The sequence below is a fragment of the Balaenoptera acutorostrata genome, chromosome 10 (genome assembly GCF_949987535.1).
Source record: "Balaenoptera acutorostrata chromosome 10, mBalAcu1.1, whole genome shotgun sequence".
Classification (NCBI taxonomy): domain Eukaryota; kingdom Metazoa; phylum Chordata; class Mammalia; order Artiodactyla; family Balaenopteridae; genus Balaenoptera; species Balaenoptera acutorostrata.
Genome location: NC_080073.1, coordinates 83703020 through 83774399, shown reverse-complemented (window position 1 = coordinate 83774399; position 71380 = coordinate 83703020). Strand labels below are relative to the sequence as shown.

The following is a 71380-nucleotide window of genomic DNA, read 5'->3' as shown; positions in this document are numbered from 1 at the left end:
GCTTCAGGCTTCTCTACCAAGATGGGGAGCTCTTCCTCTCCTGTCACCTGGAGACCCATCGATGTACAGTACCCTAGTCGTTGGGTCCGACCTTGGCCATGGAAATGGAGAAGTCCGGGGACACAGATGGCTTTCAAAGCAAGTATTACCGGGCCCACGTGCAGGGAGAGCTTTGTGGAAGACTGCGGGGCTATCTGGAATCCTGGACAGGCTTCAGGGAGAGAACAGGTACTGCTCCTGGACCAGGGCCCTTCCTCTCCCCCAGACCCCTAGAGCCTCCACGCCGTGACTCTGCCCACAGAGACCCTCCCTGTCCTCTGGGTGCATATATGCTCTGTTGGCGTGGTGTCCTGCAATTTCCTGCTCTGTTAAATCCCTATAGAAAGATGGCAGGTGGGGAGGGGAATGAACTGCCCCAGTGACAATCATCCAGGGAAGCAGTGGGCCCTCTGACAGAAACTGTACCAGGGAAAGTGGGTGTCAGTCAGGAGAGGAAGGCCCTAGACTGGAGTGGGCCCCCCTGGCTCCCAGCCTGCCTGTCCCAGAAAGTTCCCTGCTGGTCCCCAGGAGCCCACCCCGCACGGCCCGCTCCTCAGCATCAACACGTGGATCCAAGAGAGTGAGGCCCCGTCACAGCCCCTCCTCCTGCCCGGCTAAAGGAACTGGGCCCCAGGGTGCAGAACAGACTTGGAGCAGGTCTGGGGTGGGCGAGGGCTCAGCCAGAGGTGGAGAGTGGGGAGCAGCAGCCCTGTTCTCTCCGTCTTCCTTAGAGGGAGCAGGGCTTGGCCCCGGGCCTCACTGGCTCTGTGCTTTCTCCCCCAGGGCCCCCAGCCGTGAACGTGACCCGCAGCCAGGACTAGGAGGGCACAGTCAACCTCACATGCTGGGCTTTTGGCTTCTTTTCCCAGAATATCTCAGTGGCCTGGTTTCCAGATGAGGAACCCATGAGCTGGGAAGCCCAGCAGTCTGGGGGTGTCCTGCCTGATGGGAATGGGACCTACCGGACCTGGGTGACCATAAGGGTTCCCCAAGGAGAGGAACAGCGTGTCAAGTGCCACGTGGAACGCAGCGGGAATCACAGTGCACACCCTGCGCCCTCTGGTGAGCCTGGGGTGAGCCTGGAGGGGGTTGTGACCCTGGGAGGGTCAGAGGCCAGGGTCAGGGAGAGGAGAGCAGGCCTGTGGCTCTGGGGTGCCTGGGTTATATAGAATAAGGCCCTTTCTCAGGAGAGACCCTGGTGCATCAGAGTCGGTGGTGGACCATCCTGGGTATTGCTGCTGTTGTTGTTGTTATTATCATCTGGCTTTGTGTCCTTTGCTGCATGAAGAAGAAGAAGAAGACAGCATCAGCTGTGGGGAGCCCAGGTGAGAAATCTGGGCAGGGGGTGGGGATGGGAAGGGCTCTGCCTGGGATGTAGGATCCCCCACGTGTCCCTCTGCACAGATATGAGAGGATGACAAGCCTCTGTTCCAGGAGCTGGACACTGGGGTATTTGTGAAGGGAATGGGAGCCACGTCTGTTCTAACCCCTTGGTCCTGCCCAAGGCCAGGGCCAGGCTGGGGCCCTTAGTGTCCAGCAGGGGTCTCTCTTTGCTCTGGGTGAGACTGGGCGCAGTGAGGGTTTCAGCTCTCTGCTCTGTTCTCATCTTCTTCTGTCTACTCTCAGCTCGTCAGGCCTCATCTAGGGGTGATATGTTGGGTCATGTGCTGGTTGGGAGGGTCTAGGTGATCATGGATTGATTCAGAGGGAACCTGCAGTAAAGTGTCTGTGAGCTTGTGGGGAGGGGTTAAAAACTGAGGAGGAATTCAGAGGCCAGGCATGGGCTTATCACTTCCTATCTGCATTTCTCTCCCCAGTTTTTCAGCCATCATTATGAATCCAAGGAGCTACTGTATAGCTCAAGGAATTCTACTTAAGGCTCTGTGGTGACCTAAATGGGATGGAAATCCAAAAAAGGGGGGATATATGTATATGTATAGCTGATTCACTTTGCTGTACAGTAGAAACTAACACAACATTATAGAGCAGCCATACTCCAGTAAAAACTTTTTAGAAAGAAAAGATAAATATAAAACTTCAGTTTAAATAAATTTAGTTTTATACAGAAAAAAAAAAAAAAAAGAATCCAAGTAAAAGAATCATAAGGCTCAGACTAGGGTTCGGTGGATGGTGCCAGAGGCCTGCCTGTGATGCGCGCTTGTGAGGCCCCACCTAGAGATGTTTTGCAACCTCTCCACGTCCTCCTCCATGAACTGTCTGCTGAGTTTCGTTTCCTCTGGGTCACCCTCAGCCTGCATCCTTCTCAAGGTCCCATCACGTGCCCCCATGCTTGCTGGAATTTCCTTGCCCATAATATAGGGGAGTAGTGAGCAGATACCCCTTGACCATTTGGGGAGAGGAGAACAGCCAATCCTTGGACAACTGGGGTCACTGATTTTATCTCACCTCCAGGTTCTTTCCTGTCCAGCCCCTCGGGACACAGTCCAAGGGCTCTTTAGAGGAGGGCACTGGGTCTGTGTTCTGTGGCCTCACCCTGCCCTCCCTGAGCCAGTTCCCTTGCTCATGGTGGTCACTGCCCTGTAGATTTGGAGAAGGGGATGGTCACATTGATTTCCCCATCATCAGGTTGCTTGAGGGGAGAGGAAAAGAGCAGCAGAGCTTTGTGTTTGGCAAAGAGCAAAGGCAGAGCGTGGAACAGTGAAAGGGTGGCGTGTGCAGAGACTCAGCTCCTTCTGTTGATGCCACCTCTTTGTGTCACTGGCGTGCTTGGGGACGTGGTTTCTCATCCACGGGCCCAATTCCCTTATCATTTGACCTTCAGCCTGGGCATACAGGGATGGTTAGTCACCCTGCCCCACAGCAAGAGGCTCTGTCCATGCAGCACCCAGAGCAGGGGACCAGGCAGCTCTGTAGTTGCTCCTGCTCTCACCTGGGGCACCCCCGACCCCTCCCCACCCACCCCACCCCCAGGGAACATGAGTTCTGGTTCCCTTGAGACAGAAACGGTTGTCTTGTATGTCACTGGGGCATTTGCTAGGAAAACAGTGTGAAGATCATGTGCTAATTTCTCAAAATTACTTTTAAAATTTTTGATGTCCAATACAAATGTTTATGATTTCAGATGGCAAAGCTCAATAGAATTTCCTCCAATACTGACCTTGCGGTGCATATTAAATGAAAGAGGAATTCAAATGGGGCGCTGCCTGTGGGAGGTGGAGGGTGGCAGTGGCAGTCCCAGGGTGCAGAGGGGGCCAGGTACAGCCTCGGGCTGGGGGTGTCCCCCCCATCCACATTGAGCAGCAGATCCCTACAGCAAGGGAGGGCGGCCTGGTTGAATCCCTGCCTGGAACAGGGCAGGAGGGACTGTGCAGCCTCAGCCTAGCAGCAGCACTTGGGGTAGAGCTGGGATTCCAGGAGCCGGTGGACCTGGAAGGAGCAGGGAAGGCCAAGTGCACCCTGAGAGCCTGGGCGGGGAGTGAGGGTCGCGGCAAGGCCAGGAGTCTGCAAGCCAGGGGTGCTCCAGGGTCAGGTCAGGGGTAGGGCCTGTGGCAACCCAGTTTTTCTAGACGGGGCTGCTGTCACCTGGGCTTCCCGATGGGCTTTCCAGTTAGGAGCTGCTGGCTCAGGGCTGGGGGCGGGCAGGAGGTTGTGCTGCAGGTGGAGGTCAGGGCCTGAGGTGGAGCCGGGCAGTGGAACAGGTGCTTGTGCAGGTGAGGAGGCCCGAGAACGGAGGAGAGGAAGGAGTTGTGTGTGTGTCCACTCCCAGGCCTGGAGGAACGCGGAGTCGGGACCTGTCTGTGACAGAGCCTCGCACTGTGTCGGGGATGGGTCCGGGCTTAAGGCGGGAGGGCTTTGGGTTTCCACTCCTGGATCTTGTCCTTTCGTCCTGCCAACCTTTGTCCCTGTCGTGGAAGGTGGTGGAAGCAGGGACAGGTGATGATGTCGGGGAGTCAGGGGAGGAGTCCAGCAAGGGCTGGGCAAAATGGGGGCAAAATAGGAGGGGTGTTTTCTTCCCTCAGAGAAGGACAGAACCTGACTTTGGAGCAACTGAAGGAGAATCTCTGAGGGAATAAAGAGCAATATTCTGCAGCCAATTGGTCATTTATTTATTGGTTTATCCTTTTCCCCAAAGCCGTTAGCCTACAAGACCTGGATCAATGCCAGATGGAGCCAAGTGACCATAATGGCCTCACACAACCGGGATTTCAGTCCTTGTTGTCAGGCCCGGCGTCCATCAGTTCCACTGTGGAAGCTTAGAATCTGCTGCCAGAGGCCTGAATTCAGCTCCCTGTTCTGGTCTTACTAGCACTTTCCCTTTTGTGTGTGTTCTATTATTTATCTTATTATTTTTATGTTTTATTTTATTTGTTATTTTTTTAAGGTGTAGTTGATTTACAATATAGCACTTTCCCTCCTTTTTTAATTTATTTTTTATTGAAGTATGGTTGAATTATTGAACACAATGTTTTGTTAATTACTGCTGTACAGCAGAGTAACTCAGTTATACATATATATACATCCTTTTTCATATTCGTTTCCATTATGATTTTTCACAGGATATTGAATATAGCTCCCTGTGCTATACAATGGGACCTTGTTCTTTATCCATCCTATATATACCCGTTTACATCTGTTAATCCCAAACTCCCACTCCTACCCTATCCCACCCTGCTCCCCCTTGGCAACCACTAGACTGTTCTCTATGTCCCTGAGCACTTTCCCTCTTGATGCCTCAGTTTCTTCATCTATGAAATGAGAAAAACAGTGTTTATTTCCAGTTGTGGTGGGGACGATTAAAAGCATTCATATATGTGAGGTGATTGCAGCTGCACTACACTAGTTACTAACTCTATTTTTGTTTTTTTATGTTATAATAGAATACATGGATAATAATTCAATTATTACAAATAAGCTTTATCAGTAAGTTTCCTCACTGTGGCTTCTCCCAAAATGACTAATAGCAGATTTCTGGAAACTTGAGGTTCCCTTCACACCCTGTCACAATTGTATATGCATTACTTCATGTCTGCAATATCTGTATAATTTCATATTAAAAGTTTTGATTGCTCTTTAAATGTACATGTCTGGTCTGTGTTTTATTTCACGTGTCTGGGAAGGGACAGTGAGTAAGATTCTGGGGAGAAGGAGGGGTCTATCTCACTGCCTTGACGCGGCACTAAAAATTCTCCACCTCTCTCTCCCCTCCAGTTCCCAGTGACTGACAGATTCACAGCAAAGCATAAAGGGCTGGGAGAAAATACACCTGGGGCCAGTGTTCACGGGCTGACGCTGGGCGGGGAATCTCCCCTGAACAGTTGTATCCCTCATGTGATGAAGCAGAGCTGAAGGGTGATATCACGGGAGGGGGACAGGGACAGGGCTTTGGGGTTTCCTGATTATGAGGAATGGGGGTCAGTCTGCTTCTAGGGTGATGTGACTGCTGGGAACCCTTGGGCTGAGGTGAGAGAGTAAAGGAACCCAGAAGGCAGAGGAATCAATCAAGCATCAGCATCTCCCTCCATCAGTTCAGACTGATTTCTGCAGGGCAGATGGGGAGGTGAGATTTCTCCATCTGATCCTCAGTCCTTCTTGACTTCTGGTCTTGGGGCACACAGGTGAGTGGTGCTCTTCTTGGTCAGGACAACCTTAGCCCCACCCGGGTAAAGCACTGCTGGCAGAGTGTACTAGGGGGCACCTCCCACAGACTCGAAGCAGCTGACAGGAGCGCTTTCTGCAGCAGGACCTGCCTGGAAGCAAGAGGGTAATGAGGGGCTCTAGTCAGGTACTGTTCCCTCCCTGCCGGGTTCACAGGGTGCCCAGTAAGGTAACAGGGATAGAGAATTCATTCATGCATCTATTTATCCAGATAGGTGTATACTGACGTATTCTTTCATGTTTTTTTCAGGGTTGATGTCATTCACACACTTGTGGCTGCATGTTTCCATTCGAGTATCCTTGCATTTTAGTCAACTCTCAAGTGCCATTTGTTGTACTCAGTTGTCATTAAGCATAAACTTTCATACTCATTCATTTTTGTGGTTTGTTTGTTTGTTTGGTTTTTTGCTGCACCACACAGCTTGTGGGCTCTTCGTTCCCCGACCAGGGATTGAACCCGGGCCCACAGCACTGAATGTGCTGAGTCCTAACTGCTGGACCGCCAGGGAATTCCCAGTGTGGTTAATTTAATCTGTAAATTAAGAGGTCAAATATCTGTGCTAGTTTTCTCATGAAATAGACTATTATTGTAGTCCTCTCTGATTCTTCTCAATTTCTGCCTTCCCAGAGGTGACCACTTTCCATATTTTTTAGCTGATTCTTTTGGCTTTTACTTCCAAGTCTCTAAACAAAATGCCTTGTTAGAACTGTTGCTTGATTTTTCTGTCACAGCCACTGTCTGTCACATCACACAGTGGCTGATGCAATAGTTAATAGTCATTGCTTTCTTTCACGCTTCCCATTCCTTCACTTTCCCAGTTTATTTATATAGTGATCATGTTTAGTTTATTCAGCTTTTTCTTTTGGGTGACTAATACACTCATATGTAAACTCTACTACTTCTCACTTTCTGCACAACCTCTTGTTCTCCCTGAGTTAATAATTGCCTTTGTTTTTGTCTGATTATTTTCTACGTAGCTCTCATTAATTGAACTTTGATGTTTCTTCTATTTGTATGATTCTTTAAAGAAGTGAGGATACTTTGGGCATTCTATCAGTTTTTCCTTTTTGGAGATAACCTCCTGGGCCCTTCTGATGTGCTCCCACCTGGACTGGAATCTTCTACATCTGGAGCAGAGCCACCCTCCCAGGATGTCCCTCCACCACCATCTGGGCAGCGCTTTAAAGTGCTGTGGACACTGTACAGCACAGGGAACTCTGCTCAATACTCTGTCATGGTCTATATGGGAAAAGAACCTAAAAAAGAAAAAAAGAGTGGATATACGTATATGTATAAATGAATCACATTGCTGTACTCCTGAAACTAACACAACATTTTAAATCAACTATACTCTAATAAACATTTTTAAAAAATAAGTAAAGTGCTGTGGAGTCACCTGGGCATCCTGTTAATAGGCAGACTGAGTAAGGATGTCAAGGATGGGACCTGTGAGCTTGGTTTTCTATCCAGTAAGTATGATGCTGATTCTGCTGGTCCATGGATAATAGATGAGGCAGAAAGAATCTCTCTTTGTCTTTCTCCTGCATTGTATGTCCAGTTTTCTGTAGCCTACACCTTTCTCTCTTTTTTAAATATAGGTCTTATACATTTTTTTTAAATAAATTTATTTATTTATTTATTTTTGGCTGTGTTGGGTCTTCGTTTCTGTGCGAGGGCTTTCTCCAGTTTCGGCGAGTGGGGCCCACTCTTCATCGCAGTGCGCGGGCCTCTCACTGTCACGGCCTCTCCCGTTGCGGAGCACAGGCTCCAGACGCGCAGGCTCAGTAGTTGTGGCTCAAGGGCTTAGTTGCTCCGCGGCATGTGGGATCTTCCCAGACCAGGGCTCGAACCCGTGTCCCCTGCATTGGCAGGCAGATTCTTAACCACTGCGCCACCAGGGAAGCCCTGATACATTTTAATTAAGGAGGTAATGTGTTTTGTTTCTCAATGAGTTAGGCTTAATTAATTTTATTGTAGTAAAAAAACATATAACAGAAAATTTACCAGCTTAACCATTTTCTAGTGTCCAGTACAGTGGTGTTAAATATATGCATGTTGTTGTGCAATAGAGCATTAGAACTTCTTCATCTTGCAAAACTGAAACTTTATACCCATAGAGAGGTGGGCAGCTCATAAGTGTGCAGTGGATTTTCACCAAGTGAACATTGGGGTAAACAACACTCACATCAAGTAACATGTCCAGCATCCCAGGAAACCCTCTTGAATCCTATTCAGTCATAAAGGAACCTCCCCACCCCACCCCTCAGAGTAATCATTATCTTGATTTTTAACACCATAGGTAAGATCTGCCAGTTTCTGATTGCGAAGAATTATACAGTGGATGCCCCTCTGTGTCTGGCTCTCTCACCCAACATTATGTCACTGGGTCTCACCCCTATTGCTGTGTGTGGTTGTAGTTTATTTACTCTCATGGTGTTCCATTATATGAATAGACCACATTTCTCGTCCTCTACTGTTCATGGGCATTTGTGTTATATCCAGATTTTACATATTGGGCCGCTATGAATAATATTTTCATATGTTTGGCACACATATGCATGCATATTTATTGAGTATATAACTAAGAGTGGAAATGCTGGCGAGTGAATGTTTGGCTACCACCAAAGACGTTTTCAAAGTATTTGAATCAATTTACTCTCCCACTAGCAATATATGAGAGATAATTAGCCCAAATTCTTGTCAGCAACTGATATTACATGATTTTTTCATTTTAACCACTCTGGGCAGTGTGCAGTGATGTCATATTATGGTTAATTTGAATTCCCCTTCTGACTAAAAATGTTGAGCAATTTTTCATGAATTTACTTGCCATGTAAATATCCTCAATAGGAAGATGGACTGGACTACTTGTTAATGACTGAATGGGACTCTAGTCATGTGTCAGCGTGTTTTAACTGTTATGATCCTTCTGCTCTAAGGGATCTGTGGTCAAAGACGGGATATCTGAGTGATAAAAGCATCTTTGGGGTGCTAGGGCGATGACTCTTGGCTGAAAGGTCCTAGAAGCTTCAGGATGGGGGCTGGTCACCAGAAAAACAAGCCATGATCAGAGGGTTGGAACTTGCAGCCTCACTCCCTGACCTCTGGGGAGAGGGGGGCTGGAGGAAGAGGTCAGTCAATAATGGTCAGTGATTTAATCAATCATGCTTACATCATGAAACTTTCATTACAAACCCTAAAAGGACAGAAATCGGAGACCTTCCAAATTGGTGAACACATCCACATGCTGGGAAAGTAGCACACTTCAACTCCACGGTGACTGAGGCTCCTACACTCGGGACCTTTCCAGACCTCGACTTAGGTACCTCTTCATCTGGCTGCTCACTTGTATCAATTATTATAGACTGTAATGGTAAGCATAGCATTTTCCTGAGTTCTATGACTTGTTCTACCAAATTATCAGACTTGGGGGGAACCCCTAGCTTTGTAGTCAAGTCAGACAGAAGTGCAGGTAACACAGGGACTTGAGGCTTGCAACTTGCTTCTGAAGTAAAGGCAGTCTGCGGCACCGAGCCCTTAAACCTGTGGGGTCTGATGCTAATTCCAGGTAGCTCGTGTCAGAATTGAGTTGAATTGTAGGACACCCAGTTGGCGTCTGAGAATCAGAGAATTGGTTGCATGAAGGAAAAACTCCCTCACCAGCTCACAAAGAAATTCAGAGTAAGAGTAATAAGCAAGTAAATCTCTACCTTGGATGTCATTTATTAGTCACTTGTTCTTTCAACCAAACCCGAGTGCCTACAATGTACCAGATCCAGTTCCAGTCTCAGAATTGAAATTTGACATTCTTTTACCATCCCTCGCCACCCCCGTACCTGATTAGGAGAATTCCTAGATTAGGAGAATTCCACACTAGAAGAGTCTTGGTAGGAGGCAGAGACCACCTTCCTCCATAAAAGAGGAAAACCCACTTTCTCAAACATTCTTGCAGGTGGACACAGCATGGAGCTCAGACCCCACCACTCAGGAGACCACATTTCAGGCTCTACTCAGGACGTGGTGACACAGAGAGGCTGGGACTGAGCAGAATGCATTTGGCAAGGCTGGTGTGAGTGGGAGTTACACAACCTCCAGTTGTCAGGAGCCGCAGTGACAGCCATCCTCGCCGCAGGGTCCACGTCCAGCATGCGGGGCTCACTGTGTGAGCAGTGACATCTGTGCCCAGCAACAGGGGCCAATGTTCCTATGTGGGACCTGGCCTAGGGTGGACACTGTGGATTCTGTTCCCGTGGAGCCTCAAACCTGCTTCTGTTGCCTTCCCAAAATGATATGGGCCCCCATATCATATATATATGGTACTTTAGGCCTAAATTAGAAAAATTTTGGATCTCATTGTTTGCTCCAAGAGTGAGTGAGAACTCAGTCTGGAGAATAACTTCAGAGAGCAAGGATTTCATTATGCTGAACTGTGAACCACTTCCTAAGTCTTCCACCTGACTCTACCCCATGGTAGAGAGAACTACATGTATTTCTCAACATCACATCTCATAATTGACAATATAGGTACTCCCTTTTCATTCTGAAAAAAACAAACACTTTTAAATGTGGATTTAAGACCCTTCTCTGGCCACTCTCTTGTCACTGACCTTGGTGGTTTCCAAATTGGCTGAGCACCAGGATTGCTTGTGGGGCTTCTTACAAAATGCTCAGGCCTCTCCCCAGGACCACCTTCTCAGAGTATTAGGCACAAGACCAAGGAAGAGCTTATTCAGCAAGTCCTATGTGTAAGGCTGATGCACAACCATGTGGGAATCCTGGTCTACGAACGTTCTTGCTACTAAAAGTGTGATCTGGGGACTTCCCTGGTGGTCCAGTGGTAAAGAATCTGCCTTCCAATGCAGGGGACTCAGGTTCAATCCCTGGTTGGGGAACTAAGATCCCACGTGCTGCGGGGCAACTAAGCCCGCATGCCACAACTAGAGAGACACCTGCACGCCACAACAAAGAATCCACAAACACCAACGAAAGATCCTGCATGCTCAGCGAAGATCCCACATGCCACAACTAAGACCCAATGCAGCCAAAAATAATAAATAAATAAATAAATAAATAAATAAATAAATAAATAAAAATTTTTGAAGTGTGATCTGAAGACCAGCAGCATCAACACCAACCTTGCTATAAACCCAGAATTTCATGCTTTCTGACTTCCTGAATCTTAAAAAGATGTCCAGGGGTTTCCTGTACAAAGCAAAGATCAGACTCCCGGGTCTCTGGGCCTTCTAGACGCGGTGCCAGAACCACGCAGTCTGCTCAGCTGTGTGATCTGATCCGATCACATAGCGCTGGGGGGTCCGGGGTTCAGTCCTTGTTCTTCCTCTTCTACAGCCATCACTCCCTCCCTTGGAGACTTCATCAGTTCTCAAGGCTTTAAATATCATTATGTGGCATCGCCTCCCAAATCTATTTCTCCAGCCCAGACATTGCTCTTAAACTCCAGACTCATTTGTCCAACTGCTAATCCAACTACCTGGCTTGTATTTCTAATAAAATCTCAGCTCCAACATCTCTTAAACCAAATGCCCATAATGCCCCCTCTCCCCCCAAAAATATGCTCCTTCGTCTTCCCCATCTCTGGTGAGAGTAATTCCCTCTTTCTATTTACATAGTCCAAAATTTAGGGTGTCCTCCCTAATTCCTCTTTCTCATACCCCAGATTTAATCCTTTAGCAAATGCTGTAAAATCCACCTTCAGAACGTGTCCAGAATCTAATTATTTCCCATTACACCCACCGCTCACACCCCAGTCAAAGCCATGGCCATCTCCAGCCTGGACACTGCACTAGTTTCCCACTGCTTCCCTAGGACCTCACTCCATCCTTGCCTCCCAGTTCAGCAGCCAAAGTGATACTTTTAAAGGTGAAGTCCAATGGAATATACTCAGCCATAAAAAAGAATGAAGTAATGTCATTTTTAGCAGCATGGATGGCCCTAGAAATTATCATACTAAGTGAAGTAAGTGAGACAGAGAAAGACAAATATCATATGACATCACTTATATGTGGAATCTAATTTTTAAAAAAAGATACAAATAAACTTATTTACAAAACAGAAACTTAACAGATATTGAAAAAAACTTATGGTTACCAAAGGAGAAACGTGGTGGGGAGGGATAAATCAGGAGGTTGGGATGAACATACACACACTACTATGTATAAGACAGATAACCAACAAGGACCTACTGTATAGCACAGGGAACTCTACTCAATATTCTGTGATAACCTATATGAGAAAAAAAACTAAAAAAGAACAAATATATGTATATGTATAACTGAATCACTTTGCTATACACCTGAAACTAACACAACATTGTAAATCAACTATACAATAAAATTAAAATATTTTTTTAAAAAATAAGGACTTCCCTGTTGGCACAGTGGTTGAGAATCCGCCTGCTAGTGCAGGGGACACAGTTCGATCCCTGGTCCGGGAAGATCCCACATGCCGCGGAGCAACTGAGCCTGTGCGCCACAACTACGGAGCCTGCACTCTAGAGCTCAGGAGCCACAACTACTGGGCCCACACTCCGCAACTACTGAAGCCCACGCGCCTAGAGCCCACACACTGCAATGAAGGGTAGTCCCCGCTCGCCACAACTAGAGAAAGCCAGCACGCCGCAACAAAGACCCAACTCAGCTTAAATAAATAAATAAATAAGAGAGATAAAACCTATTAAAAAAAAATAAAGAAGTCATACCATGTCCCTCTTCTGCTCAAAACAATCTTATAACGCCCATCCCACTCAGAGCAAAAGTCAAAACCCTTCCAGCATCCTCCAGGCCTTACATGGTCTGGCTGTACCTCTGATCACATCTCAATTAATCTCTGCTCCTGCCATACTGGCCTCCTCACTTTAACCGGAACACACAGACATGCTCCTGCCCTGGTGCATTTGCCTGGAAGTTCCCCCTGCCTGGAAAGAACCTCCCCCAGTGTGGGGGATTATTCCTCATGTCCTTCAAATCTTTCCTCAAAGGTCACCTTCCCAGTGAGGCCCACACTGACCACCCTAGTAAAATAGCCATTTTCCCTGTCCCCATACTCACACTCTGGATCACCTTCTCCACTGCATCTTTTCCATTGTACGTATCCCCTTGTAACAGAACACTTTCCTTATTTACTATGCTGATAGTATATAGTCTGTTTCTTCCCACTAGAATACATGCTCCACAAAGCCAGCAATTTTTTTGTTTTAACTTCAGTGAAGTTTCCTAGATGCAAAACATTGTGTCATATATCTGGCACACAACCGGTATCAGCTGAGTGACTAGTCAACGTAAAGCACCTCCCTATTCTAGAGACGGCATCTTTACTAATGTGACCTCAGGCCAAATGCTGTTTTGTGGCAGCTACAGCACAACATCTACTCACATTGACATTAATGCTGCCGGTATTTTTCTCACAAGTGCTCTTCTCCCCTTCCCACCAACCAACCCTCCTCCGCACTGCGTCACACAAGTATATTTTTCTTTTCAGAAAACAATGATCCTTGACTTATGGGTCCTATTTTCCAACCAAATATAAACCTAAATTAGACTCTGCTTTATAAATCCATGAGTTTGTACTGGAGCCAGCACTGGGATTGCTAGAGCTAAGGGCAGGGAGAGTGGCGAGCAGAGCAGATTTCTGACAGGAACTTATCTAAGATGAGAAATTATGGTTTCCTGCCTTTCTGCTAATTCCAGAATATGCATCCTTTGAGAAGGTTGGGGGAAATATGGAAAGAACAATCAAACCCTAGAAGGAAGGCAGGAGCTAGTTGAATCTGAAAATCCATCTCTGGACACCACAGACTCTCCAGTGTGCAGGGGCAGCCTTGGACCTTGTGGGTACCACTGGCAAAATGACTCCTCCAGCTGTCAGAGGTGGGGGACACCCAGAGGAGAATAAGACACAAACTCAGGCAAAAACCTCTAAAGAAACAAAGAAACAACAAATAACACCCAAAAGATGGGGGATGAGGACTGGACACAGGCCTGAGCAGAGGCTGACCTGGTGACTTCCTCTGAGATCATAGCTCCTGGTGGGACAAAGTTCTACTGAAGGGACACGGACAAAGGAGCTGAGAAGATGTGACCAGGAGTGACCACATCAAAGCCCACGATGCAGTGAGCACGGAGTGGGCACAGGCCGCGTCCACGCTCGGCTCCTCACAGCCTCCTCCTGTCCCTCCTGCAACAGACAGAGCACAGCAAGCACACGGATTCTGGAAGGTTCTCAGTGCTTCCATTTATTTCCTCTCTCAAACCTTAGGAATCCTCACCTTTATTATCCCATCAACCCCTCATGGCATAAATAACAAAAAAACAAATTCATATCCTGATTTTTTTTTTTAAGGCACAACATGATTATGTTTTAATACACAACCAAAATACAAAACACCATAGTAAATTGATGGCAGTAAAACATGGTATTTCATTTACATTGCATGACAAATTGTTAACATCCTTAGTCATAAATGAGCTCTTAGAAGCCAGTAACAAAGACATTGATATGCCAAGGGAAATTAATTAAAAAAAAGAAAACAGAAGGAAACGAAATAACAGAAGTAACTAGTAATGATTAAGCATATATGAAGATGACTAAGCTGAACAATAACAGAAGAAAGCAATTTCTTTGTAATATCATATTACCAAAGATTAAATATCTAACATTTGTACAGTTTTAGGAAAAAGACCAAAATAAACAAACACTGGGGGACAAGACCGATGAGGACCCATCTATATAGGAGGGGGAGATCTGTAGTTTGGATCCTGGTTTTCAATAGGATATGAAAGACATTACTTTTCAGCGCAAAATGAAGTTAAGACAAAGATGGAGATGGCCCAGCCCCACCTCTGTTCGGTCAGGAAAGGCCATCAGGGAAGAGAACACAGGCCAGTGTGGGGAGGGGTCGTGGTGGGCAGCGGTGGGCCAGGCTCCCCACCTTTTCATTTTATGCTAACGGGAACATAGACACATTCAGATGACTTTTGCAGAAAGTCAGAAGATCCTGAAGTCACAATGCCGGGGTGGGATGCGGAATCCTGCATCACTCAGTCCCTACAAGGCAGCTGTCTCAAACTATAGAAGAAAATAATCATGAACAAACTCAGGGCAGTCACATAAGTGCTGACCTTCCCACATGCTCAAATGTCCCACTCAAAGAATCCCCATCTCCCAGGGCATCCCCTCTGCCCCAACCCTCCTCCCAATCTAGACCCTCCAGAGCCTCACCCTTAGGATGCCTGAGAGACACATCAGAGCCCTGGGCACTGTCACTGCCTGGGGAGAACAAATCCAGGACGTGGTCAGAACCCACAGGAGAGAAACTAGAGAAGGAACTTTAGGAGGGTGAGCCCCCCATGGCCTCCTCTCTGCACCCTCACAAGGGTCTCAGGAATCACACCCCCTCCACACTTACTTGCAGCCTGAGCGTAGCTCCTTCCTTTTTCACGTGTAAGAAGAAAACATCACGTGAGAGGCCAGGGAGAAGACAGAGTCATGAGACCCTAGAGGAACCCCCTAGTCCTGGACCCCAGAGGACTTTCCAGAACTGTAACCAAAAATCCAGGACAGGATCAGGAACACGAAGAAAGGAGATGTGGGGGGACTGGACCAGCTGCCCTCCTGGGAGTCCGTCCTCAGCAGGCACCTTCTCCTCTGACCTGCAAGCGCTGAGAAACAGGCCCCCAACTGGAATTATGAAGGTGAAAAATCTCTCTTTCATTTTCACATGTACTTTACAAAAGGGTAAGTGTCAGTACTCAGCTCCAGACTCCACATGTGTGTGTAGGGTACTTTCTAGTAACGAGGGAGGCAAACTTCTACCTGGGCTTGAAACCCCCCAGTGAGACAAAACTCAGACCCTTCCCTCCCGTCCTTACCTGACTGCTTCTTCCTCCAGATCACAGCTCCAGACACCATAGCTCCAGTGACCACCAAGAGAACCAATGAGCCATGGGCTAACAATGAGGCCCATGCAGGGGACGGTGGGCTGAGGAGGTTCTGTGGAGGAAAGGGAAGGGGCCCTGACCTCAGGCTTGAATCCCGACCTTGCTGAACGTGTCCAGAAGGGCTCCTGTTTTATCTGAGAGGAAGCTCCACCCCCCATGTCCCTCCTTACCCCATCTCAGGGTGAGGGGCTCCTGAAGCCCCTCATGCTGCACATGGCACGTGTATTTCTGCTCCTCTCCAAAAGGCACCACCAGGGCCGCCCGCTTCTGGAAGGTCCTGTCCCCTGAGAGCCTGGTCTCCACAAGCTCCATGTCCTGGGTCTGATCCTCCCCATCACGCTGCCAGGTCAGTGAAATCTCCTCAGGGTAGAAGCCCAGGGCCCAGCACCTCAGGATGACCTCATGGTCAGAGATGGGGTGATGGGTCACGTGTGTCTTTGGAGGGTCTGAGGAGGAAGAATCAGAAAATTCACACTTTGGGTTACCTTCATGGGCCACTGAAGCAGCATCATGTGACCATCCTGAGAATGGACAGCACAACAGGTTTGAAAAGAAGCAGCAAAAACACCAGACACCAGCCTGGACTCCGGAGTCTGGGAAAATCTCCCAGTCCTTGGAAAGTTCTGGAGTCAGGGTGAAAGCCAAGATGGAAGCCTCCACGTAAGGCGGAATGACTCCACGTAAGGCAATGGTCCTCACTTTGGTGGAGGCTGAATGACTCAGAAAAGCTGGAGTCAGGCCTCCTAAGATGTTCTCAGGCTGAGAACGGGCCTTGAGAGAGAAAGTCATGGTTCACAAGATGGGGGTCAGGGTCAAAGGGCGCCGCTGGTCAGTTATCTCAGGAATGGTTTCCGGCTTCTTCCCCAAAGAGACTGGACTCCTTAACTGTCTTTCAGAGAAGTGAGGCCACCGGCGAGTCACTGTCTTGTACAGAATATGAAAACCTGGGCGGATTCCTCCCTCTCCCGACAAGAAGTTGGGGCGGTGTTCCCACAGGGACCCCATTTCCTCCCCTTGTGGGAAGCCAGCTCCAGCCCGAGGGGAGACCAGGGAGGCCCCGCGGCCCCTCGTACCTGCGCGCTGCAGCGTGTCCTTCCCGGTCTCCAGGTAGCTGAGGAGCCACTCCACGCAGGTGCCCTCCAGGTAGTTCCTGCGTTGCTCCGCAGCACCGGCCGCCTCCCACTTGCGCTTGGTGAGCTGAGCCGCCGCGTCGGCCGCGGTCCAGGAGCGCAGGTCCTCGTTCAGGGCGATGTAATCGGCGCCGTCGTAGGCGAGCTGACTGTACCCGCGGAGGAGGCGACCGTCCGACCCCACGTCGCAGCCGCACATCCACTGGACGGTGTAAGACCCTGACCCCGCCCCGACCAACCGCAGCGATTAAACCCAAACTGAAAATGAAACCGGGTAAAGTCCCGAGTCGGGGAGCCGGGCGGGTCCCGCAATGTTGGGGTGACCCTCGGACCCGGAGACTCGGGGCGACGCCGGCCCGTCCCTGGGGATGGAGGTCGTGACCCGGATCCGGGCCCGCGTCGCTCACCGGCCTCGCTCTGGTTGTAGTAGCCGCGCAGGGTGTTCAGGTTCGCTCGGTACACCTGTGCGTGGTCCTTGGAGATCCGCGTCTCCCGATCCCAATACTCCGGCCCCTCCTGCTCCACCCACGGCGCCCGCGGCTCCTTCCTCGGATTCGGGGCGTCGCTGTCGAACCGCACGAACTGCGTGTCGTCCACTTAGCCGACGGCGATGAAGCGGGGCTCCCCGCGGCCGGGCCGTGACACCCCGGTGAAGAAATACCTCAGGGAGTGGGAGCCTGGGGGCGGGGAGGGGTGACACCCGGTCCGAGCCTCCTCCCGGCGCGGGTCCCGGGTCTGAGGTGACGGGGCCGGGGGGGGAGGGGGAGAGGGGCTCGTGAGAAGGAAAAGGTGTGGAGGTCGGAGAAGGGCCGGCACCTCGCGGGGAGAGAAGAGGGGGCGGGAAGCCAGGGAGGGACAGGCGGGACCGGGGTGAGGGGGCGGGTCTGGGCCGGGGGCGGCGGCGCGGCTCCTTCCCTGGGAGTCCTGCCCCCCCGACCCCCGGGGTCCCCTCGCTCCTCCCCGCAGAGGCCCTTCCCTCCCGACCCCGCACTCACCCGCCCAGGTCTCGATCAGGGCCAGGGCGCCCGAGAGCAGCAGGAGGAGGGTTCGCGGCGCCATGACCCGCATCCCCGGGGTCTGGGGAGAAACTGAGTCCCGGCGGGTCGGTGGAGATTTTATAACCGGGAGCCGCGGGGACGCTGATTGGCTTCTCCAGAAACCGGACACGCAATGGGAGTGAGAACCGGGGTCGCGTCATGAGTGTGTCCAGGCAGGAGGGCCCGACACAGGTTGTGAGAGAGAAAGTGAAACTCGGGGAGACGGGGAATCCCCACCACGGAGCGTCCCCGCCCCAGCGACCGCCTGACACCCTGAGAGCCTGAGAGCCTGGCCCTCCCGGGACCTGGGACTGTGCCTGGCCCTGCTCCTTCTGCTCAGAGAGCTCTTTGTCGCACTGTCTCCCTGAGTCCTGGCCAGGGGACTGTGTAGTCAGCGATTTTCACAACATTGTGGTCAGAATATTTATACAGTCTTACAAACTAGTGACGACCCCAAAGATAATTTTGTTTATGTGGATACTTCTATCGATATTTTTCATAGTAGAAATAATACAGTTTAAATTTTTTATTATTTTATTTAGAATAATATTAATAACCCATGCATTTAATGTGAAAAACTAATTATTTCCCAAAATAAACACGGTACTGCGAACAGTGGAGCTTTTTACATTTTTATATTTTTGCAAGTCTCTTTCTTTTCTGTCTCATAGAAGACCATTGGATTTTCATGTTTACTTCTGCAGTGAATCCATTATTTTGATTCAAATCTATGAAAATGAAAAGGCCCACACATATGTAGGAGTAGTATTTTTAATAACCTTTTCAGATAATTATGTAAGTTGTTTTTTTTTTTTAATTTATTTTTGGCTGTGTTGGGTCTTCGTTTCTGTGCGAGGGCTTTCTCTAGTTGTGGCGAGCGGGGGCCACTCTTCATCGCGGTGCGCGGGCCTCTCACTACCGTGGCCTCTCTTGTTGCAGAGCACAAGCTCCAGACGCGCAGGCTCAGTAGTTGTGGCTCACGGGCCCAGTTGCTCCGCGGCATGTGGGATCCTCCCAGACCAGGGCTCGAACCCGTGTGCCCTGCATTAGCAGGCAGATTCTCAACCACTGCGCCACCAGGGAAGCCCCTATATACCCTTTATATGTGGAGAATGTCACTTCATCTCTGTGGTCTTCTTCCCCAAAACCTAACTCGAATAGTGAGGCATTCTACAATATCCCTGAGGAGTACTCAAAACATCAAGGTCATCAAACACAAGGGAAGTCTGAGGGACTGTCACAGCCAGAGGAGCCTGAAGGAGACATGATTGGGACTTAATATAATATGTCTTTGATAGGATCCTGGATCAGGAAAAAGAAAAACTAATGAAATCCAAATAAATTCGGGTGTTTTTAGTAATATTGTATTAATATTGCTTCATTAGCTATGACAAATGTATGATGGTGATATAAGATGTTAACACGGAGAAACTGAGTGTGGGATATACAGTAACTCTCTACTAACTTTGCTACTTTTTTGTAAATCTCGAACTATACTAAAATTAAAAAGTATATATTTTTTCAAATATCCACCAGAAACAAACAGGGAGTGGAAGAAACAATTATTGACTTTGAGTTTTCCAGGGTGTTTTCATGAATGAGGTGGAGAGAGGAGTTGTGGAGAGAAAAGATGGAAACCTCAGACACAGCAGGGCTCCAGGGTTCTCCTCTCCTCCAATCTCTGCCTAACCCCCAGGAGCTGCTCAGACGGCATCTTCATCCCCCCATTGCTGTCCAGCCTCCAGGGCAGCCATCTCTTTCTGACAGACCACAGCCCATCCTCTCCGGCGCTGTGCTGAATAGGAGAGAGCATAGTGCTGGCGCCCCCGTGTGGCCACAGTGCTGATGACCGGACACCTGAGCTCCCCTTTTTTTAAAAAAAAAAAAATTTTATTTATTTATTTATTTATTTATTTATTTATTTATTTATTTATGGCTGTGTTGGGTCTTCGTTTCTGTGCGAGGGCTTTCTCCAGTTGCGGCAAGCGGGGGCCACTCTTCATTGCGGTGCGCGGGCCTCTCACTATCATGGCCTCTCTCGTTGCGGAGCACAGGCTCCAGATGCGCAGGCTCAGTAGTTGTGGCTCACGGGCCTAGTTGCTCCGCGGCATGTGGGATCCTCCCAGACCAGGGCTCGAACCCGTGTGCCCTGCATTGGCAGGCAGATTCTCAACCACTGCGCCACCAGGGAAGCCCTGAGCTCCCCTTTGACCTCCTTACCGGGGACTTGCCCAGGGTCTCGTTGGGCTCCCAGCAGCAGGCCAGGGCTGTGCACACAAGTTGGCATCCCATCCAGTGTCAAGTTTGAAGTTTGAATTGTTACCCAAAATACACGCTGACAGGGACGTTTTTCTCCCCATTAAATGACTAAAGAATTTGGCCTCAGGGAGGATCAGATCTCAAGGCCATAACAGCTGGTTCCCAGGTCCAGGGTGGACCTCACAAACATACTGGGTGTCCTCAGCCTCCTGGGGTGGGACCTTGAACCCCAAGTCCCTGTCACTTCTTCCGGCTGCTGACAGGGTTATAGGCTCTTCCTCCAAGGAATCAACTCTGGAACCTCCATCCCTAAGATGGGGTGGAAAAGGGGGCGGAGGAGGAGGGAATCCCCAAGGTAACAGCCTATGAAGAAGTGAGAAGTGAGGAGAGGGAGGAAACAGTGACATTAGGGGATGGAGGCCAACAGGAGTGGAGGGGGAGGAATGAGAGAGGCGAGGGGCAGGACGGGTCACTCAGTGGACACGTGTGTGGGGAGGGTGGGGTCTGTGTGGGGAGTGGCACAGGGGCTTCTGGCCTGGGCGCTGGTAGAGGCTCTGTTTTTCACCTGGATGATAATTACACAGGTGTCAGCTCTATATTTTGCTGGTAAATTATACTTAAGTTTTAGGTATTTTCCTGTCCTTACAGGTATGGTACAACTCAGATACACATGGAAGAGGGGAAAAGAGAAAAGGAGAGAGGGGAGGTGGTTAAAGGAATTCCTCTCTTCCAGAGAAATAACCTCACCCCCAGTCCTCACTCCACCCCACACACACATGATGCTGAGGGGCAGCAGGGAGACTCAAGGAAGGGAGAGTCCATCCCAGCTCACAGCCCGGGGCTACTTGGACATCGTCTCCCTGTGAGCTAAGACAGCGGAGACCACTGTGCCAAAAAGACTGGCTAAAGACCTTTGGAAAAAGACCTGCCCAGCTGGTGGCCATGGAGGTGGTTCCTGGAGAGCAGAGGACAGGACGTGGACTGGAGCCTGGAGACCACAGTGGCGACAAGGAGATCAGCCATGAGTCTGGGCCCGGGGGTCCCCCTAACATTTCCCTGAGACACGAAAACGACCTCCCCCCTCCCCAGACCTCCAGGACCCAGGCGTCCCAACACCATACCCAAGGACACCAAGCATGGCCCCTCCTGTCCAGGCATCAAATCCGCCACCATTTGAAGCCTCAAGCATCCTCTCCCCTCCTCCCCAGTCCCGAGAGCCCAGGACACCCCACTGTCCTGATTCTTCTTCCCCTTCATGGACCTAATAGACAGGGACCAGTTGTCTGGATCCCTCCAGCCACTTCCAAACCTGAAATTAAAGGCCCTGTGGTCCTGGACTCAGATCTAATTTCTGGCCCTGATGTTGACCCAGGACTTCGGGGTCAGGGGCCAGGGGAGGCTCCCCAGGGCCCCACAGGCTGCAGCTGAGCCAGGCCTCCAGCTGAACAGAATCAGCTGATTCTGGACATGAAACTGGGACCTGGAGGAGACACATCAGCCACACGGAGGAGTGAAAAGCTGCCTTTGTCTCCCCGCTTCCATCCACAACCAGTAAACTTCCACGACACACCACAGGTGACTCTGCCCAACAAACCAGGACTCCGGAGAATCCCACACAGTGTGCATGGAAAGGTGGGTGGACTGGGACACAGAGACGAGGCTGAACCGAGGGAAGAGCAGAGGCGGAGATAAGAGATATGAACCTAGACATGGCTAAGGTTACAGCTTATACAGGTAATTGACCTGAAAAAGGAGCCAATACAGAGACAAGAGGAAACAAAGGGTGGGGAGTCCTAGTTGCATTCAAGCCCCTGGTTCTAGCTGTACTTGAGGTTCACTTGCTCTCCTGCTTTTCTTTAGTTTGTTCAGTAAGACAATGACTTCCCCTTTGACAAGCCTGAGTCAGATTTCTTCCACTTTCAGCAGAAACATAACTGATGAATACATCAAGGTTTCACTCTTCTAGAAAGAACATAGTGTTTTTATTTGCCCAAATAGTAGAGCCCACCTCAAGGAAAAGCCCTATTCATTGAGAGCATTTTGTTTGTACAGCTTTGTGTCTAATCATGTTTCCTTTACACTCAGAAATCTGAAAGGGATTCTGGAGGGTGTGTGAAATCTCAGAGCAGCACTCAGGATTCTACATTCTGCAGGTAGAGAAGCTGTGATGCCTTCTGTTGTCTGAGACATTTAGAAGTGAAATAGCGTGCGTTCACAGAAATAGCATGCGTTCACTTCTAAATGTTCACTTCACATTTAGAAGTGAAATAGCGTGCGTTCACAGTGAAATAGCGTGCGTTCACAGTGAAATAGCATGCCTTCTGTTGTCTGAGACATTTAGAAAGTGAAATAGCGTGCATTCATACAATTGTATTTAGAGCACAGTAGGTTATGTCTCTGTACTAGTACATAAGCCAGTAATAGAGCAAGTCACCCCAGGTTTGTGCCTGGTGTAGACAAGACAGTAAACGGGTTTACCCTCCTCATGAGGCCAAGTGTCTTCCTTCTTCTGCAGCAGTGGCATTTGTGTCGATGTGATCTTTGCAAACCAACACAGGAATAGCCGTTCCTCCTGGAAAAAGAAAAAAGCCCTTTCCTTGCGCTGCTCACAGAACCAAACTTCCTGTGCTGGATTCTCACTGGGCTCCAGTGTTAGGAGGCTGGGGACCAAACTGGCCAGAATCCACTTGGGCCTGATGTCCCCTCTTGAAATGTCCTCTTGCTAAATGGACAGCACAGGGCTTCCTCAGTGGATCTGAAGGATCTGTGATGCCTTCTGTTGCCTGAGACATTTAGAAGTGAAATAGTGTGCGCGCACAGAAATTTTTACAAATAGAATCCAAGACTGAAAGAGTAACTATTGGTGCATTTAAAACTGTGTTTAGAATACAGCAGTGGTAACTTTCTAAATCTCGGTGTTGCCGGTCCTGCCCCCGGAAGGGCACCACTCCTTCCCCAAGCCCGCCCCAGCCCGCCCCGATTGCGTTGCTTGCATTTCGAGGAGGTAGGGACCGCCCTTACGGCTTGGAGAGTGTAGAGGGGGAAAGAGAGGGGAAGGAGCGGGGCTCCAGGCAGGGGTCATCACCAGAATTATCTTGGTGAGAATCAAAAGAGCCCCTGGATCTAAGGCTCTGCAGGAGGGAATGGTGCATGTTATTTGCCGCTGCTCGGCCTATTTTGCCGCTGCTCGGCCTAGAAACCTGAGTTGCCCCAGGGTGGGATTCAGCATCCTGTCTCTCACTTACTGGAGTGAAAGAAATCTGAGGGTGAGGGAGACCCAGTCCTTAAGTTTCAGAGAGTATGGAGAGAAGAAAGGATGAGAGGGGGCGGATTTAGGTGTCACTGTGAGCTGAGTCATCGGGAAAGAAGCAAAGACCACAAGAGACCTTGAGCAGGGCAGACTTCAGGACCAGAGGGATTGGGAGAAAGAGATGGAGCCCTGGCTAGTACTTTTAAAATTCTGGGGCCTCACACTTATTCAGTAAAAGCATCAGTGTTTGCTTTTATTCCCCACTGTTGCCGCTTGTTCCCGCTTACAAAGCTACCCAAAGGCCTGGCTCCTTCACGCATCCCCTGCCTCGGCCTGCCCTCTAGTGGAAGTCTGCGGAGTGACAGGAGCGCGGGTTTCCCCACTTCCCGTCTTCAAAATGTGAGTGATCTTACCCACCTCGCAGAATTGTAGTGAGGATAATTAATGGTTATAATTTTGGCAGCAACAGAAACGGCAATAGTTGTAGCAGCTGTGCTAAGTGATTTACGAGTCGTCTCGTTGAATCCATACAAGTTGGGGAGCGATATTATTATCTCCGTTTTATAAAAACTTCGAGAGCTGCTCTAACCTGCCCCAGGTCAGCAGCTACGACTGCCAGAATGAATGTGTTCTTGACTCCCTCTTGCGAGAACACCAGAATCACAACTAGCTGCTGGACAATCATCGACAGGAAGACACTGGAACTCACCAAAAAAGATACCCCACATCCAAAGACAAAGGAGAAGCCACAATGAGACGGTAGGAGGGGCGCAATCAGAGTAAAATCAAATCCCATAACTGGTGGGTGGGTGACTCACAGACTGGTGAACACTTATACCACAGAAGTCCACCCACTGGAGTGAAGGTTCTGAGCCCCACATCAGGCTTCCCAACCTGGGGGTCCGGCAACGGGAGGAGGAATTACTAGAGAATCAGACTTTGAAACCTACTGGGAATTGACTGCAGGACTTCGACAGGACTGGGGGAAACAGAGACCCCACCCTTGGAGGGTGCACACAAAAGAGTGTGCGCATCAGGACCCAGGGGAAGGAGCAGTGACTCTGGGGGAGACTGAACCAGACCTACCTGCTAGTGTTGGAGGGTCTCCTGCAGAGGCGGGGGTGGCTCTGTTTCACTGTGGGGACAAGGACACTGGCAGCGGAGGTTCTGGGAAGTACTCCTTGGCGTGAGCCCCACCAGAGTCTGTCATTAGCCCCACCAAAGAGCCCAGGTAGGCTCCAGTGTTGGGTTGCCTCAGGCAAAACAACCAACAGGGAGGGAACCCAGCCCCACCCATCAACAGTCAAGTGGATTAAAGTTTTACTGAGCTCTGACCCCACAGCAACAGTCAGCTCTACCCACCACCAGAGCCTCCCATCAAGCCTCTTAGATAGCCTCAACCACCAGAGGGCAGACAGCAGAAGCAAGAAAAACTACAATCCTGCAGCCTGTGGAACAAAAACCACATTCACAGAAAGATAGAAAAGATGAAAAGGCAGAGGGCTATATACCAGATGAAGGAACAAGAAAAAACCCCAGAAAAACAACTAAATGAAGTGGAGATAGGCAACCTTCCAGAAAAAGAATTCAGAATAATGATAGTGAAGATGATCCAGGACCTCGGAATAAGAATGGAGGCAAAGATCGAGAAGATGCAAGAAATGATTAACAAAGACCTAGAAGAATTAAAGAACAAACAAACAGAGATGACCAATACAATAACTGAAATGAAAACTACACTAGAAGGAATCAATAGCAGAATAACTGAGGCAGAAGAACGGATAAGTGACCTGGAAAACAGAATGGTGGAATTCACTGCTGCGGAACAGACTAAAGAAAAAAGAATGAAAAGAAATGAAGACAGCCTAAGAGACCTCTGGGACAACATTAAACGCAACAACATTTGCATTATAGGGGTCCCAGAAGGAGAAGAGAGAGAGAAAGGACCAGAGAAAATATTTGAAGAGATTATAGTCGAAAACTTCCCTAACATGGGAAAGGAAATAGCCACCCAAGTCCAGGAAGCACAGAGAGTCCCATACAGGATATACCCAAGGAGAAACATGCCGAGACACATAGTAATCAAACTGGCAAAAATTAAAGACAAAGAAAAATTATTGAAAGCAGCAAGGGAAAAACGACAAATAACATACAAGGGAACTCCCATAAGGTTAACAGCTGATTTCTCAGCAGAAACTCTGCAAGCCAGAAGGGAGTGGCATGATATACTTAAAGTGATGAAAGGGAAGAACCTACAACCAAGATTACTCTACCCGGCAAGAATCTCATTTAGATTTGATGGAGAAATCAAAAGCTTTACAGACAAGCAAAAGCTAAGAGAATTCAGCACCACCAAACCAGCTCTACAACAAATGCTAAAGGAACTTCTCTAAGTGGGAAACACAAGAGAAGAAAAGGACCTACGAAAACAAACCCAAAACAATTAAGAAAATGGTCATAGGAACATACATATCGATAATTACCTTAAACGTGAATGGATTAAATGCCCCAACCAAAAGACATAGACTGGCTGAATGGATACAAAAACAAGACCCATATATATGCTGTCTACAAGAGACCCACTTCAGACCTAGGGACACATACAGACTGAAAGTGAGGGGATGGAAAAAGATATTCCATGCAAATGGAAATCAAAAGAAAGCTGGAGTAGCTATACTCATATCAGATAAAATAGACTTTAAAATAAAGAATGTTACAAGAGACAAGGAAGGACACTACATAATGATGCAGGGATCAATCCAATTAGAAGATATAACAATTATAAATATATATGCACCCAACATAGGAGCACCTCAATACATAAGGCAACTGCTAACAGCTATAAAACAGGAAATCGACAGTAAAACAATAATAGTGGGGGACTTTAACACCTCGCTTACACCAATGGACAGATCATCCAAAATGAAAATAAATAAGGAAACAGAAGCTTTAAATGACACAATAGACCAGATAGATTTGATTGATATTTATAGGACATTCCATCCAAAAACAGCAGATTACATGTTCTTCTCAAGTGCGCACGGAACATTCTCCAGGATAGATCACATCTTGGGTCACAAATCAAGCCTCAGTAAATTTAAGAAAATTGAAATCATATCAAGCATCTTTGCTGACCACAACGCTATGAGATTAGAAATGAATTACAGGGAAAAAAACGTAAAAAACACAAACACATGGAGGCTAAACAATACATTATTAAATAACCAAGAGATCACTGAAGAAATCAAAGAGGAAATAAAAAAATACCTAGAGACAAATGACAATGAAAACACGACGACCCAAAACCTATGGGATGCAGCAAAAGCAGTTCTAAGAGGGAAGTTTATAGCTATACAAGCCTACCTAAAGAAACAAGAAAAATCTCAAGTAAACAGTCTAACCTTACACCTAAAGAAACTAGAGAAAGAAGAACAAACAAAACCCAAAGTTAGCAGAAGGAAAGAAATCATAAAGATCAGAGCAGAAATAAATGAAATAGAAACAAAGAAAACAATAGCAAAGATCAATAAAACTAAAAGCTGGTTCTTTGAGAAGATAAACAAAATTGATAAGCCATTAGCCAGACTCATCAAGAAAAAGAGGGAGAGGACTCAAATCAATAAAATCAGAAATGAAAAAGGAGAAGTTACAACAGACACCGCAGAAATACAAAGCATCCTAAGAGACTACTACAAGCAACTTTATGCCAATAAAATGGACAACCTGGAAAAAATGGACAAATTCTTAGAAAGGTATAACCTTCCAAGACTGAACCAGGAAGAAACAGAAAATATGAACAGACCAATCACAAGTAAGGAAATTGAAACTGTGATTAAAAATCTTCCAACAAACAAAAGTCCAGGACCAGATGGCTTCACAGGTGAATTCTATCAAACATTTAGAGAAGAGCTAACACCCATCCTTCTCAAACTCTTCCAAAAAATTGCAGAGGAAGGAACACTCCCAAACTCATTCTATGAGGCCACCATCACCCTGATACCAAAACCAGACAAAGACACTACAAAAAAAGAAAATTACAGACCAATATCACTGATGAATATAGATGCAAAAATCCTCAACAAAATACTAGCAAACAGAATCCAACAACACATTAAAAGGATCATACACCACGATCAAGTGGGATTTATCCCAGGGATGCAAGGATTCTTCAATATACGCAAATCAATCAATGTGATACACCATATTAACAAATTGAAGAATAAAAACCATATGATCATCTCAATAGATGCAGAAAAAGCTTTTGACAAAATTCAACACGCATTTATGATAAAAACTCTCCAGAAAGTGGGCATAGAAGGAACCTACCTCAACATAATAAAGGCTATATATGACAAGGCCACAGCAAACATCATTCTCAATGGTGAAAAACTGAAAGCATTTCCTCTAAGATCAGGAATGAGACAAGGATGTCCACTCTCACCACTATTGTTCAACATAGTTTTGGAAGTCCTAGCCACGGCAATTAGAGAAGAAAAAGAAATAAAAGGAATACAAATTGGAAAAGAAGAAGTAAAACTGTCACTGTTTGCAGATGACATGATACTATACATAGAGAATTCTAAAACTGCCACCAGAAAACTGCTAGAGCTAATTAATGAATTTGGTAAAGTTGCAGGATACAAAATTAATGCATAGAAATCTCTTGCATTCCTTTACACTAATGATGAAAAATCTGAAAGAGAAATTATGGAAACACTCCCATTTACCATTGCAACAAAAAGAATAAAATACCTAGGAATAAACCTACCTAGGGAGACAAAAGACCTGTATGCAGAAAACTATAAGACACTGATGAAAGAAATTAAAGATGATACCAACAAATGGAGAGATATACCATGTTCTTGGATTGGAAGAATCAATATTGTGAAAATGACTATACTACCAAAAGCAATCTACAGATTCAATGCAATCCCTATCAAATTACCAATGGCATTTTTTATGGAACTAGAACAAATCATCTTAAAATTTGTATGGAGACACAAAAGACCCCGAATAGCCAAAGCAGTCTTGAGGGAAAAAAACGGAGCTGGAGGAATCAGACTCCCTGACTTCAGACTATACTACAAAGCTACAATAGTCAAGACAATATGGTACTGGCACAAAAACAGAAACATAGATCAATGGAACAAGATAGAAAGCCCAGAGATAAACCCACACACCTATGGTCAACTAATCTATGACAAAGGAGGCAAAGATATACAATGGAGAAAAGACAGTCTCTTCAATAAGTGGTGCTGGGAAAACTGGACAGCTACGTGTAAAAGAATGAAATTAGAATACTCCCTAACACCATACACAAAAATAAACTCAAAATGGATTAGAGACCTAAATGTAAGACCGGACACTATAAAACTCTTAGAGGAAAACATAGGAAGAACACTCTTTGACATAAATCATAGCAAGATCTTTTTTGATCCACCTCCTAGAGTAATGGAAATAAAAACAAAAATAAACAAATGGGACCTAATGAAACTTCAAAGCTTTTGCACAGCAAAGGAAACTATAAACAAGACAAAAAGACAACCCTCAGAATGGGAGAAAATATTTGCAAACGAATCAATGGACAAAGGATTAATCTCCAAAATATATAAACAGCTCATTCAGCTCAATATTAAACAAACAAACACCCCAATCCAAAATTGGGCAGAAGACCTAAATAGACATTTCTCCAAAGAAGACATACAGACGGCCACGAAGCACATGAAAAGATGGTCAACATCACTAATTATTAGAGAAATGCAAATCAAAACTACAATGAGGTATCACCTCACACCAGTTAGAATGGGCATCATCAGAAAATCTACAAACAACAAATGCTAGAGAGGGTGTGGAGAAAAGGGAACCCTCTTGCACTGTTGGTGGGAATGTAAATTGATACAGCCACTATGGAGAACAATATGGAGGTTCCTTAAGAAACTAAAAATAGAATTACCATATGACCCAGCAATCCCACTACTGGGCATATACCCAGAGAAAAACGTAATTCAAAAAGACACATGCACCCCAATGTTCATTGCAGCACTATTTACAATAGCCAGGTCATAGAAGCAACCTAAATGCCCATCGACAGACGAATGGATAAAGAAGTCGTGGTACATATATACAATGGAATATTACTCAGCCATAAAAAGGAACAAAATTGAATAATTTGTTGAGACGTGGATGGATCTAGAGACTGTCATACAGAGTGAAGTAAGTCAGAAAGAGAAAAACAAATATCGTATATTAACGTATGTATGCGGAACCTAGAAAAATGGTACAGATGAACGGGGCTGCAGGGCAGAAGCTGAGACACAGATGTAGAGAACAAACATATGGACACCAAGGGGGGAAAACTGAGGTGGGGTGGGGATGGTGGTGTTCTGAATTGGGCGATTGGGATTGACATGTATACAGTGATGTGTATAAAATTGATGACAAAAAAAAAAAAGTCACATTTTCAAATTAAAAAAAAAAAAAGGACTCATAGTTTCATAAAGGAGGTTGTTATGCCAACCAGTTCATAAATCTTGAAAGGATCATAGTTGAGATAAGTACAAAGCAGAAAGGAAAATGGGGTCAATCTTGTCTGGTTAGGAACTTGTGAAAGACCCCACCCAAGTGAAAAGCTGATTCTTAAATTATGGATAATAATTTCTCAGAAGGAAAAGGAAGCAGTTGGAGAAATAAACCTGGTATTTTGGCTACAGCAGTAGTTCAGCATGACTTGAAGACAGATTTTCGGGAGATGAGGCTGGAGATCTCCTCGAAGGGTTGGAAGGAAACTTGTATGCCTTGCTGTGGTTTGGGAATTTCATTCTGGAGTCAGTGAGATACCACTGAAAATTGAGGATGGAGAATGACATGTTCCTATCACTCTAACAACAGTGTAGACTGAGGGTACATCAGAAGGGGGAAGATAGGCTTAACAGAGTTTTAACAGGCACACATTGAGTGGATGTCATAGGCCAGACATGGCACTAGATTCTGGGTATACCTTGGGAGCAAAGTAACTATAACACCCACCTCATTCTAGGTATAACAATAACAACAGTACCATTTATTTTCTTTTTTCTTGGTACTTATCTGGGTTGCTTCACTTGTTTTAAGTATTTCGACTCAGAAACTCTGATTTGTTATTACTATGTATATTTTATAGGCAAGGTAACTAAGGTTAAGAGATGGTATCTTCCCAAAGCTGTGTTGCCAATAAACTGTCAAATTAGGATTTGCACCCAGGCAATAATTTCACTGTGATCTATTGTGATGGCAGTAAAAGAGATATCTGTAAAATTGGCCATGACCACAGTAAGAACAGAGCTAGGCCACAGTTCCTTGCTATAAGAAGCAGGAAAAAAAATCTAGTCTATAAAGAATCTATAATGAAGGTAATATGGAAGCTATAGCATTAGGGCACCAAACATGCTACTCTTCACCCTTTCCTAGATTGTTCTCTCTGCTTTCTACATGTCAGTGGATGAAGCCAGCTGGTCAACGTGCAGTCTAGTGCCAGAGTGGACAACCAAAGTGCAGCTGTGGCTTTTTCTAGCCATTTTCACCTCTTGCTGCACTGAGTGGCTGGTGGACAGCTTCCACTCCAGGACTTCAGATCTGTCTGTTGGTTCCTGTGCATTCAGCAGCCAAATGCCTCATAGCTCTCTGCTGAGCGTCCTCCCAAATTTAGTTTGAAGAAAAATAATAGAATAAAAATTGTCTTTCAGCATCCCATAACCACAGGATGTCTGAAATGCTATTCAGAAGTTAGAGTAGAAATATACTGTGGTAGGCAGAATTCTAAGATGGCCACAAGATTCCACACCCTGGTGTACGTGCCCTGTAAACTCCCTTTCCCTTGAGTGCAAGTAAGATTTGTAACTATGGTATCTGTGGATCTGTGGTAACTATGATATCTAAGTAGGATTTGTAACTGTGGTAGTGATATGGTATTAGTGCCATAATTATGGGACTGTATATGGCAGAAGTGATTTTGCAGATGTAAATAAGTTTCCTGGGCTTCCCTGGTGGCGCAGTGGTTGAGAGTCTGCCTGTCAATGCAGGGCACACGGGTTCGAGCCCTGGTCTGGGAAGATCCCACATGCCGCGGAGCAACTCGGCCCGTGAGCCACAATTACTGAGCCTGCGCGTCTGGAGCCTGTGCTCGGCAATGAGAAGCCGCGATAGTGAGAGGCCCGCGCACCGCGATGAAGAGTGGCCCCCGCTTGCCACAACTAGAGAAAGCCCTCGCACAGAAACGAAGACCCAACACAGCCATACATACATACATACATACATACATAAAAATAATGTAAGCAGACAAGAATAGCATTAAAAAAATAAAAATTAAAAATTTAAAAAAAAAAAAAAAATAAGTTTCCTAATCAGTTGCCTTTGAGTTCATCAAAAAGGGACTATCCTGGGTGAGCCTGACCTAATCAAGTAATCCTTGAAAAGAGGTCAGAGAGATATGAAACATAAGAGATGTTTTCCTGCTGGCATCGAAGGAGAAAACTGCCATGTTGTAGAGAGGGCAAAGAACTAAAAAACAACTTCTAGGAACTGAGAGCGGTCCCTGTCCAACAGCTAACAAGAAAATAGGGACCTCAGTCACACAATCACAAGGAAATGAATTCTGTGAACAACCAGTGTTTGCAAAAGCAGACCCAATGCTTCAGATGTGATCATAGCCCCAGTCTGCACTTTGATTTAAGCCTGAGTGGAGGACTCAGAAAACCCATAACCAGACTCTTCATCCATGGACACTTTAAGATATTCAGTTTGTGTTTTTCTAAGTCCCTCAGTAAAATATTAAATTTGTGCTTTTCTAAGTCCCTCAGTTTGTGATAATTTGCTATGCAGCAGTGGAAAACTACTACACTAATGCCACAGTGCAGAGAGGTGCCGTCCTCAGTTATCAAACTAGCAGGTCACGCTGGACTAGCTTGTTCTCATGCCCCTTTAAAAAAGTTTTAAGCTTTTCATGGCTCTCTATATAAGTTTAACATAGTATGCCATCAATTTTATATAAAAGTTAATCTTTTTAACTCTTTGAGGCCACTTTGTGTTGTTTAATGAGTTACATTTCCATTGTGCTGATGATCATTTTTCTTTTCAGTGTGGTCCTACTAAACATAAGTCTTATGTGTGTGCTTCACATAAAACATAAGCTTAATTATTATGCAACATTTGATTCTCGCATGATGTAAATATCATGGCTAGTATAGTTGAAATATTCCTGTTGAAAAGCAAGTTCATTAAAAAGTGATTAAGTTAGAGTTGTTAGTAATTAAACTACAACATATAAGTAGCATGAATAATTGTCTAAAAATCTGTAGAAATTGCCCTGGGCTTAATGATCACATAAATAATCCTGTTTCAATTATTTGAGTTTTACATGATTTCATAATAAATGAATTATGCATCAGAAGGAAAAAAAAAGAATGAATGTATTCTTACAGTAAGCTGCCTAGTACTCTCTGTCTTTCCTCAGTGCTGGTTCTTTCCTCTTGTCTTCCCCTGGAAAGCATTACAGAGGGGTTTACCTCATATAAAATGAAGCAAGAGAATTGGCTGCACTGTTTGCCCAGGAACTCCCTTCTGAGCTCTAGAACAATCCCCAGTCCCAGAAAAGAAACTGGAACACACGCAAGATATTGCTGGATCTCTGGTTTAGGAACCATTTAGCTCCTGAGGTGGAATACTCTTGCCCAGTATCTGGGGTGTCAACCTCCTAGTAGTAAGATTCCTAGAAGGGGAAGGCTAACTGCCAGTCAGAATGTTGCTTGGTGACCAAGAAATCAAAGTCACGACAGGTGGGTACTTTGGGAACATTGCATCCAGGTCACAATAAATCCCAGTCCTGGAAAAAATATGGTATTTGTTTATTCCAGCCTTGTTTTAAACATGATCTAAAATAGCTTAAACAATAAAGAATTACAACCAGGGGAAATGAAGAGTTAGAAAAATCAGATAAAACCAAGAGTAAGGTTAATATAAACATCATGCCAGCAGGAATACCACAGATTTGGAACTGAGCTCTCTAGCAGCCAGTTCAAAGAGGGAAACACAGTCATTTCATGGCACCCAATGTCCGTAAAGTAAAAAGAGACCAGAATCTCAGGAGATGCACAGCTATTCGTTTTCCTGAGATGAGGAGGTCCCGGTGGAAGTGGTGGGATAAAGTGAACAGTACCTCAACCACATCCTTATCATGAATACAAGTTTCATAGGGTCTATTCGTTTCTTCCAGTGTCCCTGTGACAGCTGGTGGTACCATGTTCAGGCAGAATCACTCAGAGCAATGTAATCCATGTGCCTGTGCTGTTGGTCCAGCTTAATCCAGGGAGAGATTCTAGTGTAATCATGAAATGGGTGGCACACATATTCTTCATCAAATTGACATAAGAAGTCCTCTCCAGCCATCTTTTTTTTTTTTTTTTTTTTTTTTTTTTTTTTAGTTGTTTTGTTTGTTTTTTTATACTGCAGGTTCTTATTAGGCATCAGTTTTATACACATCAGTGTATACATGTCAATCCCAATCGCCCAATTCAGCACATCACCATCCCCACCTCATCGCAGTTTTCCCCCCTTGGTGTCCATATGTCCATTCTCTACATCTGTGTCTCAACTTCTGCCCTGCAAACTGGCTCATCTGTACCATTTTTCTACGTTCCACATACATGCATTAACATACGATATTTGTTTTTCTCTTTCTGACTTACTTCACTCTGTATGACAGTCTCTAGATCCATCCACTTCTCAACAAATGACTCAATTTCGTTCCTTTTTATGGCTGAATAATATTCCATCGTATATATGTACCACAACTTCTTTATCCATTCGTCTGTTGATGGGCATTTAGGTTGCTTCCATGACCTGGCTATTGTAAATAGTGCTGCAATGAACATTCGGGTGCACGTGTCTTTTTGAATTACGGTTTTCTCTGGGTATATGCCCAGTAGTGGGATTGACCAGCCATCTTTTGATATATAAAACACGAATGTGAGTTCAGTGTTATTATACACTTGACATCACAGCCATTTGGTGCTGCTGATTAACAGTAGGTTACAACAGGGACTTCCCTGGTGGCACAGTGGATAAGACTTTGTGCTCCCAGTGCAGGGGGCCTGGGGTTCGATCCCTGGTCAGGGAACTAGATCCCACATACATGCCGCAACTAAGAGTTTGCATGCCACAACTAAGGAGCTCACATGCTGCAACTAAGACCTGGCGCAACCAAAAAAAAAAAACAAAACAGTAAGTTAAAACAGAAAGAATATTCATGGCCAGAACAAGCCTGTCTCCCTACAGGGAGCAATTAAACAGCTCACAGTTCTTGCCCCCTGTGTCTCCCTTTCCTGGATCCCATGAAGGCCACCCCTTTCTGCAGCCACATTTTTTCTTCAGATGGAGCCCAGTACCATGAATTTGATTTTTTCTTTCTGAGTTATAATCTCCAACCAGGCATGCTTCCTTTGATTGCAATTGATTATTCCCAAGTTTCCTTAACACATCTGCAATTCTTTCCCCAGATGGTGCCTCTCATTTACTGTGAAAATTCACCACAACTTTCACTCATGTGTGATGAACTTCCATCTAACTTCCCAGGAGGCCCTTTACTAGCTGTGTGACTTTAGGCAAGTTACTAAACCTCTCTGAGCCTTATTTTCATCATTTATATTGTTGATAATGCCTACCTTGGATGGTTGTTTGGAATTAGAGAAAATTGTAATAATAGTAACAGCAGCAAAAGTTTATTAAGTTCTTATTGTGGCAGATACTATGGTCAGCATTTAACATGCAATTATTTGCTTGAGTCATCTCAGCAATTCTATCACATGGGATCTCTGACTATCCCTGTTTTACAGATTAGGAAACAGGTTTGGAGAGTTTAGTGCCTGGCCCATTAGTTACAGTAGTTACAACCATAATTATTCAATGTCATGAGAAAGGCACAGGGCAGAGGAGTTCTCACTGAAAAGACTTCTTGAACAAGGAGTCATTTGCAGATGGGTTGGTTGGTTTGTTGGTTCGGTTTCTTTGTTTTCATTGTAAACCTAGTATTGTATGTATATGCTCCTTGAAAAAGTTCAAACAGTGCCTATGGTTACAAAGTAAAAAGCTGAGAAGCTTCCACCACCAGGGAGTAACTGCTGAATAACATCCTGAAGGAAATTTCTCCATGAATATACCGTCTAAAAAAGAGATCAAGCTGTACGTCTCTATTATTTTTTTTTTCCTGGGTATCATTTTTTTTTCTTTCCTGCTTTTCACTGAGGAGGGGGGTGGGTGAGAGGAGCAAGGGTGCAGGGTGGCCAAGGGCTTGAGGGCTGGCTGCTGGGCCAGGTGCTGGGCAGGGGCCAGGTACTTGCTTGCTTACATGCATTCACTGGTTCTAAAGCCACTCTCTGAGTTCCTCCAGTAGTGTCTGCCCTGGCCTAGAGCAGGGCCCAGGGATGAGGGTGAGGAACAGAGGAAGCCAGAATCCAGCGGGGCAGTTGGCCACGTGGTAATGACCTTCAGTGCAAGTTCCAGGCTCTGCAACCAGCTGATACTTGAGCAGGGGAGTGGCCTGACTATAGCTGACTTTTTAAAAAATTGTATTAAAATACACATAACATAAAATTCACCATCTTGACCATTTATAAGTGTACAGTTCAGTAATAATTAAAAACATTCACGGGCTTCCCTTGTGGCGCAGTGGTTAAGAATCCGCCTGCCAATCCCGGGAACATGGGTTTGAGCCCTGGTCTGGGAGGATCCCACATGCCATGGAGCAACTAAGCCCGTGGGCCACAACTACTGAGCCTGAGCTCTAGAGCCCATGTGCCACAACTACTGAAGCCCACGTGTCTAGAGCCCGTGCTCTGCAGTGGGAGAGGCCACTGCAGTGAGAAGCCCGCGCACCGCAACGAGGAGTAGCCCCCGCTCACCGCAACTAGAGAAAGCCCGCGGGCAGCGACGAAGACCCAAAGCAGCCAAAAATAAATAAATAAAATAAATAAATTTTTTAAAAAACAAAAAACATTCACACTGTTGTGCAGCCATCACCACCATCCATCACCATAACCCTTTACATCTTGTAAATCTGAAAGTCTATACCTTTTAAACAATACCTCCCCATTCTCCCCTCTCCCCAGCTGGAGCTGACCTTAGGATGGGCTGCAGGAGACAAGGCCTGTGGGTAAGAGGCCAATTAGGAGATGGCTGTAACCACTAAGGCCAGAGGCCATGAGGATCCCCATGTGAGAAAGAAGGGCACAAACAGGAAACAAACTTAATAATTAAACAAAAGCACTTCCCTGTGCATGAAACACTCACTGTGCCAGGCCGCGTGAAGGCATCTGAGGAGTCATTTCCTCTCCAGGTGACTTGCCCAGCTGGAGTCAGCAGCCAGCAAATCTGAAGCCCTTTTTTGCACCCATTTCTCACATTATTGAAGCTCCTCCATCATCAAAATCTCCCCCTTAGCTCGTCTACACTCACTCCCCTTCAATCCCTTCTCCACTCTGAAAAATCACTTTAAAAGGTAAATATGTTTCTCCCCTGCTTCAACCTCTGAATTCTCATGGTTCTTCAGATATGGATAAAACCCCAAAACCCCAAATCTCTAAGAGGGCCTACAAGGCCCCTCAGGATCTGCTCCAGCACCTCCCCTCCTCACACAGCTGTTCCTTCTTTTTTTTTTTTTTTGGCCGCTCTGCATGTGGGATCTTAGTTCCCCAACCAGGAACCGAACCCACGCCCCCTGCACTGGAAGCGCAGAGTCCCAACTACTGGACCACCAGGGAAGTCCTACACAGCTGCTCCTTCTGCCTGGAAGGTGCCTGCCCTGCCACCATCCTCCAAGCCCCCTCACACACCACACACACACACACACAGGGCTGCCCTGCTCTATAGCACATCACTGTTTTAAATTCAGTATTCTTCGTGTAAACATGTGATGCGTTTTTCACCCCTGTTAACCTGTAAGGTCCAGGAGGAAGGGACCATGTGAGTCGTGTTCCCTACTGTAGCCCCAGTGCCTGGACATAGTAAGTGTGCAATGTTAACGGCTAAATGAGTGAACAGTGTAACCTGCTCTCAAGAAAGTTATCTTAGAGTCCATTGCACTGAGTTGCAGATGACTGGTAACAACTCGGGTGATCCTGGAGAGAAGACTGGAGAGGTGGCAGGTGAAGGAGGTGTATGTTAAAGGGTTTGCATAGTTGCTAGGGCTGCCGTACACAGCATCACAAACTGGGTGTCTTAAACAAGAGAAACCTGTTGTCTCGCTCCTCTGGAGCGAGAAATCTGAACTCAGGGTGTCAGCAGAGTTGATTCCTTCTGAAGGCCCTGAGAATCTATCTATTCCATGCCTCTCTCCTTACTTCCAGTAGCCTCAGGCATTCCTTGGCTTGTAGGTGACATCATCCTTACGTCTTTACATTGTCTTCCCTCTGTGTGTGTCTGTGTCCAAATTTCCTCCTCTTTATATGGACACCAGTCCTATTGGATTAAGCCCCACCCTAATGACCTCATGTTAACGTGATTACCTCTGTAAAGACCCTATTTCCAAATAAGATGACATTCATAGGTACCCAGAGTTAGGACTTCAACATAGAGGGACACAATCCAACCCATAACAGGATTGAATATGGTCCCACCCTGAATGACTATAGCTCAAACAGACCCTAGCCAGGTGCAGAAATCACTGAGCACTTCATCCTGTCCCAATCTAATGACTTCAGAATCTCTACAGTGAACTGACTCTGGGTCCTAACCTCACTTTACCTGTGGGTCCTAACCTCACCTCAACCCTCCAACCTTGCCCACACCTACATTGGTCTCCACCTGTGCCTCTGCTTTGTTCTCACACACAACCTGGTCCGGAGTGTGTTCCTCTCCTTCAGTCTCTTGGTGACGTGAAAAGTCTTCGTGATTGATGACCCACATAGTCTCATGACTGTAGGATACAATACACAGACCACGTTAAATTAGCAAACTCCATGTAAATTGTCTATCTTAAAAGTTGTCAACAGAAGAAGTAACACTGTTACCACCAACCCTCATGTGGACCCTCAATACCTCGCCTTTGGTTTCAAATACTATTCTTCACCTAAAGAAACTAGAACCCTGCATCTGTTCCTATCAGTTTAATATCTGATACATCCTCTATCCAAGGAAATATATTAAATGGATTTTTGGAGCTAGGAGATGGAATAGGAGCTTGCTCCATTCACTCCGCGCATTGACTTGGTATTGCAGTACTTCCAGAAACAGTGCACCAGAAAAGAAAAGAAAAGAAACTAGAACCCATATAATGCAAGACTTGGATGTTAGCTGATTCCATGTCTCAGGGAAGAAAAGACTTAGGACAGGACTTGAATGTTCTGTTGTTGCCAGAAAGCCAGGATACCTTCAAGAATGTCAAGGAAAGTGCTATAAAGGACAAAGGAGCCAACTTAAAGAATCTCCATTGTTCAACCTGAGACAACTGAGCATGAGAAGGAAGAAGACGAGGAGGAGGAATAATAATTATGGTTTACTGAAGTCAATTGTGGCTGTAGAGGCTATGAGATCATTATGATACTCAAAAGATAAAGGTTCATACAAAGTGCACAAAAGATGTCTGTAACAGAAGAGAAAGGATGCAGTTGTTAAAAATGGATTTTAATCAAAAGGGAATTGTTCATTTTGTCTCTTCTGTCAATTATGTGTGTGGTTATAAAGCAGAGAGAGATGCTTTCTTTCACCTACATAAGCGGAAAAGAAAAAAACACAGGCAACTGTGAGAAGGCCAAGTAACCCCACTCTAAGTATGAACTTTAGCAGAAATAAGAATATCTGACAAGGGAGGATGTCTGAGGCAATAGTGAAAGGAAGAAGGTGGTTTCTTTTCCTTTTTTTCTGGGCCACACACACACACACACACACACAGTTTGCAGGATCTTAGTTCCCTGACCAGGGATCAAACCTGTGCCCTCAGCAGTGAAAGTGCAGAGTCCTAGCCACTGGACCACCAGGGAATTCCCAAGAAGGCGATTTCAATAGTAGGTACCAAAATGATAAATTAACAACAACAACAACAAAATCACTAAAAAGGAGAGCTAATAAAGTCAACCCAATTCCTCATCTCCTAGAATAAATATCTAGAATGCCCTACTAATTATAATAAGATACAAATAAGAATTAAGATATAATAATGCTAATAGATCAAGTCAGCATATCATAATGAGAGAAAAATGTATCATAATGAGTGGAAAAATCCACTGATCAAGAGGGATTTTTTAAGTATGTTATATTAAGGAGAAGAAATAGGTTGTAAAATTCTAAAATCTATGCACATAAAAAGAGTTTTATTCTCTAGTGAGATACAGTTTCACAGCCACTAGGCTGGCTCTAATAAAAAGACAGATAATAACAAGTGTTGACAAGAATATGGAAAAATTGGAATCTTCATAAACAGCTGGTGGGAATGTGAAATGGTAAAGCAGCTTTGGAGAATCACTGTTTGGCAGTTCCTCAAAAGGCTTAACGTGGGGTTACCATGTGACCCAGAAAGTCACTCCTAGGTAAATACTCCAGAGAAATGAAAATATATGTCTACACAAATACTTGCGCACAAATGTTTATAGCACCATGATACATAATGACCAAAAAGTGAAAACAGCTCAGAATATCCACCAACTGATGAATGGATAAATACAATGTGTTGTACCTATACAATGAAATAATAGAGAGTTCAACAATAAAAAGGAATGAAGTACTGATATCTGCTACAACATGGATGAACCTTGAAAACATTGTGCTAAGTGAAAGAAGCCAGTCACAGAAGACTACATATTGTATTTTCTATTTATATGAAATGTCCAGAATAGGTAAGTTCATAGAGACAGAAAGTAGAGTGGTGGTTGCCTAGGGCTAGGGGAAGGGGAATGGGGAGTGACTGCTAATGGGCACGGAGTTTCTCTGGGGAACAATGAAAACGTTCTAAAACTGATTGTGGTGATGGTTGCACAACTCTGTGAGTATACTGAAAACTGAAGTATAGACTTTCAATGGGCAAATTGTATGGTGTGTAAATTAATATCTCAAGAAAGTTTTTTTTAAGTTTTATTGACTCAACTAGTCTTCTTTAATTAGAAGAAGGAAGAGGAGAAAGAGAAAAAGGAGGAGGAGGAAAGGAGAAAGAGGAAGAGGGGCGGGGAGGAGAAGGAAAGAGCAACAGCTCATGCTGGTGATCAGCAGCCCAGATTTGAATCATAAACTGTGCAACCACGCCTCATGTCCAGACAAGACTAAAGTGGTCAAAATGCCATTCCTAAGTTTATTGAAACCTCAGGATGGGATAAAAAGAGAAAATACTGACATCCTAGAAAGGCAACCCAACCCAAGAAGAGAAGAGGAAAGAGAAGGAGAATAAAGAAATACGTTTAAAAAATAAAAATGCATTATGGCAACGGGGAAAAAAAATAAAGGTTTTTTAAAAAATAAAGAGAATTTAAGGAATAAAAAAAAAAGAAATAAGTTTAAATCCATGGAACTAGCCTTTCATAACTGATTTTTAGTGGAAGTGAAGTGATTGGTCTTGTAAATGGTATAATAAGTTTTGTGTTTGTTTGCTGCTTAGGGGGTTTAAGACATTTAAGAGAATCTTACACATCAGACTTGAGATCTGAACTAAATGCTTAAATTGGTTCAAGTATGAAACAATATCAATTTTTGAATAAAATTTGGTTTATTAAATCTGTAAGTTTTGAGGTAGTAGTTATGTAAGTAGTATGCAGAGGAAGGTTGTTTAGTGCTTAAATGTTAATTGTTTAACAAACTCATAAGGGTAACAAACTTTATATTACACAGAAATGCCTTAAAGTCCTTTAGACAATGGCAGTGTGTTCCAGGAGGGGAGGCTGGGGTCAGATAATTAAGGGTCCACTAACATAGTAGATTGGTTTTATCTTTCTAGGCTCATCATCTTCGCCCCTGTTCATCACTAACAGAGTTAGTTCTTCTGAATTCAGCATCTTACAATGTCACAGTGAACAGAGAGCCCCAAAGCAATGGGGTACAGGAGAGGTGGGTTTTGATGGGGGTGAGGCAAGGGGGAAAGTCCAGTGCATGGGATGGGTGGTCAGACCAGCCAGAGGGGAATCCTGATGGATTGTCCTGGGTAGCCAGGGAGCAGTTAAGCACAGAAAAAAGGTACATAGAGAGGAGACAGAGGAACAGTGGGAAAGATGCTAAAGAAAACGGCTTCTGCTCAGTCAGTCAGAACTGCCTTCCTGAGGCCAAGAAAGACTAAATGGTCTCAAAACTAGATCACAACTTGTTTCTACCACCTTTCCACAGTGGGGGTTGCCTAACTGGAGACCCTATTAGACCAGAAATTATTTCACATCAGCCTAGCCCACTGCTTTATTTATTTATTTTTTAATAAGTTTATTTATTTTATTTATTTATTTTTGGCTGAGTTGGGTCTTCCTTGCTGCGCGCGGGCTTTCTCTAGTTGCGGTGAGCGAGGGCTACTCTTCTTTGTGGTGGGCGAGCTTCTCATTGCGGTGTCTTCTCTTGTTGTGGAGTATGGACTCTAGGCGCACAAGCTTCAGTAGTCGTGGCACGCAGGCTCAGTAGTTGTGGCTCACGGGCTCTAGAACGCACGCTCAGTACTTGTGGTGCACGGGCTTAGTTGCTCCGCGGCATGTGGGATCTTCCCGGACCAGGGATGGAACCTAATGTCCCCTGCATTGGCAGGCGGATTCTCAAGCACTGCGCCACCAGGGAAGCCCCTAGCCCACTGCTTTAAACCAAACAGCAGGTATAGCACCAACTTTACTACCACCTCAGGATAAGCCATATCCACCCCACTGATCTATGCGGGGACAATAACAGCCCCGAGCAGTCATTGCTACTGAGAATGTGAAAACGGTCCTTCCTACCCTGGCCATGACCATGCCTCTAAGACCTGAAACACCTATTCTCCTCCCACTATCCCTCCCCTGGACTGTACAGGCCTCCTTGACCAGGATATTCTGTGAGTGGACAGAACTAGAAACCCTGGCATGTGACCGATCTTCCCGAGGGCTGGTGTGCTCACTCTCACATGTGACAATCTGGGTTCGTAAAAGTGTCTTCTGGATGTGTTTACCAGTTTCCTGAGAGCAAAGGGAGAAAGCAGACCTAGAAAGAGGGAGAGGGAGTCCCCTGGTGGCCCTGTGGTTAGGATTCGACGCTTTCATTGCCGAAGGCGCAGGTTCTACCCCTGGTTGAGGAACTAAGATCCCGTGAGCTGCCAAACAATGAAAAAAATAAAAAGAAAAGAAAGAGGTATAAAAAGGCAATAGGGGGGCTTCCCTGGTGGCGCAGTGGTTGAGAATCTGCCTGCCAATGCAGGGGACACGTGTTCGAGCCCTGGTCCGGGAAGATACCACATGCCGCGGAGCAACTGGGCCCGTGAGCCACAACTACTGAGCCTGAGCGTCTGGAGCCTCTGCTCCGCAACAAGAGAGGCCGTGATAGTGAGAGGCCCGTGCACTGCGATGAAGAGTGGCCCCCACTCGCCACAACTGGAGAAAGCCCTCACACAGAAACGAAGCCCCAATGCAGCCAAAAATAAAAATAATAAATAAATAATTAAAAAAAAAAAAAAAAGGCAATAGGGAACATCCTTCCAGTGGAATGAGAGGAACACAAGAGGCAGGCATTTGGTCTGGAGAGACAAAACCACAGCCTGGCTGCTGGTCTTCAGATGACATAAAAATGGCTGAGAGGATTAACCAAGATGGCGGAGTAGAAGGACGTGCTCTCACTCCCTCTTGCGAGAGCACCAGAATCACAACTGGCTGCTGGACAATCATTGACAGGAAGACCCTGGACTTCACCAAGGAGGATACCCCACGTCCAAGGACAGAGGAGAAGCCACAGTGAGACGGTAGGAGGGGCGCAATCAGAGTAAAATCAAATCCCATAACTGCTGGGTGGGTGACTCACAGACTGGCGAACACTTATACCACAGAAGTCCACCCACTGGAGTGAAGGTTCTGAGCCCCACGTCAGGCTTCCCAACCTCGAGGTCCAGCAACGGGAGGAGGAATTCCTAGAGAATCAGACTTTGAAGCCTAGTGGGAATTGATTGCAGGACTTTGAAAGGACTGGGGGAAACAGAGAACCCACTCTTGGAGGGCACACACAAAGTAATGTGTGCATCGGGACCCAGGGGAAGGAGCAGTGACCCTGGGGGAGACTGAACCAGACCTACCTGCTGGTGTTAGGGGGTCTCCTGTAGAGGCGAGTGGTGGCTCTGTTTCACCGTGGGGATAAGGACACTGTCAGCAGAGGTTCTGGGAAGTTCTCCTTGGCGTGAGCCCTCCCAGAGTCTGCCATTAACCCCACCAAAGAGCACGGGTAGGCTCCAGTGTTGGGTTGCCTCAGGCAAAACAACCAACAGGGAGGGAACCCAGCCCCACCCATCAACAGTCAAGTGGATTAAGGTTTTACTGAGCTCTGACCGCCACAGCAACAGGGAGGGAACCCAGCCCCACCCATCAACAGTCAAGTGGATTAAGGTTTTACTGAGCTCTGACCACCACAGCAACAGTCAGCTCTACCCACCACCAGAGCCTCCCATCAAGCCTCTTAGATAGCCTCAACCACCAGAGGGCAGACAGCAGAAGCAAGAAAAACTACAATCCTGCAGCCTGTGGAACAAAAACCACAGTTACAGAAAGATAGAGAAGATGAAAAGGCAGAGGGCTATGTACCAGATGAAGGAACAAGAAAAAACCCCAGAAAAACAACTAAATGAAGTGGAGATAGGCAACCTTCCAGAAAAAGAATTCAGAATAATGATAGTGAAGATGATCCAGGACCTCGGAATAAGAATGGAGGCAAAGATCGAGAAGATGCAAGAAATGATTAACAAAGACCTAGAAGAATTAAAGAACAAACAAACAGAGATGACCAATACAATAACTGAAATGAAAACTACACTAGAAGGAATCAATAGCAGAATAACTGAGGCAGAAGAACGGATAAGTGACCTGGATGACAGAATGGTGGAATTCACTGCTGCGGAACAGACTAAAGAAAAAAGAATGAAAAGAAATGAAGACAGCCTAAGAGACCTCTGGGACAACATTAAACGCAACAACATTCGCATTATAGGGGTCCCAGAAGGAGAAGAGAGAGAGAAAGGACCAGAGAAAATATTTGAAGAGATTATAGTCGAAAACTTCCCTAACATGGGAAAGGAAATAGCCACCCAAGTCCAGGAAGCACAGAGAGTCCCATACAGGATATACCCAAGGAGAAACATGCCGAGACACATAGTAATCAAACTGGCAAAAATTAAAGACAAAGAAAAATTATTGAAAGCAGCAAGGGAAAAACGACAAATAACATACAAGGGAACTCCCATAAGGTTAACAGCTGATTTCTCAGCAGAAACTCTGCAAGCCAGAAGGGAGTGGCATGATATACTTAAAGTGATGAAAGGGAAGAACCTACAACCAAGATTACTCTACCCGGCAAGAATCTCATTTAGATTTGATGGAGAAATCAAAAGCTTTACAGACAAGCAAAAGCTAAGAGAATTCAGCACCACCAAACCAGCTCTACAACAAATGCTAAAGGAACTTCTCTAAGTGGGAAACACAAGAGAAGAAAAGGACCTACGAAAACAAACCCAAAACAATTAAGAAAATGGTCATAGGAACATACATATCGATAATTACCTTAAACGTGAATGGATTAAATGCCCCAACCAAAAGACATAGACTGGCTGAATGGATACAAAAACAAGACCCATATATATGCTGTCTACAAGAGACCCACTTTAGACCTAGGGACACATACAGACTGAAAGTGAGGGGATGGAAAAAGATATTCCATGCAAATGGAAATCAAAAGAAAGCTGGAGTAGCTATACTCATATCAGATAAAATAGACTTTAAAATAAAGAATGTTACAAGAGACAAGGAAGGACACTACATAATGATCCAGGGATCAATCCAAGAAGAAGATATAACAATTATAAATATATATGCACCCAACATAGGAGCACCTCAATACATAAGGCAACTGCTAACAGCTATAAAACAGGAAATCGACAGTAACACAATAATAGTGGGGGACTTTAACACCTCACTTACACCAATGGACAGATCATCCAAAATGAAAATAAATAAGGAAACAGAAGCTTTAAATGACACAATAGACCAGATAGATTTAATTGATATATATAGGACATTCCATCCAAAAACAGCAGATTACACGTTCTTCTCAAGTGCGCACGGAACATTCTCCAGGATAGATCACATCTTGGGTCACAAATCAAGCCTCAGTAAATTTAAGAAAATTGAAATCATATCAAGCATCTTTGCTGACCACAACGCTATGAGATTAGAAATGAATTACAGGGAAAAAACGTAAAAAAGACAAACACATGGAGGCTAAACAATACGTTACTAAATAACCAAGAGATCACTGAAGAAATCAAAGAGGAAATAAAAAAATACCTAGAGACAAATGACAATGAAAACACGACGACTCAAAACCTATGGGATGCAGCAAAAGCAGTTCTAAGAGGGAAGTTTATAGCTATACAAGCCTACCTAAAGAAACAAGAAAAATCTCAAGTAAACAGTCTAACCTTACACCTAAAGAAACTAGAGAAAGAAGAACAAACAAAACCCAAAGTTAGCAGAAGGAAAGAAATCATAAAGATCAGAGCAGAAATAAATGAAATAGAAACAAAGAAAACAGTAACAAAGATCAATAAAACTAAAAGTTGGTTCTTTGAGAAGATAAACAAAATTGATAAGCCATTAGCCAGACTCATCAAGAAAAAGAGGGAGAGGACTCAAATCAATAAAATCGGAAATGAAAAAGGAGAAGTTACAACAGACACCGCAGAAATACAAAGCATCCTAAGAGACTACTACAAGCAACTTTATGCCAATAAAATGGACAACCTGGAAGAAATGGACAAATTCTTAGAAAGGTATAACCTTCCAAGACTGAACCAGGAAGAAACAGAAAATATGAACAGACCAATCACAAGTAAGGAAATTGAAACTGTGATTAAAAATCTTCCAACAAACAAAAGTCCAGGACCAGATGGCTTCACAGGTGAATTCTATCAAACATTTAGAGAAGAGCTAACACCCATCCTTCTCAAACTCTTCCAAAAAATTGCAGAGGAAGGAACACTCCCAAACTCATTCTATGAGGCCACCATCACCCTGATACCAAAACCAGACAAAGACACTACAAAAAAAGAAAATTACAGACCAATATCACTGATGAATACAGATGCAAAAATCCTCAACAAAATACTAGCAAACAGAATCCAACAACACATTAAAAGGATCATACACCACGATCAAGTGGGATTTATCCCAGGGATGCAAGGGTTCTTCAATATATGCAAATCAATCAATGTGATACACCATATTAACAAATTGAAGAATAAAAACCATATGATCATCTCAATAGATGCAGAAAAAGCTTTTGACAAAATTCAACACCCATTTCTGATAAAAGCTCTCCAGAAAGTGGGCATAGAGGGAACCTACCTCAACATAATAAAGGCCATATACGACAAACCCACAGCAAACATCATTCTCAATGGTGAAAAACTGAAAGCATTTCCTCTAAGATCAGGAACGAGACAAGGATGTCCACTCTCACCACTATTATTCAACATAGTTCTTGAAGTCCTAGCCACGGCAATCAGAGAAGAAAAAGAAATAAAAGGAATACAAATTGGAAAAGAAGTAAAACTGTCACTGTTTGCGGATGACATGATACTATACATAGAGAATCCTAAAACTGCCACCAGAAAACTGCTAGAGCTAATTAATGAATATGGTAAATTTGCAGGATACAAAATTAATGCACAGAAATCTCTTGCATTCCTATACACTAATGATGAAAAATCTGAAAGAGAAATTATGGAAACACTCCCATTTACCATTGCAACAAAAAGAATAAAATACCTAGGAATAAACCTACCTAGGGAGACAAAAGACCTGTATGCAGAAAACTATAAGACACTGATGAAAGAAATTAAAGATGATACCAACAAATGGAGAGATATACCATGTTCTTGGATTGGAAGAATCAACATTGTGAAAATGAGTATACTACCCAAAGCAATCTACAGATTCAATGCAATCCCTATCAAATTACCAATGGCATTTTTTACGGAGCTAGAACAAATCATCTTAAAATTTGTATGGAGACACAAAAGACCCCGAATAGCCAAAGCAGTCTTGAGGCAAAAAAATGGAGCTGGAGGAATCAGACTCCCTGACTTCAGACTATACTACAAAGCTACAGTAATCAAGACAATATGGTACTGGCACAAAAACAGAAACATAGATCAATGGAACAAGATAGAAAGCCCAGAGATTAACCCACGCACCTATGGTCAACTAATCTATGACAAAGGAGGCAAAGATATACAATGGAGAAAAGACAGTCTCTTCAATAAGTGGTGCTGGGAAAACTGGACAGCTACATGTAAAAGAATGAAATTAGAATACTCCCTAACACCATACACAAAAATAAACTCAAAATGGATTAGAGACCTAAATATAAGACTGGACACTATAAAACTCTTAGAGGAAAACATAGGAAGAACACTCTTTGACATAAATCACAGCAAGATCTTTTTTGATCCACCTCCTAGAGTAATGGAAATAAAAACAAAAATAAACAAATGGGACCTAATGAAACTTCAAAGCTTTTGCACAGCAAAGGAAACCATAAACAAGACAAAAAGACAACCCTCAGAATCGGAGAAAATATTTGCAAATGAATCAACGGACAAAGGATTAATCTCCAAAATATATAAACAGCTCATTCAGCTCAATATCAAAGAAACAAACACCCCAATCCAAAAATGGGCAGAAGACCTAAATAGACATTTCTCCAAAGAAGACATACAGATGGCCAAGAAGCACATGAAAAGCTGCTCAACATCATTAATTATTAGAGAAATGCAAATCAAAACTACAATGAGGTATCAGCTCACACCAGTTAGAATGGGCATCATCAGAAAATCTACAAACAACAAATGCTAGAGAGGGTGTGGAGAAAAGGGAAACCTCTTGCACTGTTGGTGGGAATGTAAATTGATACAGCCACTATGGAGAACAATATGGAGGTTCCTTAAAAAACTAAAACTAGAATTACCATATGACCCAGCAATCCCACTACTGGGCATATACCCAGAGAAAACCGTAATTCAAAAAGACACATGCACTCGAATGTTCATTGCAGCACTATTTACAATAGCCAGGTCATGGAAGCAACCTAAATGCCCATCAACAGACGAATGGATAAAGAAGTTGTGGTACATATATACAATGGAATATTACTCAGCCATAAAAAGGAACGAAATTGAGCCATTTGTTGAGACGTGGATGGATCTAGAGACTGTCATACAGAGTGAAGTAAGTCAGAAAGAGAAAAACAAATATGGTATATTAATGCATGTATGTGGAACCTAGAAAAATGGTACAGATGAGCCAGTTTGCAGGGCAGAAGTTGAGACACAGATGTAGAGAATGGACATATGGACACCAAGGGGGGAAAACTGCGGTGAGGTGGGGATGGTGGTGTGCTGAATTGGGCAATTGGGATTGACATGTATACACTGATGTGTATAAAATTGATGCCTAATAAGAACCTGCAGTATAAAAAAACAAACAAAACAACTAATACTAAACTTTCATTGGGTTATTTGTATGGAAATATGTTAATATAAATGTTTCAGACATTACATGAAATTTCTAAAAATCTTATATTTGTATTTGTATGGAAATATGTATGGAAATATTTTAATATAAATGTTTCAGACATTACATGAAATTTCTAAAAATCTTATATTTGTATTTGTATGGAAATATGTTAATATAAATGTTTCAGACATTACATGAAATTTCTAAAAATCTTATATGTTCTGGTATAATGTTATAAGTAATAATCCTAGTTATTACTTTAAAATGTATATCTCAGAAATAACTAAAAAAAAAAAAAAAAAAATGGCTGAAAATGAACGTGTTGGAGGAAGGACTCCAGGTGGTGATTAAACTGTTAGGGGCTGGAGAATCTTGCTTTCACCTGCTCTGTGCAGTTTGCCCAGCTTTGCTTGCGGTTTCCAAATGGTACCATACCCAAGCTCCACCTCTTACTGGCTGTGTGACCTTCAGCAAGTTACCTAACCTTGCTGAGCCTCAGTCTCTTCACCCGTAAAATAGAAATAATCAGAGTAAGTACATCCTAGAATTGTTGTGAGAGTTGAGATAACCCTGTAACACATTTTGTTCATGGTAAATATGTGATAAAGGACGCCATTATTACAATCACCCGAGAGTGTGTGTGTAAGTGAAAAATGTCTGAGAGAACACAAGTTTGTTTGAGGAATGAAATAGTTCAAGGAGAAGCCGACTCTCCCTTCTTGATCTTGGAATAATTCTCTTGAGTGTAATTCCCAGGGGGAAGCATCACACCACACTCAACAGTCAACCGTGAAGTCAACTACAGCCACTTCACCAACCAGCCCATTGTGGGCTAAGAACTCTCCTTCTCTGTGATGCCACCAGGACTGCCTCACTGAGACAACATTTTGCATTATAATCAGGCCCTTACACCTGCTCCATTTTTCAGTCTCTAATGTACTTTATCATTATCTTTTTAAAAATATTTATTTATTTATTATCATTTTTTTTTTTAATTTGGTTGTGGCCGGGTCTTAGTTGTGGCATGCATGTGGGATCTAGTTCCCTGACCAGGGATCGAACCTGGGCCCCCTGCATTGGGAGTGCAAAGTCTTAACCACTGCACCACCAGGGAAGTCCAATCATTATCTTAATTAAATTTCATAACAATCCTGTGAGGTAGACTGGACATCTGCTTTCATCCCATTTTACAGATGAGAAAACTAAGGTCTGCAGAGGCAAATGACCAGCCTAAATTGACACAGCAGAGAGAACTGTGTGGGCACATGGAAGGGGAATCTCGTCTTCCAACTTCCTGCCAAGTGCCCTCTCTACTGCGGGACCTTCGAGAAATGACTCCTGCTATTCCAGCAGCTACTTCCACCAATTAACCACTAATAAAAATGTAAAAATCTGTATATGAGCATCAGCTCCCACTGCAGACCTTAGGACATTTATTATATCACAGATTACTGACCAATCTCACTTTTTTTTTTTTTAATAGCAGCAACTAACCCTAAAGCAAAGACCAGTCTGACAAAGCTGACCACGGCTACCCGGGACCATCCATCAGCACCAAGTAGTGGATGAACTGCACTCCCTCAGCTCAGTGTTACCTCTGTCAGCCTTGGCTCACCTCACTCTCTGGGCCTCAGTATCTCCACCTGTATAATGGGCCCAGCAGTGCCTACACAATGGGATTGTTGTGGGAATTAGCTGGAAGGGTGTTGTGAAAGCAACTCATCCAGAGTCTGGCACATAGCAGGTACTCAATTAAAAATTAGATGGGTTTTTGTTAATTGCATATTATACTTGAACACTCCCTGGACAGATAGAAAAACTTGGTTTGAGTCACTGACTCTGTCACGTGTTAGCTATGTCACCTTGTGTAAATTGCTTAATCTCTCTGAGCTTCAGTTTCTTTATTTTACAACCTATTCCTCACAGTTGTTAATGAAGGTGAAAGAATGGAATGTACAGAGCATTCCCAAGCTGAGAAGGGCTTTGTGGGGTTTCTAGGGAGATGTCAGTGAGGCTCTGGGAAGGGCATGGTAGCAGTACAGATGGGAGTCTGTGTGCAGCTCTGTGGCTCAGGAATAAAGTGGAAGAAGAGAGAAAACAGGGAAGTCAGAGAGAGAGTGCGAGTGCGTTGACTCAGTGTTTGCTGAGTGCTGACCTAGGTCCAGACGCTGTCCGTGGTGCTGGGAGTTCCGCAGTGAACAAACAAAGTCCCTTTCCTGTGGTGCTTGTGGGGAACAGAGGAGGGGAGTGCTGACACAGAATTTAAAAGTGCAAATAGGAGTGACTAGAGAGAGGGAGGCAGCCAGAAAGAGGGACAGATAGAAATGAGACCAAGCCTGAGAATGAGCTTGGGCTTGTGGAAGAGACAGGTGCTGAAAACAGAACCGCCTGCCCCAGGACAGGGAGAAAGTGAGAGTCCAGGGTGGGAAAGAATTGGGGAAGGAGGTTGGGGTGATAGAGGGTGGTGTGGCTGGTGATGGGAAGACATGGGTGGACACCAAGAGTGTGCCCCCTGGAAACCCCATCACCCCCACCAGCTTCTGTTAACTTCCTTCTGCACTTTCTTAGAATGACCCTTCCTCACCCCACTCCAACTCCTGTACAAGGATACTGAGCTCCTGAGAAAACCAAAGGCAGGGTAGTGTGACCAAAAGAAGAGACTGTGTCATCACTTGAGAATAAAAGCATCAAATGCTGCCATAGGCAGGACTGTTGGCTCCAAGTTTCTCTCTTCCTGTCCCTTCTCCCTTTCCTTTCTTCCTCTATTGAGGTCTGCTATTTGTTCAGCAAATGCCCAAAGTCTGTGGTTCTCTGGGGCACAATGTACCAAGCGATGCATGTAAGGGAGATCAATGCTTCTTCCACTTCCAAGAACCGTAACTTTCTGGGAAGAAAAGGTAAGCATAGACAAAAATGACTTTCTCTGACCCTCTGTGTCTCTGAATCAAAAGAGTATTCATTCCCCACTTGGCCCTGGTACCAACTTCCTGGACCTCATCCTTGCCTCCTGCCACAGGTGCCATCTCAGTTAGTCCTGCTGCCTCTCCTCCCCTTTTCAGATTCCAGGACAGTTCTGGAACCAGCTCTCCCACCTGGCCCAGATGAGACCACGAGGCCCCACCCTCAAACACCTGGGCTTTGATCTTTTGCAAAGGATGGGGATAGCAAGAGAGTGTCAGGAGGACCCTAGAGGGACATGAGGATGACTAGAAAATGGGGATGGACAAAACTCCAGTTTGCACCCAGAAACAAAGACACTGAGAAGAAGCGGATTCAGTAAGTGCTGTGTTTTATTGGAGATCAGCATATGGGGAGCAGGGAGGCAGTGAAAGTGGAGAGGACGCTAGAAAACAGCTGATAGGATCTTGATTTAGCTCACACTGCAAGGGGAGGGAGCAGGACTCCCTTCTCTGACTTCTAACTTAGGGTTGTCCCCCTCTGTCATTCTCCTAACTCCACTGTGACCCAGGGTTTTGAGGATTGGGAAAGGCAGCTGCAGTGCTCCAATAAGAGCCAGGAGCACGGAGAACTCTGGGAGGAAATCGATTAATACCTGGGTGTAGATGACTATTCCCCCAGCTAGTACCTGGATACCGATTAATAATCCCCCATGTGGTACATGGATACGGATTAATACTCCCCCAGCTAGTACTTGTGTATTGATTACTGTTACCCCAGATTCCCATAGGGTATGGCAAGCGGTTTTGTCTCCATCCAGTGCCAGGACCTTTACCTCCCCAGCATATACTGGGATTCAGGGACCCGAAGTAGTGACCAGGCAGAACTGGCCATCGAATTTTGCTGATGAGAGACCAGGGAGGGCGTAGGGCAAGGATTTTTCCCTGGGCGCCCAGCACATTAGAGCGGAGTGGCCGTCTAGATTCAGGGTCCTCGTGGAGGAGTGAAGCCTCGGGTGAGGTGTCTGCGGGGTGTGCAGAGGTCTCTGCAGGCAAAGACCCGCTGCCCGGAGGGAGGGCAGCCGCACTAGAAAGGTAGGACAGTTCTTTGGGCAGCACTTCTCCCACATGGTCCTTGACCACAGCAGCCATCGTCGGCCAAGGGTCTTCCGAGGGCCGGGAATCCATGGAGGGCAGCCCCCCAGATGGGGGCCACCTCTGTACCGCAGCACCTCCTGCAGGTTGAGAGCCATGTGATGGAGAAGCATTGCGCTGCAGAGAATCAATTGCTGAATCATTAGGCCGAGGCTGAGGATGTTCCGAGTTGGAGGGGCCGGTCAAGGAAGGTTGCCCAAGCAGAGGCAGGTTGATCCCCAAGTCTCGGGGAAATTTCTCCTCCACCGCACCGATGCTCCGGGCAAAGAGGCCTGAGGGAAGGGGAAGAGGAGGCAACCAGTGGACCAGATGTTTAGTCTCAGTGCCCTCCCTTCCCTGACTCCCTGATTCCCTTTGCTTCAAGTCCCTCCACTTTGCCTGTGCCAACTCTTTCCTCCCTCAGGGACCCAACTGTACACGCTCCCACCTTTACCTCTTCCCTCAATCCCAGTTCCCCGAGGACCACTAGTCCGCTCCTGCCCAAAGATTGGCAGAGCCTCCATACCTGGAAGATGAAGACAGACCAGGAGCAGGCCCAGAGGAGCCCAGCTCCCTGCCACATGGCCCTGCATCTTGCTCTGCATCTCCCTCAGCCCCAAGACAGCCAGCCCTTTATCCTGTTAGTGGGCGGGGGACATCAGAAACAGGCTGAGCCAGTGGTTGTGGAAACAATATATCTCTACGTTCCACCTCGTTCCTAATTCGTTCTGTGGCAACAGGTGCCACTTGTATGACCCAGGGAAGCTGGGTGTTCCCACCCTGCTCCTTTCCTCAAGCTCCCCACCCCTTCCTAACCCAGGTGTCCTGGCTCACAGCTCATCACTTGTTGCCAGCCCTACCCTTCCTGGCTGCCGACACCAGGCACATGAGGACCTTCACCCTTGGGGTCCCAATCTCTTCACTGACTTCTCAGCAATAGAAACACCTGATTCTGTTTCTCTTTGGGACCCAGATCATTCTCTTCCAGCACCTCTTTCTCGTGCATCCCCATAGCTTGGGCTTCAGAGGAGCCCTTGCTAAATCATTAGGGCCAGGGTCTGGTTTGGGCTGAGGATGTTCCGAGTTGGAGGGGCCGGTCAAGGAAGTTTGTCCAAGCAGAGGCAGATTGATCCCCAAGTCTCGGGGAAATTTCTCCTCCACCACACCGATGCTCCGGGCAAAGAGGCCTGAGGGAAGGGGAAGAGGAGGCAGCCAGTGGACCAGATGGACCATAGCTACATCGTCTTGACCTCAACCTGCAGGAGGTTCTGGGGTGCAGAATTGACCCCCTTCTGAGGGGCTGCTCCTAGATGAGACCCTGTGTCTAGGGAAATAGACCTGGTTCCCATCCTTAAGAGATGATGGTGTATTGGTTTCCTATGGCTGCTATAACAAGTAACAACAAACTTAATGGCTTACAACAACACAAATTTACTATCTTACAATTTTGAAGAGCAGAAGTCTGACATGGGTCTCACTGAGTTAAAATTGAGGTGTTGGTAGAGCCTTTCTGGAGGCCCAAGGGAAGAATCCATTTCCCTGCATCTTCCAGCTTCTAGAGGCCACCTGAGTTCCTTGGCTTATGGTCCCCTTCCTCCATGTTCAAAGCCAGAAACAGCAGGATCTTCTCACATTGCATCAGTCTGACCTCCTCTTCTTCCCTCTCCCATATTTAAAGACCCTTATGATTACATCGGACTCACCCAAATAATCCCAGATAATCTTTCTACTTTAATGTCATCTGACTAACAACCGTAATTCCATCTGCAAACAGTTTCCCTTTGCTATGAACCTCACATATTCAGTTTCCAGGCATCAGGACATGGACACATGGACATCTCTGGTGATGGGGAGGGCACAAGTCTGCCTACCTTAGATGGTCAAATGCATCCACAGAATACAAGAGATACAGAGAGAGAGAGAGAGAGAGAGAGAGAGAGCAGATGTTTCCAACTAAGTAGAAGGAGGGCATTGAAATGCTGTTGTCAAATAGCCATGAGTTGATCATTGTTAAGGCTGAATGATGAGAGCATAGGGAGTCATTAAGTATTTTGTCTACTCTTAAATATGTTTGAATTTTTCCAATAAAAAGTGTTTAAACGCCTTTGTTTCTCTATTGCTTCCAAGACGCACCCAGACTAGGCTTCTCTTGTTGCATGAAGTTTAAATATTAGCTGTTAGATTTTACCATTCCATCCTCATCCCCAGCCCCTGCTAGCTGGCTACTGGAAGGGTAAAGAGCTCCTCTCCAGATCTGGCCAGTGGACAACATATACTCCAATAAAAATTTTTTTAAAAAGAGTGCAGGTCTGTCCAGTGGGTACAGGGCAGCAGACTTTTGGGGTGACATCCACCAGTTTTGCAGAACATTTTGACCTGGATCACACCAGAGACTAGAGGAATATTCGTGTCAGAGGCTGCATCCCTCCCACAATTGCGGTCCACAGAGACTCTGAGGGCCTTGATTCCTGTCATTGGCTGCAGTCCAGGGGGCAGATGGTAACCAAGGGTGACCCCACAGTGATGACAGAAACAGGACTGTTCTGGAGCCCTCCTCTGTCTTCAGTCAACCCTGCAGGTTGGCTCAGCTGCCCCAGGTCATTTCTGATCAACATAACATATTTCTGCTGATTCGAGAATTCAACAACAGTCCTAAATTTGGGGCCAGCTGACATCATCCCAGTAGCAGGGAATGAGCTAGATCCTAGGGTAGGGGTGAATTCCTTTGCAGCCAAGCAGAGGCTCTCAGAGGTGGCCTGTGCTTTGGGGTGAGGCTCTTCCTGTAAGGGTGAGCACAGCCCACCCTCCCCTCCTTGGGGCATGAGAGCTTCCTTGGCCTCAGTGTCTCCCCTGCTGTCTCCAGGACATAGTCGCGTGGCCCTCGGCGCCCTGTCCACTTTCTCAGTCTTCTCCCATGGAGGCCACCTCCCCTTCCCCACTGTAGTGTTCAGCCCTCTCACCTCTCCCAGCTCTCACTCTAGAACCACAGCAGAGGCAGCAGGAGTGTGAAGGTGGAGAGGACACTGTTGGGGAGGACACTGTTCTGCCACGGGCTGGGGTGTTTCGACGTAGGCCAGTGAGTCACCGTGTTCGGCTGCACACCCGTCATGCTCCTGTCCTCTCTGTCTTTCACTTCCTCCACCCACAGCTCCCAGAACCACCCCCCCCCCTTGGCTCCTACTCAGTCCCCAGGAATCTGGTCCGGGCTGCTGTGTTCCAGCCTTCCCAAGGCTCCTGGTGTCCCAGAAACCCAGGAAATCAATGCTCGGGACTTCCAGAGAGGATGGCATCTAGAAGGTGAGGCCATCTAATGGATGAGGAGAAGGAGCCATGTGGGGAGGGGGAGGAAATCATTAGGGCTCTATGTAAGGAGAGGGGAGGACTGCAGAGTGAATGGGCAGTGGAACAAGAATGGATTTCCAGGGGCAACGAGAGAGAAGAGATGTGAGAGGAAGGATCTGGGAAACCAACTAACCCCTGCTTTCAGTTCAACAAATATTTATGATTTTCCTCCTTTGTGGGAGGAGCTGTAAGATGTAAGAAATACCAGGCCAATTTATGAATGAAAGTGGGGGACACAGGACCTTTAGAGGCATAGGAGAGCATCACTCAGGTCCCAAGAGGAGACCCAGGACTCCAAGAAGGCAAAAAGTCTAATCTAGTTCACACAGTTTATTGAGACATCTGTCCAGGACCCAGAGGGAGCAGGGAGCCTGCTCCAGTCTCTGCAGATACCCTGGTATCTCCCACACACAGGGAAGCCTCTGAACGTTGAGGGAAGTGGCAGCCAGGAAGGGGGACTGAGATGGAGACCTTGAGAGACAAAGAGGAATGTTGGGAACTCACAAAGGGTGTGGTGAGCTCTATAATGGAGGGTGGGAGTGGAATTGGGAGTGTGAGAACCCAACAGCATATCATGCTGGTTGACCAGATGGTGAAATGAGATCAGTGAAAAATGGTCATTGTTTTCAAATAACTGTTCGGATTGTGCTTTATTTGGCAAAGGGGGGACAGAGGGGCGGGGAGGGGATGGCTTGTCCAGGCATCAGAGTTACTGTAGGACATTTCAGGGGGTTCCCAGTCAAGAATCTGAATGAGTAGGGTTAGCCAATGGACTATACCATCTCAAAGAAATGGCAGAGGAAATTCTAGGGAGAGGGTATCAGGCAGGGAGGGCACTGCAGTACAATGGGAATCTAAACAGTAGGAGAGAATGAGGAAAGGGATTTGGAGCCTACAATTTGGGGAGGTAAAGAAAGAAGAGCTGATAAGGGAGAGTCTGCCACATTGGGACAATGGGGGAAGTAGAGCAGCTCTCTTGGGAGGGTGGAAACTGAGCTACCCCCATGGCTGGGCCCCTGGACTTCTTCCACCTGGGAGATGGGGTGTGTGTGTGTGTGTGTGTATGCCTGCATATGTGTGTAGGCAAAATCTGCTTTATGGACTGTTAGGTAACTCTCCCTAGGGCAGGAAAACTTCAGGGTCAGCTAGCTGGGGGCCCAGGGGCTTCACTTGGGTTAGGATGTCCCGGATGGAGTGGCAGGGGATAGTTCCAGAGCCGCCAAAGCCACAGGGCTTGGCACCAGCTGAGGGGTCATGTTGGGAAGAGCCACCTGCACCCCTACTCAATGTTGAGGAGGAGACAGAAATGCAAGAGTGACCAGAAGAGCTGGACTTGCTGCCACAGGGTTGAAGGATGATTTCACCATGGGATTGGGAGCTGGAGCTGCCACTGAAGGAGCCAGTGCCTGGTGAGGAGCTGAGCCTCTGGGAAACACCACCACAGGGATGGAAAGATGAACCAGAACTGCTGGAAAGGCTAGAACTGCTGTGGACTCCAGAGCTGGAGAGGGAGCAGGGCTCCTTAGAGCCCTTGGAGCCAACGCCATAGGGCGGGACTCCACCAGAGCCCACCGGCTGGAACACAATGGCCGAGGAAGCTCCCGACTGGTAGATGTTGGAACTAGAAGAGCTGTGGCTGGGGATGATGGGGTTGCTGGAGAAGTATTTGCCCTCAGAGATGGGGGCCCCGGCTGCAAAGGAGGGAACCCTTGGAGAGCCTTTGATGGGGTGCTCTTTGATGAAGTGGCCCACCGGGTAGATTTTGCCCCTGATGTAGGTCATGCCTGGGACCAGATAACTGTCAGAGGAGCCACCCACCACCTCATAGCTGCCATATTTGTCTACAGAGGCGATGGGGGGGCAGGGCTTGCCTGGAAGGCCACCATTGCTACAGGGGACGCTTTGACCCACTCTGGGGCCACCAGAGCCATGCTGCTCCACTACCACCACTACAGGCATTTTACCACCAGACACAGAATGGGAGCTGGAGATGTAGGAGCCAGAGTGCGAGACGATGGGTCCCCCACTGCAGGGAGAGTCAGGGATGTTGGAACTACAGGGGTGCAGCTTGGCGTTGACCTTCTGGCCACTGCTGCTGGACATCGAGGAGGTTTGGGAAACAGAAGAGCTCGAGCCTCCTCCAGACTGGGAGCTGGTGCTTCCTGACTGGGAGGAGCTAGTTGCACCCTGTAGACCAGAGCTAGATCCCGAGGAGTAGCTTATCTGGGAATACCCCGTTCCTGGCTTAAATAACGAAAATCCTGAAGAACGACCATGGGTAGCAATGGATCCGCTGGAGCCACCACTGGAGCCACTGGAGCCACCACTGGAGCCACCACGGGAGCCACTAGAGCCGCCACTGGAGCCACTGGAACTCGAAAGAAAACTGCTGGAACTGCTGGAGCCACTTTGGCTACTGAAGCTGCTGGAGCCCCCCTTCCCCAGGAGACAGGGGTCACTGGGGGAGGTGGTACTCGTGTGGTCCTTGCAGGGGTCTGAGAAGGTCCCAATGCTCTTGGCCAAGGTCCCTGGGGAGGAAAGTAGTGGTTAGCAAGGTCCAAACAGGCTGGACTTTCTTTCTCCCCTCCCAGACCCACCTCAGTCATCTGCTACTCTGATCTCTCACGAGAGGAGCCCGGGGAGAGTTTGGGGTGGAAAAGGCAGGGAGACCCCAAAGAGATGGAGAGCGGGGGAGACTGAGACTCTGAGAGGTGGGGGAGACCGTGGGACCAGATGGAAGGAGGAGATGAAAGACAGAACCACAGAGGACTGAGAAGGGAGGGAAAATAGCCAAACAGACGCTGAGAAAAGAGAAAGTGGGGGAGGGGCGGGGGGACCGCAGTAGAGGACAGGACACTTGAGGACTATGATTGGGTCGCCAGTTTCCCCTTGAGAGGCCAGGCTTGGGTACAGAATGGAAATTCTGCTTCCCGCCTCAGCACCGCCCATGCCAGGAAAGCTGGGTGGGGGCCAGGACATGGGGGCACGCACTGTCGCTTCAGAACCCGCTTGTACCAGCAGGACAGGACCCTGCACCCCGAGCCCAGCTCAGGGACATGAGGATGCAGCCCTCCTCCAGGTCCCTGACCTTTATCAGCTGTCTCCCAGCTGGCCAGCACCGCGTGCCTGTCTGCCCCCAGGCCCACATCTGACCGCTTCTGCCTTTACTTCTTTCCTTAACTGACCCTTTGCTCCTCACCCAGGCTCACCTTCCCCCACCCTTCCTCTGCTCCCCACCTCAACCACCTCCGGTCCCAAGTGGTGTGGACAGAGCCACGTACTTCAGGTCATACATTTGGAGAGGCCAGATCTGCTCTGCCTTCCTCACAGCGTTACGGTGAGCACTAGATGTGACCATGTATGCAGAACGTGCTTTACAAAAGCAGAAAGCATCAGACATGATTTATTACTGCCATTCCTCCTTCGAACACCCCACCAAAAACCAGGTCTCCACAATCTGTGAGTTCCCCATTCTCTCCTCAGAAGGAAATTCAATGCATCCACCTCCACGCCAAACCCCAGCTCTGCCCGCAGCCCCGCCCCCTTCACTCTGCTGCACTAATCAGCCAGGGCCCCCCCGCGCTCCTCCTCTGCTCCCCCGATGCCACACAGCCTGCTCCCACCCACGGAGCTATGGGCAAGGTCACTGTGATCAACAGCACAGGCCCCGGAGTCACCCAGCCTGGGGTTTGGATCCCGCCTTAACTGCTTTCTAATTTGTGATCTTGAGCCAGTTTCCTAACCTCTTCAAGCCTCAGTGTCCCCCTGTGTAGAGTGAGGACACTTCTCTCACACCATCCTTCTAATGATCAAACGGGCTAATGCATTTAAAGTGCTACTGGAGTGTCTCGCACATAAAAAGGGCCCTATGAATGGTAACAATTATTATGACTATTAAATATCGACTCCATCTTCTAGCACTCTAATAATAATAATAACAATAATAACAACAACAGCCAACATTATATAACTCTCTAGGAATTCGACAGCACTGTGGCATACATTACTTAATTAGAGACTCATAGAGAAACTAGAGCTAGGTGTTAACTTTAGCCTCATTTTTAGAGTTTCAGAAACGGAGGCTCAGTAAATTTAAGCAGTTTGCCTGAGGTGCCAAGGCAGTGAGGAGCGGCCCCCAGACTCAAGCATCAGATTCCAGAGCCCCTGCCCTTCCCCGCTCGCTGGGTCCTCTCCTGGACTCTCCCCACGCAGGGTTCTCCCCAGCCTTCCCTGACCTGGCATCTGCATTCCTGCCCCCTCCTCTCCCCACTCTCTCTGCGCCCAGGGCCCCCAGCCTCCTACCTCGCAGGAGGAGACCGGCCAGCAGCAATGCCAACATCCCTTGCCCTCCCACACGCCCTATCCAGGATGCTCGCGAAGAGCCCATCTTGGACTGTGTGGCCTCCTGAGTGACAGCAGCTTGTGAACACCCGGGGCCTTTATGTCAGGGCTGAACATTCTCCGGGCAGGAGTCACTGTGGGGAGGGGAGGAGAGGCGGAGGGGTAGGTGCCAGGGTGGGGGGGATGTTGGTGTGGCCGGGAGGAGCTGAAGTAATCAGTTTGGGTATCTGCCTACTCAGCAGCAGGCGTGGCTGCAGTGTGGGTTACCGTGCCCCTGGGGCCACCTGGCTGGCCTGCCCCGGCTCCTCGTTGCCTAACCTGGAACCAGGTGCTCTGCCCCGAAGGCCGCCCACTCCGGGGCGGCCACTCTCACCATGGGGCCCAGTCCCCTGGCTCCCTCACTCTCCTGCCTTCCCCAGTGTTGGCCTCTCTGACTCCCCATCCTCCCTCCATGCACAGATGTGGGCATTTCAACTTTCCCTTCCGTACCGGGTACCTGCTGTGGCCCCCGCCCCCGCCGCACGGTTAACCCCACCTGGGAGCCCTCCACAGCCTCTGGATCCGTGCCCCCCTTTCCTTGAGACCCACGACTCAGCTTCCACTCTCTTCCTCCGGATATAAGGATCTACACCCCACGCCCTGCTGTCACTGCCCAAGTACCATGCCTGCCACACAGCTATTATGTGTGCCACCAGTGAGCGGACCTTTGGAGTCTGCACTCCAAAGCCAGTTCCCTGACCTCTCCCTTCCGGGGGGCTCCAGGGACGGCACGCAGGTGCTGGACGCCAGGGCCTCAGCCCGGGGACAGGCCTGGGCTGAGGACCCCTGTCATAGCTGGGCCTTGGTTACTCACAGGCCACTCACAGCCCCTCCCCCAGGGGTGACCCTGGCTCCAGTGGGTGAGCAAGAGGCTAATAAGACTAATTGGGAAGGTGGTGGCCCTGCCGCCCATTAATTGGCTGCTCAGACTGGATGAGCAACAGGAAGCAGCCAGCTTGGTCTGGGTAAGATCCACGGTAGGACCAAGGAGTGTCAGCAGAATCCTGGGTTCCTGAAGGATGAAGGGCAGGACTGGGGGACCAGAGCCCTGAGACCTGCTAAGAGGGGGTGGTTCCTCCTCCATCGCATTCCCCTCCCTTTGCTTGGAACCTGACCCCACCCCAGCCAATTAATTGCTCACTGGTATCAGTGTTGGAAGGAGGGACCTGGGAGTCAGGTCAGGTTCTGTGCCTCTTCCCCAAGCCCACCCAGCCCTCTCCCTGCTCCCCTGGCCTGGACTCTCATTCCCGCACTGCCCTGGTCTCCTCACAGAGGCAGCCCTACCTCTGGAGCCCTCGCTTCGTTTCTCCCTTTCTCTGTCTCCTGCCCTACTTCTGACCCAGCCCAGCACTGTCCACAGAACTTTCTGCCATGATGGAAATGTTCTCTCTCTGTGCTGCCCAATATGGTAGCCACGAGCCACATGTGGCCACTGAACATTTGAAATGGGGCTAGTATGACCAACTGGAGGAACTGAATTTTTAATTTTACTTAATTTTAATTCATTTAAATGTAAATAGCCACATGCGGCTAGTGGCTACCAGCGAATCTAGCCCTTGACTGTCCCGTAGCACCCAAAATGGGAGTGGAAGGGAGAGGGGCCATGGGGGCAGTGAGAGAGCGGCCCCTGAAGAGGGTTGATGCAGTAGGGAGGAAAAAAAGAAAACACTGGTTTTATTTTATTTTTAAATATTTTTTTATTTTTTTATTTGACCACGCCGGGTCTTAGTTGCCGCACGTGGGATCTTCATTGCCGCATGCGGGATCTTTTAGTTGCGGCATGCGGGCTCTCAGTTGCAGCACGTGGGATCCAGTTCCCTGACCAGGGATGGAACCCGGGCCCCCTGCACTGGGAGCACCGAGTCTTAACTACTGGACCACCAGGGAAGTCCCCTCACTGGTTTTTAGAATCAGGATGACCTGGGTTCAAGTCCCAGCTTTGGGCAACTCACCCAACCTTTCTGAACTTCAATATTCTCATCTGTAAAATGGGAGTATTTTAAATGATGTCTACCTTGCAGGATTTCTGTGAGGATCGAATAGGAAATTATCAGAAAGATTAGATGGGACAAGGGTGTGGCCCTCTTGGCACAGGCTCTTGGCAGGTGGCATCTGCATGTCCCATCTGTGTCCTCCACTGGGGGATGGCAACTAAGATGGGCTCACACACAGCCCCAGGCCCTCCCTCCCGAGTCTCCAGCCCAGCTGACCTGGAGGAGTCTCCTCTCCACTCCCCTCCGCCCCCTAGAGAGCAGCAGGCATGCATGCACACGAGGGTGCAATTTAAAATGATGACGCTCCGTCCGAAAGTCAGTTCCTCCCTAGAGTCTCAGGCCTCGCTGGCTCCAGCTCCAGCGGGGAAGGAGGGAGGGGGCCCTGGGTGCAGGGAGGGGAGCGGCCGAGAGAAGAGGAGCCTTGAGGGTGGACAGAAAAGGAGGAATGGCTTGTGCTCTGTGGGGTATTCTTTTCCAGCATAAACAGAGGTGGCAACGTTTGTCCTGTTTCCTCCTCCCACTCCTCCCAACCTGGGCTGGGACGGCCGGGGCTGAAGGAGGCACAGTCTCTCTGGGCCTCTCACCAAATCTCCAGCCACACACACCACGCAATGGTGCGGTCACATTCCTCCTCCTGACCGCTGCCCTCCTGCCCACCCCTTCCACCCCGTCCCCCACTCACGTCCGCCCCATTCCTCCACTGCCTGCCCACACGGGGGCCCTCTGAACCCCTCTCCTCCACTCTCCCTGTTTCTTCCTGAAATCTGCCCCGATGTGTCTTACTCTGCTGTGTCCCTGGGTCTTACCCTCTCTCAGCTCAGGCCATGAAAATCTGAAGCTGATGGGGCCCGGGGGGCAGGAAAGGGCATTGGCTGCGAGACTGCCCAGGCCAGGGCGCCTGGGGGTGCTCACCAGTTAGACGAGGCCCACGGTGGCACAGGTGGGTCTGCTGTGTTCTCCAGCCCCGGGGCTATCCCTCACCCCGCCAACAAGTGCCCTGCCCAGTGGGAGGACTGAGTGAGAGAACGTGGGAGGCCCAGTAAACCCCACCAGACAAGACCAAGCTTAAAGCATGTGCCTGCCATACCTGTCCCTGCCCCATACCTGAAGAAGGCGGGCTGCATCCACTCCAAGCCACCGTGGGCTGCTCTGTGATGCCGCGTTCTGCACGGGGCACGGGTTCAGGGTGCACGGTCCTAAATCGCAACAAGAAGGAAGATGAACTGTCCTTGCCTTTGAGGAGCTGCAGTCCAGCTGGGAACTCACAGTGTAGAGAGAAGACGGGCCTGGAGAAATGGGGCAGGCACTTGGCTTCGAGGAAGTGGCGGGACTTTCCCTGGCCCTTGAGGAATGATGAGATGAGCAGGGAGCAGGTGGCTCAGACTCAGGGCCCTGGCGGTGCTGAAGGTGTGCTTCGAAGGAGCGCTGGCTTGGGTTGGCATGGGAAGCGTACACGCAGAGGAACAGCGGGCTGGAGGAGTGGACGGGCCGCGTGGACCAGCAGGGCGGTGATCATAACACCAGGCTAAAGGAGGGCGCGGGAACTGAGGGGTCTGAGTGGGGAGCAGCTTGGGGAGAGGAGGCTTGGGGGCAGAGAACCCCTGTTTCCTGATCGCCGACTGTGGGCCAGATATGATCCTACGTACTCAACACGTGCCCTGGTGTTTAATCCTCACAACAGCACTACAGGTAAATGTTTTTTCTCCCCCATTTCACAGATGACAAAACTGAGTTTAAATTATTTGCCCGAACCAGCTGATAACCAGCAAAAGAGTTTGGAAAGCACTCAAACCCAATCCACATAAGCCCCATTTCTTCATTCAGCTGACACCATGCCATAAATTAATGGCAGTGGTCCGTGGACAGACTTCAGAGGTTCCTTAAATCTTATAAGAATGTGTGCAAATTCCTGTGTCATCAAAGTCTCAGAAAGCAAATCCTAAGTGAGAAAGTCCCTCTCACTCAACCTTTTCTTCTCTGCATTTCACCCATGGGCCTGAAAGTAAGGACAGAAGTTCTGGAACAAGTGTTCCATGCAGGAGTCCTTGGTAGACTTAAGGCTTAGGCTTGAGAGAGGTGGAAAGGGAATGAAAAAAAAAGAAGAAGAAGAAGAAGAAGAAGGGAAAAAGCCTGAAAGAGGAGGTTATTCTGTGGTGGGGAGTAGTGGAGAGGCCACCAGAGCCACTCTGGGCTCCAGGACCTGTGGGTTCTCCCCTCCTTTGCTTCAGTCAAAGCCATTTCCCTCTCCTGCTCTCTCTTTCTCCATCACACTCCCTCCACCTGTGGTGGACTCATCCCCCCTCACACGGGAAGCTGACACTCTGGGTCCACTGGTGTTGCTTTACCCGTGGTGGGTGTGGGTGGCCCTGAGTCATCCACACTCTCCACCTGGTCCCTCTCATGACCAAGAACACAGAAGGACAGAATGCACTTGTATTTGGACGTTCCTGCCCTCCCTGTCCTGGGTGGACTCTCCTTAGCCCAGGTGAGCCCACGTGACTGGCTAAACTATATTCAGTTTTAGTCTACCCTTCTCTGCCCTCCTCGTGGTTCCTTCCCCGTGGTAGATGATCAAGGGCAGAACCCACGTTCCACCTGGCCTGACTTCTTTACCCTCCTCTCAGATAGATTCTGTAGTACATCATCTATGCAGCCCCCATGTGACCTCAAAATGTGACAGAAACCTTTGGCTCTGGACTGTGGGTTCCACAGCAGTGGGCAAGGCACGTGTCTGTCCACTGAATTCCAAGTACTTAGGCAGTTGGTGATTTGGGGGAACAAAAGAATGAATGAATGTGTCCAGGCCACCGTCCCCCTTCTACCTTTCTCTGGAACACATCTCCCCCCCGCCCCACTCTGGTTTCCGTGCCCTCTATCCCTCCCAACCACATCTACTACCTGCAAAGCCCACTAGAGGTGCTAGGTGGGATATACCGATGGCCAAGGCCTGGCCTCCAAGTGTGCTTGGTCTAGCCGGGCAGTGGCAGCAGGCACGTGAACTGGGCTCTGACACAGAGCCACCCACCTGTGCTCTCTCGTGGGCCTGTCTGTCCTGCCCTCATTCCTCGTCAGTGACTGTCTCCCTTGAGCCACTCTTCTCTCCCCTGGATGAGCTCTTTCCTCTGAGGGATACAGCACACTTCCATTAACAAATGGCAGAGTTCACGTGGCCACGAAGAGGAAGTACGGGGATTTCCCCCTGGACAAGGCATTCATCTGATGCTGGGGTAGGGTAGGCAGTGCTGTGTAAAAAAATCGCCTAAGTGACTCTTTCAGGGACTCTCACCCCAGCATAACGTGTGACCCCCGGCTGAGAATTGCTGCTCTGGGGGGCAGTCTCCACCCCATCAAAATACATCTACTCCCTCAAAATATATTCCATGGTGTGCTCCATACTCAGCTACACTCTTCCTTCTTCTCCCCCTCAGCTCCCTGGTCCGTCACTCTCTCCTCTAGGACTGACCTCCTGGAACTTGGCCTGGTGAGCATCTACTTTTGCTCTTCCCGGCCCTGTTCTCACCCTCTTAGCAACCCCGCTTGCACCCTCCAAGGGGCCCGGGTACCACAGCAGGGACATGGGAGTGAAGACCGGGGTTGGAGCAAGGAGCACCCTCAGCCAGTGAGTCCCGTAGAGGAAAAACTTGGCAGGCAGGGGCTCTGCCCACCAGGCTATGTGTCCCCCCAACCCCCGTTCTTTTCCCTTCCTCCCCCTGCCCCCCTGCAAGCAGCAGGGAGTCAGCTGAGTGACGGTCATGTTCCTAGAGTCCAAGACTTCATAGCTCTGTTTAAGCCACATCTGATTTGGCCACCAGCCCTCCTGTCTTGTGAGGAGGTGAGTATAGAGGCTGTGATTAGCTCTCAGAGTAACAATAATATTTTTCCTCGTCTCTGTTCTGTGGAGCGAGTGCTAGGGAAACCAGCACTCCTTGTCTGCTCATTACGCTCAGCTATTAAATAGTCATTCTTTCCACTGTTGCTATTCACGCATTTTATTGTTTTTGGTCACCCAGAATTAGAGACCCAGCTCCCTCCTGATCCAGCAGGAAAGGGTGAAAACGGGGACTGGGGCAGTCCCAGAGGGGCAGAGTCTGAATGTGCTTTCAGGAGAGGCTGGAAGGACTTGTCCCAGGAGAGACTTCTAGGCAGGTTGTGGCCCTCACTGTTTCCAGGGGTGGGATCTGCAGGGGCCCATCCTCTCTCCTTCTGCCGGACTGTCGGAATCCCTCTGGCTGAGAGCTCCTCGTGGGCAGGGAGCGTCTCTCACCCCTCAGTGTGTCCCTGGTGCCTGATGCATCACCCGCACACACTGGTAACACACCAGTAAACACAGAATCCTATTGGAGAGGCGGGCGTCCCATGTCCAGCTCTGTTCTCTGGGGCCCCAGGACTAGAAGCAGAGAAGGACAAACTCCTCCTCGACAGCGTGCAACAATCAGCTCGCCATAAACATCTGCACGTGCGGGATTTATCTTGATTCTCTCAATGCTCCTAGGAGACAGAAATTATCATTTACCCTTCGGAGCTGCAGACACAAGTTCAGGGCATTAAGATGATGCCCCCTACCAGTAGCTGGAGACTTTACCTGGAATCCTGATGCTGTAGGCTACACACAGCTAGCTTTTCCTCTTCTCCCTGGATCGTTACATGACCTGGCTCAGTCTCTCATTTCATTCAGTCCTTGTGACTTGCCATCTTCTCAGAAGCCCTCTCTGACTTTCCTATTTAAAATTGTAGCCCTCCATCCCCACACTCATGGACCATATCATTCGCTATGTCCTTCCTCTTGCCTTCTTTTTCTTCATAGCTCTTATCAGGACGTGATAGCCTATTACATACAACCTGTATGCATCTGCTTGTTGTTCACTTCCCCCACTAGAAGGTAAGCCTCGGGAGGGTGGGGCCCTCCTTTCTGACTCACCGCTGTTTCCACAGCTTTAGCGCTGCCTGGCTCATGGAGGGAACTCAGTTAATAATGAGAGAAAGAATAGATAATGAATGGACCACTTGGGCAAGCAGCCTGGCCTGAATTTTCCTGAGGGCCCCAGCGCCTGCCTCATTTCACCTCATGTGCCTGACTCACCTTAGAGGAGTCACCTTGGCGACTAAGAAGGCATTAGTGGGACCTGATGGAGGCCGGGCGAGTGATGGTGTTAGAGGCACAAGGAGGACTCTGGAGGGACACGCCTTGGAGGAGTCTCTATGCTGCCCTCTGGTGGTAGGTCGTGGAACACCACAGACGAGGAACTGAGGCTGTCAGCCTTGCGTGGGAATTTAGAGATTATGAAGGAAATCCCCTAAATTCACATCCCAGGGCCACGCAGAGATCATATGGCAGAGTAGGAACAACGAATTGGGTCACAATCCGATGCCTTCACCACTACACCATCCTGTCTGTCCCTATCACCATTGAGATTATGCTGCAAAAGAGAAGGGTACTAGCTGGAAAAACCTTTGGAGAGGGGTTTGGTTTAATTCGACAAGTTATTTGAGCCAGTGCTAGACACCTGGTGGGCAGTTAATTAAAGATTAGAGGGAGAAAATGTACAGTAAGAGAGCTTAAGTTTATACCAAAGCAAGTCTTTGGTCAGATGAGTTTGAAACATGAAATTGGCAGAGGAGTTAGCACTTCCCTCCTGGGCTTGTACCTTAGGGTGTGCCCCTCCCTAATTTAACTTTTATCACATTTTATTGTCATGATTTATTAATACATCTTTGTTTCCTCTCTAGACACAGAGGTCCTCGAGGGCAGGGAGGACTGAAACTTCTCCCTGAGATTGTCACCATCACCATCACCCACACAGCAAATGTTCAATAAATGACCATTATATGGGCAAATAGATAAACAAATGAGTGGTTTGGAGTTTCCCTGCCGAGAGATCGTCAAAGGAGAGCAGACAACCAACTCTTCTGTCTAGTCCAAAGACATTATTCACCTGCCCAAAGGCTGAGGGCTGTGCCCAATGCTTTCTCAAGGTAACTCAGCTTCTATAATTAGATTATACCAAGGTACCAGTTCAAGGTTCTTTTCTCTTATTGGCTAAGCATTTATTGACTACGGGCCATGTGCAAGGTACGGAGCCATTGTTCTCTAAATCTATTAGAGATCCTATTCTATTATTTAATTCTATTACTCCATGTTGACATAAGATGCAATAGTGTCCCCACCGAAGTCACTCTTAGGTGAGGTCAGCCAAGGCAGATGGGGAAGAATCAGCATTGTCTAATCTAAATGGATAAGCTGGCACAGTGGGTTCCCCTGTGTTAATATTCCATAATATCCAGTCCCACTCAGCCTCCTCCCAGCTAATAAACACAGCATTTTTAGGTACCAATATCTGCTGCCTATTAATTGGTATTAAAATCTCCAATTACTTCTTGCTTTCCCTTCCCTCCCACTCATCCACCTGTTGTGTCAAACTGGGAAGAGTTGGTTTGGAACTTACATCCAGTTTTGACTTTGGCACTTGTGTTGTCTTGGAAGGTGTTACCTCTGTCAACAGTAGTTTCCTCATCTGTAAAAAGGGGTTAATAATTTGCTTTATTGAACACCTTGTGGGCCAAGTACTAGGAGAGAAGTAAGGCATACAAAGACAGACAAGGCACAATCCCTGCCCTCAAGAAGCTCATACTGGGGCTTCCCTGGTGGCTCAGTGGTTGAGAATCTGCCTGCCAATGCAGGGGACACGGGTTCGAGCCCTGGTCTGGGAAGATCCCACATGCCACGGAGCAGCTGGGCCCATGAGCCACAATTACTGAGCCTGCGTGTCTGGAGCCTGTGCTCTGCAACAAGAGAGGCCGCGATGGTGAGAGGCCCGCGCACCGCGATGAAGAGTGGTCCCCGCTTGCCGCAACTAGAGAAAGCCCTCGCACAGAAACGAAGACTCAACACAGTCATAAATAAATAAATAAATAAATAAATAAATAAATACATAAAAGAACGTGAATTTCTTTAAAAAAAAAAAAAAAAGAAGCTCATACTTTTCAAGAGGAGAAAGACATGGAAACCAACATAATGTGGAAATGATGCAAAGAGCCTGAGATCCTTTCCTGGGTTACATCAGGGACTCAGTTCTTTCCCTCACTTTCTCTCTCCTTTAAGCATGCTTTTCTCTTTCCATTCCCAACAAACTCCATTGCACTGGCTTGAGAAGTTGCTGAGGGAGGGCCAGTTTGAGGAATCCAGACTTCCTTCTTCCCTTCTATCCCATACCTCCCTGCCACAGTACACCAAACAGGTTATGTGTGCCTCCCCACAAAGAACACAGTTCTATCCAAGGAGAAAGACTTTCAGATATGAGCTCCTGAGCCGGGCACCAAGACCTTCTCTAATTCCCCCCAACCTACTTGTTCCACAACATTTCTTTCTTCTCCAGGCTATAAACTCCTCACTCTGGGAGTTCCCTGATGGCCTAGTGGTTAGGATTCTGGGTTTTCACTGCCGCAGCCTGGGTTCAATCCCTGGTTGAGGAACTGAGATCCCACAAGCCTCATGATGAGGCAAAAAAAAAAAAAAAATATATATATATATATATATATATACCCTTCACTCTAAACATTTTGATCTACTCTCTGTTGCCCAAACTCACCATTCATTAATGAATTCAGCTATTCATAAAACATGTATGTGATGGTTAATTTTATGTGTCAATTTGACTGGGCTAAAGAATGCCCAGAGACCTGGTGAAACCTTACATTCAGGTGTGTCTGTGAGGGTGTTTCTGGAAGAGATTAGCATTTGAATCGGTAGACAGTGTTAAGAAGATCACCCTCACCAATGTGGGTGGGCACCATCCAATCTGTGAAGGCTGAACAGAACAAAAAGGTGGAGGAAGGGCAAATCTGCTCTCTGTTTGAGCTGGGACACCCATCTTCTCCTGCCCTTGGACATCGGCACTCCTGGTTCTTGGTCTTTGGACTCAGACTGGGGTTTACCCCATCAGTCCTCTGATTCTTGGGCCTTTGCACTCGTACTGGGACTTAAAACCATCGGCTCCCATGGTTCTCAGGCCTTCGGACTGGGATTAAATTGCTCCATTGGTTTTCCTGGTTCTCCAGTTTGCAGACGGCAGATCGTGGGCATTCTCAGCCTCCATAATCAGAAGAGCCAATTCGTATAATAATAATAATATACATTCCATGTATATTCTATTGGTTTTGTTTCTGTGGAGAACCCTAATACAACATATTCAGTGTCCATGCAGGCCCAGGCACTGTGTTCCGTGTCAGATTTACACAGATGAATAAAGAGATGGGATAATGTAATTAAAATCAGGACAGGCCTCAGTTCAGATCTCAGTTTTGCCATTTTTCTCCGTATGACCTTGCATGAGTCACTGTACCTCTCCAGGCCTTTGTTTCTCTCCTCTGAGAAATGGTGATAACAATAGGGTTATTGTGCAAATTAAGTGAGAGCTTAATCTGTATGCCTTGGGCAACAGTATCCCTATTGCACATGCGCAGTAAAAAGCAGCTGCAAGGGTTTATAGCAAACCATTCGTTGTGTCTTAGGTTGGATGTTCCAGGAGCAGATCCTGAGACAAAAATTCAAGTAAAAGGGATTTATTAAAAAGTTATAAGGGTGGGGAGGAGGGAAAGGGAGCGGGGAAGTGGGACCAGGAAGGGAA

At 47.1% G+C, this 71380-nt stretch overlaps 3 protein-coding genes, 1 non-coding gene and 1 pseudogene across 4 annotated transcripts in view; 2 read left to right on the top strand and 3 right to left on the bottom strand.

Moving 5' to 3' along the window:
* Positions 1–4257, top strand: part of LOC103011038 (MHC class I polypeptide-related sequence B-like) — a 9802-nt gene extending 5545 nt beyond the window's left edge. The window contains 5 exon segments of the mRNA XM_028161785.2: positions 1–228; positions 823–1101; positions 1227–1364; positions 2687–2689; positions 4133–4257. The exon segment at positions 1–228 is cut by the window's left edge and continues 60 nt beyond it. Of these exon segments, the coding sequence (XP_028017586.2) occupies positions 1–228; positions 823–1101; positions 1227–1364; positions 2687–2689; positions 4133–4257 (773 nt within the window).
* A 9734-nt stretch (positions 4258–13991) lies between these two features.
* On the bottom strand, positions 13992–17904 carry LOC103010748 (BOLA class I histocompatibility antigen, alpha chain BL3-7-like; annotated as a pseudogene).
* A 20464-nt stretch (positions 17905–38368) lies between these two features.
* Positions 38369–38556, top strand: LOC114235500 (U2 spliceosomal RNA). The gene has a single exon (XR_003621658.1). It is a non-coding gene; the product is annotated as a U2 spliceosomal RNA (small nuclear RNA).
* A 13902-nt stretch (positions 38557–52458) lies between these two features.
* C10H6orf15 (chromosome 10 C6orf15 homolog) lies at positions 52459–53645 on the bottom strand. The gene is made up of 2 exons (XM_007194051.3): positions 53567–53645; positions 52459–53333 (listed from the first exon to the last, which is right to left on the bottom strand). Exons 1-2 carry the CDS (start codon positions 53643–53645, stop codon positions 52459–52461), a joined length of 954 nt encoding a protein of 317 aa, XP_007194113.3.
* Positions 53646–57501: 3856 nt separating this feature from the next.
* CDSN (corneodesmosin) lies at positions 57502–60769 on the bottom strand. Its single transcript, XM_007193994.3, has 2 exons — positions 60685–60769; positions 57502–58910 (listed from the first exon to the last, which is right to left on the bottom strand). The coding sequence occupies exons 1-2, from the start codon at positions 60767–60769 to the stop codon at positions 57502–57504; spliced, it is 1494 nt and encodes a 497-aa protein (XP_007194056.3).
* Positions 60770–71380: the final 10611 nt, after the last annotated feature.

Bases quoted from the DNA above. Each gene is read 5' to 3' on its own strand.
- C10H6orf15 (XM_007194051.3), bottom strand. From the start codon at position 53,645: ATGCAGAGCAAGATGCAGGGCCATGTGGCAGGGAGCTGGGCTCCTCTG. The intron at 53,334-53,566 runs GTATGGAGGCTC...CCCTTCCCTCAG, and splicing joins GGTCTGTCTTCATCTTCCAG to GCCTCTTTGCCCGGAGCATC.
- CDSN (XM_007193994.3), bottom strand. From the start codon at position 60,769: ATGGGCTCTTCGCGAGCATCCTGGATAGGGCGTGTGGGAGGGCAAGGG. The intron at 58,911-60,684 runs GTAGGAGGCTGG...TTTCCTCCCCAG, and splicing joins GGCCGGTCTCCTCCTGCGAG to GGACCTTGGCCAAGAGCATT.